Source organism: Salvelinus namaycush, chromosome 23, assembly GCF_016432855.1.
Source record: "Salvelinus namaycush isolate Seneca chromosome 23, SaNama_1.0, whole genome shotgun sequence".
Lineage (NCBI taxonomy): Eukaryota > Metazoa > Chordata > Actinopteri > Salmoniformes > Salmonidae > Salvelinus > Salvelinus namaycush.
Window position 1 is genome coordinate 9,662,258 of NC_052329.1, and position 72,089 is coordinate 9,734,346.

At 47.6% G+C, this 72,089-nt stretch overlaps 1 protein-coding gene and 1 pseudogene across 1 annotated transcript; both read right to left on the reverse strand.

Moving 5' to 3' along the window:
- Nucleotides 1-27,074: 27,074 nt before the first annotated feature.
- Nucleotides 27,075-43,277, reverse strand: LOC120018026 (ras-related protein Rab-38-like). Its single transcript, XM_038960981.1, has 3 exons — nucleotides 43,079-43,277; nucleotides 37,819-38,099; nucleotides 27,075-27,227 (listed from the first exon to the last, which is right to left on the reverse strand). Exons 1-3 carry the CDS (start codon nucleotides 43,275-43,277, stop codon nucleotides 27,075-27,077), a joined length of 633 nt encoding a protein of 210 aa, XP_038816909.1.
- Nucleotides 43,278-43,650: 373 nt separating this feature from the next.
- On the reverse strand, nucleotides 43,651-54,014 carry LOC120018063 (annotated as a pseudogene).
- Nucleotides 54,015-72,089: the final 18,075 nt, after the last annotated feature.

The following is a 72,089-nucleotide window of genomic DNA, read 5'->3' on the forward strand; positions in this document are numbered from 1 at the left end:
GGAGGCAGCCAGACAGAAACAGAAAGGTGATGTCCCAAATGACACCCTATTCCCTATTTAGTGCACTACTAGCCCTATAGGCCCTGGTCAAAAGTATGACGGGTGAGTATGAGGGGTAAGTATGATGGGGAGGGTGAGTATGAGGGGGAGAGTGAGTATGATGGGTGAGTATGATGGGGAGGGTGAGTATGAGGGGTGAAGGTGGCTATTTACATCTCTAACTGACCGGAGTAGATTGGGGAAGCAGGGAGGGAGAGAGGGAGAGGGGCAAATATGTAGTGAGGAAGAGAGTGGGAGAGAGAGGGAGTGAGAAAGAGATGGTTGGGATACTGTGGGGATTCGGATCCTAAGGAATGAGACAGTGTTCCAGAATGCTCTGTTGCCATGACAACTACTGCTTCCAATTGACCAATCACACAGTTCCACGCTCGCCTGCATGCACGCACACACACACACACCAACTCACCCAAACCACCCTGCCTCATCACAAGAACTCCCATACCTCACACCTCCATTCTCCTGTCTTCTCTTCCACCACCCCACACCTGATAAGGACCTCCTCGTCTTCTCTTCCACCACCCCACGCCTGATAAGGACCTCCTCCTGTCTTCTCTTCCGCCACCCCACACCTGATAAGGACCTCCTCCTGTCTTCTCTTCCAACACCCCACACCTGATAAGGACCTCATGTCTTGTCTTCCACCACCCCACACCTGATAAGGACCTCCTCATGTCTTCTCTTCCACCACCCCACACCTGATGAGGACCTCCTCCTGTCTTCTCTTCCAACACCCCACACCTGATAAGGACCTCCTCGTCTTCTCTTCCACCACCCCACACCTGATAAGGACCTCCTCCTTGTCTTCTCTTCCACCACCCCATCCCTGATAAGGACCTCCTCCTGTCTTCTCTTCCACCACCCCCATCCCTGATAGGACCTCCTCCTTTCTTCTCTTCCCCACCCCACACCTGATAAGGACCCCTCGTCTTCTCTTCCACCACCCCACACCTGATAAGGACCTCCTCCTGTCTTCTCTTCCACCACCCCATCCCTGATAAGGACCTCCTCGTCTTCTCTCCACCACCCCACACTGATAAGGACCTCCTCCTGTCTTCTCTTCCACCACCTAATCCCTGATAAGGACCTCCTCCTGTCTTCTCTTCCACCACCCCATCCCTGATAAGGACCTCCTCATGTCTTCTCTTCCAACACCCCACACCTGATAAGGACCTCCCCCTGTCTTCTCTTCCACCACCCCACACCTGATAAGACATCCTCATGTCTTCTCTTCCAACACCCCACAACCTGATAAGGACCTCCTCGTCTTCTCTTCCACCACCCCCCACACCTGATAAGGACCTCCTCATCTTCTCTCCACCACCCCCAAACCTGATAAGGAACTCCTCGCTTCTCTTCCACCACCCCACACCTGATAAGGACCTCCTCATGTCTTCTCTTCCACCACCCCACACCTGATAAGGACCTCCTCGTCTATTCTTCCACCACCCCACACCTGATAAGGACCTCATGTCTTCTCTTCCACCACCCCACATCTGATAAGGACCTCCCCTGTCTTCTCTTCCACCACCCCACACCTGATAAGGACCTCCCTCGTCTTCTCTTCCACCACCCCACCTGATAAGGACCTCCTCCTGTCTCTCTTCCACCACCCCCCCTGATAAGACCTCCTCCTGTCTTCTCTTCCACCACCCCATCCCTGATAAGGACCTCCTCATGTCTTCTCTTCCAACCCCCCACACCTGATAAGGACCTCCCCCTGTCTTCTCTTCCACCACCCACCCCTGATAAGGACCTCCTCATGTCTTCTCTTCCAACACCCCAAACCTGATAAGGACCTCCCCTGTCTTCTCTTCCAACACCTACACCTGATAAGGACCTCCTCGTCTTCTCTTCCAACACCCACACCTAATAAGGACCTCCTCCTGTCTTCTCTTCCAACCCCCACACCTGATAAGGACCTCCCCCTGTCTTCTCTTCCACACCCCACACCTGATAAGGACTCCTCATCTTCTCTTCCACCACCCCACACCTGATAAGACCTCCTCGTCTTCTCTTCCACCACCCCACACCTGATAAGGACCTCCTCCTCTTCTCTTCCCACCCCAAACCTGATAAGGACCTCCTCGTCTTCTCTTCCACCACCCCACACCTGATAAGGACCTCCTCATGTCTTCTCTTCCAACACCCCACACCTGATAAGGACCTCTTCGTCTTCTCTTCACCACACCCACACCTGATAAGGCCTCTCCTCATGTCTTCTCTTCCACCACCCCACATCTGATAAGACCTCCCCTGTCTTCTCTTCCACCACCCCACACCTGATAAGGACCTCCTCCTGTCTTCTCTTCCACCACCACATCCTGATAAGGATTCCTCATGTCTTCTCTTCCACACCCCACACCTGATAAGGACCTCCCCCTGTCTTCTCTTCCACCACCCCACACCTGATAAGGACCCCCTCATGTCTCTCTTCCAACACCCCACACCTGATAAGGACCTCCCCCTGTCTTCTCTTCCACCACCCCACACCTGATAAGGACCTCCTCATCTTCTCTTCCACCACCCCACACCTGATAAGGACCTCCTCGTCTTCTCTTCCACCACACCCCACACCTGATAAGGACCTCCTCTCTTCTCTTCCACCACCCCAAACCTGATAAGGACCTCCTCCTTCTTCTTCTCTTCCACCACCCCACAACCTGATAAGACCTCCTCATGTCTTCTCTTCCAACACCCACACCTGATAAGTACCCTCCTCGTCTATCTTCCACCACCCCACACCTGATAAGGCACCTCCTCATGTCTTCTCTTCCACCACCCACACATCTGATAAGACCTCCTCATCTTCTCTTCCACCACCCCCACACCTGATAAGGACCTCCCGTCTTCTCTTCCACCACCCCACACCTGATAAGACCTCCTCATGTCTTCTCTTCCAACACCCCACACCTGATAAGGACCTCTTCGTCTTCTCTTCACCACCCCACACCTGATAAGGACCTCCTCATGTCTTCTCTTCCAACACCCCACATCTGATAAGGACCCCCCCTGTCTTCTCTTCCACCACCCCACACCTGATAAGGACCTCCTCGTCTTCTCTTCCACCACCACACCTGATAAGGACCTCCTCCTGTCTTCTCTTCCACCACCCCATCCCTGATAAGGACCTCCCCTGCTTCTCTCCACCACCCATCCGGATAAGGACCTCCTCCTGTCTTCTCTTCCACACCCACACCTGATAAGGACCTCCTCGTCTTCTCTTCCACCACCCCACACCTGATAAGGACTCCTCCTGTCTTCTCTTCCACCCCCCATCCTGATAAGAACCTCCTCGTCTTCTCTTCCACCACCCCACACCTGATAAGGACCTCCTCTCTGTCTTCTCCTCCACCACCCCATCCCTGATAAGGACCTTCTCCTGTCTTCTCTTCCACCACCCCATCCCTGATAAGGACTCCTCTCATGTCTTCTCTCCAACACCCACACCTGATAAGACCTCCCCCTGTCTTCTCTTCCACCACCCCACACCTGATAATGACCTCTCATGTCTTCTCTTCCAACACCCCACACCACCTGATAAGGACCTCCCCCTGTCTTCTCTTCCACCACCCACACCTGATAAGGACCTCCTCGTCTTCTCTTCCCCCACCCCACACCTGATAAGACTCCTCCTGTCTTCTCTCCACCACCCATCCCTGATAAGGACCTCCTCCTGTCTTCTCTTCCACCACCCCATCCCTGATAAGGACCCTCATGTCTTCTCTTCCACCACCCCACACCTGATAAGGACCTCCCCCTGTCTTCTCTTCCACCACCCCACACCTGATAAGGACCTCCTCATGTCTTCTCTTCCAACACCCCACACCTGATAAGGACCTCCCCTGTCTTCTCTTCCAACACCCTACCCTGATAAGGACCTCCTCGTCTTCTCTTCCAACACCCACACCTAATAGGACCTCCTCCTGTCTTCTCTTCCAACACCCCACACCTGATAAGGACCTCCCCCTGTCTCTCTTCCACCACCCCACACCTGATAAGGACCTCCTCATCTTCTCTTCCACCACCCCACACCTGATAAGAACCTCCTCGTCTTCTCTTCCACCACCCCACACCTGATAGGACCTCCTCCTCTCTCTTCCACCACCCCAACCTGATAGGACCTCCTCGTCTTCTCTTCCACCACCCCACACCTGATAAGGACCTCCTCATGTCTTCTCTTCCAACACCCACACCTGATAAGGACCTCTTCGTCTTCTCTTCCACCACCCCACACCTGATAAGGACCTCCTCATGTCTTCTCTTCCACCACCCCACATCTGTAAGGACCTCCCCCTGTCTTCTCTTCCACCACCCACACCTGATAAGGACCTCGTCCTGTCTTCTCTTCCACCACCCCATCCCTGATAAGGACCTCCTCATGCTTCTCTTCCAACACCCCACACCTGATAAGGACCTCCCCCTGTCTTCTCTTCCACCACCCCACACCTGATAAGGACCTCCTCATGTCTTCTCTTCCACACCCCCACACACCTGATAAGGACCTCCCCTGTCTTCTCTTCCACCACCCCACACTGATAAGGACCTCCTCATCTTCTCTTCCACCACCCCACACCTGATAAGGACCTCCTCGTCTTCTCTTCCACCACCCCACACCTGATAAGGACCTCCTCATCTTCTCTTCCAACCACCCCAAACCTGATAAGGACTCCTCCTCGTCTTCTCTTCCACCACCCACACCTGATAAGGACCTCCTCATGTCTTCTCTTCCAACACCCCACACCTGATAAGTACCTCCTCGTCTTTCTTCCACCACCCCACACCTGATAAGGACCTCCTCATGTCTCTCTCCACCACCCCACATCTGATAAGGACCTCCCCCTGTCTTCTCTTCCACCACCCCAACCTGATAAGGACCTCCTCGTCTTCTCTTCCACCACCCCACACCTGATAAGGACCTCCTCCTGTCTTCTCTTCCACCACCCCATCCCTGATAAGGACGTCCTCCTGTCTTCTCTTCCACCACCCCATCCCTGATAAGGACCTCCTCCTCTCTTCTCTTCCCACACCCCACACCTGATAAGGACCTCCTCGTCTTCTCTTCCAACACCCCACACCTGATAAGGACCTCCCCTGTCTTCTCTTCCAACACCCTACACCTGATAAGGACCTCCTCGTCTTCTCTTCCAACACCCACACTAATAAGTACCTCCTCTGTCTTCTCTTCCCACAACCCCACACCTGATAAGGACCTCCCCCTGTCTTCTCTCACCACCCCACACCTGATAAGGACCTCCTCATCTTCTCTTCCACCACCCCACACCTGATAAGGACCTCCTCGTCTTCTCTTCCACCACCCCACACCTGATAAGGACCTCCTCCTCTTCTCTTCCACCACCCCAACCTGATAAGGACCTCCTCTGTCTTCTCTTCCACCACCCCCACACTGATAAGGACCTCCTCATGTCTTCTCTTCCAACACCCCACACCTGATAAGGACCCTCTTCGTCTTCTCTTCCACCACCCCACACCTGATAAGGACCTTCCTCATGTCTTCTCTTCCACACCCCACATCTGATAAGGACCTCCCCCTGTCTTCTCTTCCACCACCCCACACCTGAAAGGAATCCTCTCTCCTCTCTCCCACCCCCCAACCTGATAAGGACCTCCTATTCTCCCACACCCATCCTGTAAGGACTCCTCGGTTTCTCTTCAACACCCCACATGATAAGGACCTCATGTCTTTCTTCCACCACCCCACCCTGATAAGGACTCCCATGTCTTCTCTCCACCACCCACACCCTGAAATGAGACCTCCCCTGTCTTCTCTTCCACCACCCACACCTGATAAGGACCCCTCCTTCTTCTCTTCCAACACCACACCTGATAAGGACCTCCTCGTCTTCTCTTCCACCACCCACACCTGATAAGGACCTCCTCCTGTCTTCTCTTCCACCACCCCATCCCTGATAAGGACCTCCTCCTGTCTTCTCTTCCACCACCCCCATCCTGATAAGGACCTCCTCCTGTCTTCTCTCTCTCCACCACCCCACACCTGATAAGGACCTCCTCGTCTTCTCTTCCACCACCCCAACCCTGATAAGGACCTCCTCCTTCTTCTCTTCCACCACCCATCCCTGATAAGGACCTCCTCGTCTTCTCTTCCACCACCCCACACCTGATAAGGACCTCCTCCGTCTTCTCTTCCACCACCCCATCCCTGATAAGGACCTCCTCCTGTCTTCTCTTCCACCACCCCATCCCTGATAAGGACCTCCTCATGTTTCTTCTCTTCCAACACCACACACCTTGAGAAGGACCTCCCCCTGTCTTCTCTTCCACCACCCACACCTGATAAGGACACCTCATGTCTTCTCTTCCAACACCCCACACCTGATAGGACCTCCTCGTCTTTCTCTTTCCACCACCCCACACCTGTAAGGACCTCCTCATCTTCTCTTCCACACCCCAAACGCTGATAAGGACCTCCTCGTCTTCTTCTTCCACCACCCCACACCTGATAAGGACCTCCTGTCCTGTCTTCTCTTCCACCACCCCATCCCTGATAAGGACCTCCTCCTGTCTTCCTCTTCCACCACCCCATCCCTGATAAGGACCTCCTCATGTCTTCTCTTCCAACACCCCACACCTGATAAGGACCTCCCCCTGTCTTCTCTTCCACCACCCCACACCTGATAAGGACCTCCTCATGTCTTCTCTTCCAACTCCCAAACCTGATAAGGACCTCCCCCTGTATTCTCTTCCAACACCCTACACCTGATAAGGACCTCCTCGTCTTCTCTTCCAACACCCCACACCTAATAAGGACCTCCTCCTGTCTTCTCTTCCAACACCCCACACCTGATAAGGACCTCCCCCTGTCTTCTCTTCCACCACCCCACACCTGATAAGGACCTCCTCATCTTCTCTTCCACCACCCCACACCTGATAAGAACCTCCTCGTCTTCTCTTCCACCACCCCACACCTGATAAGGACCTCCTCCTCTTCTCTTCCACCACCCCAAACCTGATAAGGACCTCCTCGTCTTCTCTTCCACCACCCCACACCTGATAAGGACCTCCTCATGTCTTCTCTTCCAACACCCCACACCTGATAAGGACCTCTTCGTCTTCTCTTCCACCACCCCACACCTGATAAGGACCTCCTCATGTCTTCTCTTCCACCACCCCACATCTGATAAGGACCTCCCCCTGTCTTCTCTTCCACCACCCCACACCTGATAAGGACCTCCTCCTGTCTTCTCTTCCACCACCCCATCCCTGATAAGGACCTCCTCATGTCTTCTCTTCCAACACCCCACACCTGATAAGGACCTCCCCCTGTCTTCTCTTCCACCACCCCACACCTGATAAGGACCTCCTCATGTCTTCTCTTCCAACACCCCACACCTGATAAGGACCTCCCCCTGTCTTCTCTTCCACCACCCCACACCTGATAAGGACCTCCTCATCTTCTCTTCCACCACCCCACACCTGATAAGGACCTCCTCGTCTTCTCTTCCACCACCCCACACCTGATAAGGACCTCCTCATCTTCTCTTCCACCACCCCAAACCTGATAAGGACCTCCTCCTCGTCTTCTCTTCCACCACCCCACACCTGATAAGGACCTCCTCATGTCTTCTCTTCCAACACCCCACACCTGATAAGTACCTCCTCGTCTATTCTTCCACCACCCCACACCTGATAAGGACCTCCTCATGTCTTCTCTTCCACCACCCCACATCTGATAAGGACCTCCCCCTGTCTTCTCTTCCACCACCCCACACCTGATAAGGACCTCCTCGTCTTCTCTTCCACCACCCCACACCTGATAAGGACCTCCTCCTGTCTTCTCTTCCACCACCCCATCCCTGATAAGGACCTCCTCCTCGTCTTCTCTTCCACCACCCCACACCTGATAAGGACCTCCTCGTCTTCTCTTCCAACACCCCACACCTGATAAGGACCTCCCCCTGTCTTCTCTTCCAACACCCTACACCTGATAAGGACCTCCTCGTCTTCTCTTCCAACACCCACACCTAATAAGTACCTCCTCCTGTCTTCTCTTCCAACACCCCACACCTGATAAGGACCTCCCCCTGTCTTCTCTTCCACCACCCCACACCTGATAAGGACCTCCTCATCTTCTCTTCCACCACCCCACACCTGATAAGGACCTCCTCGTCTTCTCTTCCACCACCCCACACCTGATAAGGACCTCCTCCTCTTCTCTTCCACCACCCCAAACCTGATAAGGACCTCCTCGTCTTCTCTTCCACCACCCCACACCTGATAAGGACCTCCTCATGTCTTCTCTTCCAACACCCCACACCTGATAAGGACCTCTTCGTCTTCTCTTCCACCACCCCACACCTGATAAGGACCTCCTCATGTCTTCTCTTCCACCACCCCACATCTGATAAGGACCTCCCCCTGTCTTCTCTTCCACCACCCCACACCTGATAAGGACCTCCTCGTCTTATCTTCCACCACCCCACACCTGATAAGGACCTCCTCATGTCTTCTCTTCCACCACCCCATCCCTGATAAGGACCTCCTCCTGTCTTCTCTTCCACCACCCCATCCCTGATAAGGACCTCCTCCTGTCTTCTCTTCCACCACCCCACACCTGATAAGGACCTCCTCGTCTTCTCTTCCACCACCCCACACCTGATAAGGACCTCCTCCTGTCTTCTCTTCCACCACCCCATCCCTGATAAGGACCTCCTCGTCTTCTCTTCCACCACCCCACACCTGATAAGGACCTCCTCCTGTCTTCTCCTCCACCACCCCATCCCTGATAAGGACCTTCTCCTGTCTTCTCTTCCACCACCCCATCCCTGATAAGGACCTCCTCATGTCTTCTCTTCCAACACCCCACACCTGATAAGGACCTCCCCCTGTCTTCTCTTCCACCACCCCACACCTGATAATGACCTCCTCATGTCTTCTCTTCCAACACCCCACACCTGATAAGGACCTCCCCCTGTCTTCTCTTCCAACACCCTACACCTGATAAGGACCTCCTCGTCTTCTCTTCCAACACCCCACACCTGATAAGGACCTCCTCCTGTCTTCTCTTCCAACACCCCACACCTGATAAGGACCTCCCCCTGTCTTCTCTTCCACCACCCCACACCTGATAAGGACCTTCTCATCTTCTCTTCCACCACCCCACACCTGATAAGGACCTCCTCGTCTTCTCTTCCACCACCCCACACCTGATAAGGACCTCCTCGTCTTCTCTTCCAACACCCACACCTAATAAGTACCTCCTCCTGTCTTCTCTTCCAACACCCCACACCTGATAAGGACCTCCCCCTGTCTTCTCTTCCACCACCCCACACCTGATAAGGACCTCCTCATCTTCTCTTCCACCACCCCACACCTGATAAGGACCTCCTCGTCTTCTCTTCCACCACCCCACACCTGATAAGGACCTCCTCCTCTTCTCTTCCACCACCCCAAACCTGATAAGGACCTCCTCGTCTTCTCTTCCACCACCCCACACCTGATAAGGACCTCCTCATGTCTTCTCTTCCAACACCCCACACCTGATAAGGACCTCTTCGTCTTCTCTTCCACCACCCCACACCTGATAAGGACCTCCTCATGTCTTCTCTTCCAACACCCCACATCTGATAAGGACCTCCCCCTGTCTTCTCTTCCACCACCCCACACCTGATAAGGACCTCCTCGTCTTCTCTTCCACCACCCCACACCTGATAAGGACCTCCTCCTGTCTTCTCTTCCACCACCCCATCCCTGATAAGGACCTCCTCCTGTCTTCTCTTCCACCACCCCACACCTGATAAGGACCTCCTCGTCTTCTCTTCCACCACCCCACACCTGATAAGGACCTCCTCCTGTCTTCTCTTCCACCACCCCATCCCTGATAAGGACCTCCTCGTCTTCTCTTCCACCACCCCACACCTGATAAGGACCTCCTCCTGTCTTCTCCTCCACCACCCCATCCCTGATAAGGACCTTCTCCTGTCTTCTCTTCCACCACCCCATCCCTGATAAGGACCTCCTCATGTCTTCCCTTCCAACACCCCACACCTGATAAGGACCTCCCCCTGTCTTCTCTTCCACCACCCCACACCTGATAATGACCTCCTCATGTCTTCTCTTCCAACACCCCACACCTGATAAGGACCTCCCCCTGTCTTCTCTTCCACCACCCCACACCTGATAAGGACCTCCTCGTCTTCTCTTCCACCACCCCACACCTGATAAGGACCTCCTCCTGTCTTCTCTTCCACCACCCCATCCCTGATAAGGACCTCCTCCTGTCTTCTCTTCCACCACCCCATCCCTGATAAGGACCTCCTCATGTCTTCTCTTCCAACACCCCACACCTGATAAGGACCTCCCCCTGTCTTCTCTTCCACCACCCCACACCTGATAAGGACCTCCTCATGTCTTCTCTTCCAACACCCCACACCTGATAAGGACCTCCCCCTGTCTTCTCTTCCAACACCCTACACCTGATAAGGACCTCCTCGTCTTCTCTTCCAACACCCCACACCTAATAAGGACCTCCTCCTGTCTTCTCTTCCAACACCCCACACCTGATAAGGACCTCCCCCTGTCTTCTCTTCCACCACCCCACACCTGATAAGGACCTCCTCATCTTCTCTTCCACCACCCCACACCTGATAAGAACCTCCTCGTCTTCTCTTCCACCACCCCACACCTGATAAGGACCTCCTCCTCTTCTCTTCCACCACCCCAAACCTGATAAGGACCTCCTCGTCTTCTCTTCCACCACCCCACACCTGATAAGGACCTCCTCATGTCTTCTCTTCCAACACCCCACACCTGATAAGGACCTCTTCGTCTTCTCTTCCACCACCCCACACCTGATAAGGACCTCCTCATGTCTTCTCTTCCACCACCCCACATCTGATAAGGACCTCCCCCTGTCTTCTCTTCCACCACCCCACACCTGATAAGGACCTCGTCCTGTCTTCTCTTCCACCACCCCATCCCTGATAAGGACCTCCTCATGTCTTCTCTTCCAACACCCCACACCTGATAAGGACCTCCCCCTGTCTTCTCTTCCACCACCCCACACCTGATAAGGACCTCCTCATGTCTTCTCTTCCAACACCCCAAACACCTGATAAGGACCTCCCCCTGTCTTCTCTTCCACCACCCCACACCTGATAAGGACCTCCTCATCTTCTCTTCCACCACCCCACACCTGATAAGGACCTCCTCGTCTTCTCTTCCACCACCCCACACCTGATAAGGACCTCCTCATCTTCTCTTCCACCACCCCAAACCTGATAAGGACCTCCTCCTCGTCTTCTCTTCCACCACCCCACACCTGATAAGGACCTCCTCATGTCTTCTCTTCCAACACCCCACACCTGATAAGTACCTCCTCGTCTATTCTTCCACCACCCCACACCTGATAAGGACCTCCTCATGTCTTCTCTTCCACCACCCCACATCTGATAAGGACCTCCCCCTGTCTTCTCTTCCACCACCCCACACCTGATAAGGACCTCCTCGTCTTCTCTTCCACCACCCCACACCTGATAAGGACCTCCTCCTGTCTTCTCTTCCACCACCCCATCCCTGATAAGGACGTCCTCCTGTCTTCTCTTCCACCACCCCATCCCTGATAAGGACCTCCTCCTCGTCTTCTCTTCCACCACCCCACACCTGATAAGGACCTCCTCGTCTTCTCTTCCAACACCCCACACCTGATAAGGACCTCCCCCTGTCTTCTCTTCCAACACCCTACACCTGATAAGGACCTCCTCGTCTTCTCTTCCAACACCCACACCTAATAAGTACCTCCTCCTGTCTTCTCTTCCAACACCCCACACCTGATAAGGACCTCCCCCTGTCTTCTCTTCCACCACCCCACACCTGATAAGGACCTCCTCATCTTCTCTTCCACCACCCCACACCTGATAAGGACCTCCTCGTCTTCTCTTCCACCACCCCACACCTGATAAGGACCTCCTCCTCTTCTCTTCCACCACCCCAAACCTGATAAGGACCTCCTCGTCTTCTCTTCCACCACCCCACACCTGATAAGGACCTCCTCATGTCTTCTCTTCCAACACCCCACACCTGATAAGGACCTCTTCGTCTTCTCTTCCACCACCCCACACCTGATAAGGACCTCCTCATGTCTTCTCTTCCACCACCCCACATCTGATAAGGACCTCCCCCTGTCTTCTCTTCCACCACCCCACACCTGATAAGGACCTCCTCGTCTTCTCTTCCACCACCCCACACCTGATAAGGACCTCCTCATGTCTTCTCTTCCACCACCCCATCCCTGATAAGGACCTCCTCCTGTCTTCTCTTCCACCACCCCATCCCTGATAAGGACCTCCTCCTGTCTTCTCTTCCACCACCCCACACCTGATAAGGACCTCCTCGTCTTCTCTTCCACCACCCCACACCTGATAAGGACCTCCTCCTGTCTTCTCTTCCACCACCCCATCCCTGATAAGGACCTCCTCGTCTTCTCTTCCACCACCCCACACCTGATAAGGACCTCCTCCTGTCTTCTCCTCCACCACCCCATCCCTGATAAGGACCTTCTCCTGTCTTCTCTTCCACCACCACATCCCTGATAAGGACCTCCTCATGTCTTCTCTTCCAACACCCCACACCTGATAAGGACCTCCCCCTGTCTTCTCTTCCACCACCCCACACCTGATAATGACCTCCTCATGTCTTCTCTTCCAACACCCCACACCTGATAAGGACCTCCCCCTGTCTTCTCTTCCAACACCCTACACCTGATAAGGACCTCCTCGTCTTCTCTTCCAACACCCCACACCTGATAAGGACCTCCTCCTGTCTTCTCTTCCAACACCCCACACCTGATAAGGACCTCCCCCTGTCTTCTCTTCCACCACCCCACACCTGATAAGGACCTTCTCATCTTCTCTTCCACCACCCCACACCTGATAAGGACCTCCTCGTCTTCTCTTCCACCACCCCACACCTGATAAGGACCTCCTCGTCTTCTCTTCCAACACCCACACCTAATAAGTACCTCCTCCTGTCTTCTCTTCCAACACCCCACACCTGATAAGGACCTCCCCCTGTCTTCTCTTCCACCACCCCACACCTGATAAGGACCTCCTCATCTTCTCTTCCACCACCCCACACCTGATAAGGACCTCCTCGTCTTCTCTTCCACCACCCCACACCTGATAAGGACCTCCTCCTCTTCTCTTCCACCACCCCAAACCTGATAAGGACCTCCTCGTCTTCTCTTCCACCACCCCACACCTGATAAGGACCTCCTCATGTCTTCTCTTCCAACACCCCACACCTCATAAGGACCTCTTCGTCTTCTCTTCCACCACCCCACACCTGATAAGGACCTCCTCATGTCTTCTCTTCCAACACCCCACATCTGATAAGGACCTCCCCCTGTCTTCTCTTCCACCACCCCACACCTGATAAGGACCTCCTCGTCTTCTCTTCCACCACCCCACACCTGATAAGGACCTCCTCCTGTCTTCTCTTCCACCACCCCATCCATGATAAGGACCTCCTCCTGTCTTCTCTTCCACCACCCCATCCCTGATAAGGACCTCCTCCTGTCTTCTCTTCCACCACCCCACACCTGATAAGGACCTCCTCGTCTTCTCTTCCACCACCCCACACCTGATCAGGACCTCCTCCTGTCTTCTCTTCCACCACCCCATCCCTGATAAGGACCTCCTCGTCTTCTCTTCCACCACCCCACACCTGATAAGGACCTCCTCCTGTCTTCTCCTCCACCACCCCATCCCTGATAAGGACCTTCTCCTGTCTTCTCTTCCACCACCCCATCCCTGATAAGGACCTCCTCATGTCTTCTCTTCCAACACCCCACACCTGATAAGGACCTCCCCCTGTCTTCTCTTCCACCACCCCACACCTGATAATGACCTCCTCATGTCTTCTCTTCCAACACCCCACACCTGATAAGGACCTCCCCCTGTCTTCTCTTCCAACACCCTACACCTGATAAGGACCTCCTCGTCTTCTCTTCCAACACTCCACACCTGATAAGGACCTCCTCCTGTCTTCTCTTCCAACACCCCACACCTGATAAGGACCTCCCCCTGTCTTCTCTTCCACCACCCCACACCTGATAAGGACCTTCTCATCTTCTCTTCCACCACCCCACACCTGATAAGGACCTCCTCGTCTTCTCTTCCACCACCCCACACCTGATAAGGACCTCCTCATCTTCTCTTCCACCACCCCAAATCTGATAAGGACCTCCTTGTCTTCTCTTCCACCACCCCACACCTGATAAGGACCTCCTCATGTCTTCTCTTCCAACACCCCACACCTGATAAGGACCTCCTCGTCTTCTCTTCCACCACCCCACACCTGATAAGGACCTCCTCATGTCTTCTCTTCCACCACCCCACATCTGATAAGGACCTCCCCCTGTCTTGTCTTCCACCACCCCACACCTGATAAGGACCTCCTCCTGTCTTCTCTTCCACCACCCCACACCTGATAAGGACCTTCTCATCTTCTCTTCCACCACCCCACACCTGATAAGGACCTCCTCGTCTTCTCTTCCACCACCCCACACCTGATAAGGACCTCCTCATCTTCTCTTCCACCACCCCAAATCTGATAAGGACCTCCTCGTCTTCTCTTCCACCACCCCATCCCTGATAAGGACCTCCTCCTGTCTTCTCTTCCACCACCCCATCCCTGATAAGGACCTCCCCCTGTCTTCTCTTCCACCACCCCACACCTGATAAGGACCTCCTCATCTTCTCTTCCACCACCCCACACCTGATAAGGACCTCCTCGTCTTCTCTTCCACCACCCCACACCTGATAAGGACCTCCTCCTCTTCTCTTCCACCACCCCAAACCTGATAAGGACCTCCTCGTCTTCTCTTCCACCACCCCACACCTGATAAGGACCTCCTCATGTCTTCTCTTCCAACACCCCACACCTGATAAGGACCTCTTCGTCTTCTCTTCCACCACCCCACACCTGATAAGGACCTCCTCATGTCTTCTCTTCCACCACCCCACATCTGATAAGGACCTCCCCCTGTCTTCTCTTCCACCACCCCACACCTGATAAGGACCTCCTCGTCTTCTCTTCCACCACCCCACACCTGATAAGGACCTCCTCATGTCTTCTCTTCCACCACCCCATCCCTGATAAGGACCTCCTCCTGTCTTCTCTTCCACCACCCCATCCCTGATAAGGACCTCCTCCTGTCTTCTCTTCCACCACCCCACACCTGATAAGGACCTCCTCGTCTTCTCTTCCACCACCCCACACCTGATAAGGACCTCCTCCTGTCTTCTCTTCCACCACCCCATCCCTGATAAGGACCTCCTCGTCTTCTCTTCCACCACCCCACACCTGATAAGGACCTCCTCCTGTCTTCTCCTCCACCACCCCATCCCTGATAAGGACCTTCTCCTGTCTTCTCTTCCACCACCACATCCCTGATAAGGACCTCCTCATGTCTTCTCTTCCAACACCCCACACCTGATAAGGACCTCCCCCTGTCTTCTCTTCCACCACCCCACACCTGATAATGACCTCCTCATGTCTTCTCTTCCAACACCCCACACCTGATAAGGACCTCCCCCTGTCTTCTCTTCCAACACCCTACACCTGATAAGGACCTCCTCGTCTTCTCTTCCAACACCCCACACCTGATAAGGACCTCCTCCTGTCTTCTCTTCCAACACCCCACACCTGATAAGGACCTCCCCCTGTCTTCTCTTCCACCACCCCACACCTGATAAGGACCTTCTCATCTTCTCTTCCACCACCCCACACCTGATAAGGACCTCCTCGTCTTCTCTTCCACCACCCCACACCTGATAAGGACCTCCTCGTCTTCTCTTCCAACACCCACACCTAATAAGTACCTCCTCCTGTCTTCTCTTCCAACACCCCACACCTGATAATGACCTCCCCCTGTCTTCTCTTCCACCACCCCACACCTGATAAGGACCTCCTCATCTTCTCTTCCACCACCCCACACCTGATAAGGACCTCCTCGTCTTCTCTTCCACCACCCCACACCTGATAAGGACCTCCTCCTCTTCTCTTCCACCACCCCAAACCTGATAAGGACCTCCTCGTCTTCTCTTCCACCACCCCACACCTGATAAGGACCTCCTCATGTCTTCTCTTCCAACACCCCACACCTGATAAGGACCTCCTCGTCTTCTCTTCCACCACCCCACACCTGATAAGGACCTCCTCATGTCTTCTCTTCCAACACCCCACATCTGATAAGGACCTCCCCCTGTCTTCTCTTCCACCACCCCACACCTGATAAGGACCTCCTCGTCTTCTCTTCCACCACCCCACACCTGATAAGGACCTCCTCCTGTCTTCTCTTCCACCACCCCATCCCTGATAAGGACCTCCTCCTGTCTTCTCTTCCACCACCCCATCCCTGATAAGGACCTCCTCCTGTCTTCTCTTCCACCACCCCACACCTGATAAGGACCTCCTCGTCTTCTCTTCCACCACCCCACACCTGATCAGGACCTCCTCCTGTCTTCTCTTCCACCACCCCATCCCTGATAAGGACCTCCTCGTCTTCTCTTCCACCACCCCACACCTGATAAGGACCTCCTCCTGTCTTCTCCTCCACCACCCCATCCCTGATAAGGACCTTCTCCTGTCTTCTCTTCCACCACCCCATCCCTGATAAGGACCTCCTCATGTCTTCTCTTCCAACACCCCACACCTGATAAGGACCTCCCCCTGTCTTCTCTTCCACCACCCCACACCTGATAATGACCTCCTCATGTCTTCTCTTCCAACACCCCACACCTGATAAGGACCTCCCCCTGTCTTCTCTTCCAACACCCTACACCTGATAAGGACCTCCTCGTCTTCTCTTCCAACACTCCACACCTGATAAGGACCTCCTCCTGTCTTCTCTTCCAACACCCCACACCTGATAAGGACCTCCCCCTGTCTTCTCTTCCACCACCCCACACCTGATAAGGACCTTCTCATCTTCTCTTCCACCACCCCACACCTGATAAGGACCTCCTCGTCTTCTCTTCCACCACCCCACACCTGATAAGGACCTCCTCATCTTCTCTTCCACCACCCCAAATCTGATAAGGACCTCCTTGTCTTCTCTTCCACCACCCCACACCTGATAAGGACCTCCTCATGTCTTCTCTTCCAACACCCCACACCTGATAAGGACCTCCTCGTCTTCTCTTCCACCACCCCACACCTGATAAGGACCTCCTCATGTCTTCTCTTCCACCACCCCACATCTGATAAGGACCTCCCCCTGTCTTGTCTTCCACCACCCCACACCTGATAAGGACCTCCTCCTGTCTTCTCTTCCACCACCCCACACCTGATAAGGACCTTCTCATCTTCTCTTCCACCACCCCACACCTGATAAGGACCTCCTCGTCTTCTCTTCCACCACCCCACACCTGATAAGGACCTCCTCATCTTCTCTTCCACCACCCCAAATCTGATAAGGACCTCCTCGTCTTCTCTTCCACCACCCCACACCTGATAAGGACCTCCTCATGTCTTCTCTTCCAACACCCCACACCTGATAAGGACCTCCCCCTGTCTTCTCTTCCACCACCCCACACCTGATAAGGACCTCCTCCTGTCTTCTCTTCCACCACCCCACACCTGATAAGGATGGCTCCAGCTGGCCTTCTACTACCAGTAATATAGGGATGGCTCCAGCTGGCCTTCTACTACCAGTAATATAGGGATGGCTCCAGCTGGCCTTCTACTACCAGTAATATAGGGATGGCTCCAGCTGGCCTTCTACTACCAGTAATATAGGGATGGCTCCAGCTGGCCTTCTACTACCAGTAATATAGGGATGGCTCCAGCTGGCCTTCTACTACCAGTAATATAGGGATGGCTCCAGCTGGCCTTCTACTACCAGTAATATAGGGATGGCTCCAGCTGGCCTTCTACTACCAGTAATATAGGGATGGCTCCAGATGGCCTTCTACTACCAGTAATATAGGGATGGCTCCATCTGGTCTTCTACGTGAATCCAGTTCCCACCATATTGGGATCAGGTGTGTGAGGTAGTGGGAAGTTGTTTGGAGAGTGGGCCGTAGACCTGCCTTCTGTCAGCAGTTTCAAGCTAGTGCTGCTAGATGGCGTTGGGAGCACACATACTGGCACTCAGCCTACTTCCAATTACCAGTAAAACGAAGACACACTCACATACAACATACTGCCAAGCACATGATTGTATTGTGTGTTGTGTTGTGTGTGATACTAGAGGAGAGTCCGCTGACTCAGAGGGAAGGGCGTTGCTGACCAATACTCTCTGTTCCCTCCTCTCTGCCAAGGCCATTTGAGCCATCAAACACCCCATCATAAACTCTCTCTCTCTCTCTCTCTCTCTCTCTCTCTCTCTCTCTCTCTCTCTGTCTCTGTCTCTGTCTCTGTCTCTGTCTCTGTCTCTCTCTCTCTCTCTGAGACACTAATTACAGGACTTTACACATTGCTCTGCTACCCAAGACACACACACACACACACATACTCTCTCTCTCTCTCTCTCTCTCTCTCTCACACACACACTCCAAAGTTTCCAAAACTGTCAAAATATTGTCTGTGAGTATAACAAAACTGTAAGCGATTAATTTTATTGCTTTTCTGACTTTCATGACCATGCTAATTTGGGGCTAGCTGTTGTAGCATTGATTGATACACTCACAAAAGCTTGGATTGCTTTCGCTGCAAAGCATATTTTCAAAATCTGACACGATAGGTGGATTAACAACAAGCTAAGCTGTGTTTTGGTATATTTCACTTGTGATTGCATGATTATAAATATTTTTTGTAATATTATTCGCCCTGCAATTCAGCGGTTGTTTAGGAAAATGATCCCGCTAAAGGGATCCGTAAGGCAAAGAAGTTAAAGAAAAAAATAAGCAAACACGTTTGGTGTTCGCAAAAAGGCATGTGGGAGACTCCCCAAACATATGAAAGAAGGTACTCTGGTCAGACGAGGCTAAAATTGAGCTTTTTGGCCATCAAGGAAAATGTCTGGTGCAAACCCAACACCTCTCATCACCCGAAAACACCATCCCCACAGTGAAGCATGGTGGTGGCAGCAACATGCTGTGGGGATGTTTTTCATCGGAAGGGACTGGGAAACTGGTCAGAATTGAAGGAATGATGGATGGCGCTAAATACAGGGAAATCTTTGAGGGAAACCTGTTTCAGTCTTTCAGAGATTTGAGACTGGGATGGAGGTTCACCTTCCAGCAGGACAATGACCGCAGCATACTGCTAAAGCAACACTTGTGTGGTTTAAGTTGAAACATATACATGTCTTGGAATAGCCTAGTCAAAGCCCAGACCTCAATCCAATTGAGAATCTGTGGTATGACTTAAAGATTGCTGTACGCCAGCGGAACCCATCCAACTTGAAGGAGCTGGAGCAGTTTTGCCCTGAAGAATGGGCAACAATCCCAGTGGCTAGATGTGCCAAGCTTATAGAGACATATCCCAAGATACTTGCAGATGTAATTTCTGCAAAATGTGGCTCTATAAAGTATTGATTTTGGGGCAATGAATAGTTATGCACGCTCAAGTTTTCATTTTTTTTTTGTCTTATTTCTTGTTTGTTTCACCAGAAAAAACTTTGCATCTTCAAAGTGGTAAAGTGTTGTGTAAATCAAATGATACAAACCCCCCAAAAGTCTATTTTAATTCCAGGTTGTAAGGCAACAAAATAGGAAAAATGCCAAGGAGGGTGAATACTTTCGCAAGCCACTGTATATCATTCATTTCTAAGTCCAAAAGTGGATGAGGCAACTAAGGATTCTAACTTCAGCCCCTATTCCTCTAACCCACTAGCCCCTTCCCCTAGCACCCTAGCCCATACGCCTTGTTTCTTCCCCTAGCACCCTAGCCCAAACGCCTAGTCCCTATTCCCCTAGCACCCTAGCCCATACGCCTTGTCCCTTCCCCTAGCACCCTAGCCCATACGCCTAGTCCCTATTCCCCTAGCACCCTAGCCCATACGCCTAGTCCCTATTCCCCTAGCACCCTAGCCCATACGCCTAGTCCCTATTCCCCTAGCACCCTAGCCCATACGCCTAGTCCCTATTCCCCTAGCCCATACGCCTAGTCCCTATTCCCCTAGCACCCTAGCCCATACGCCTAGTCCCTATTCCCCTAGCCCATACGCCTAGTCCTTATTCCCCTAGCACCCTAGCCCATACACCTAGTCCCTATTCCCCTAGCACCCTAGCCCATACGCCTAGTCCCTATTCCTCTAGCACCCTAGCCCATACGCCTAGTCCCTATTCCTCTAGCACCCTAGCCCATACGCCTAGTCCCTATTCCCCTAGCACCAAACCTCTTAGCCCCCTGATCCAGCCCCTACTGTGTGTGCAGATGTGATGGAGCGGGTTGGGAGTGCTGAGTGCCCATGGCCCTGGCTCTGCCCTCAGAGAGTGATTCATATTCTGAGTACCTCTTCAGTCCTGCTCTAGTCTGGATGATGACTCACTCACACCGCTTTTAAATGGAAGTTGATATTCTGGGATCTCCTTTGAAAACGTGCTCTATATTGGAGATGGTAGTAGCTACTCACACGTCTATTGATCAGACTACGCAGCGCTGGCACTATTTCTTTCACAGCCTTCCCCTGGGACTGACTATTGATTACATTTGTTGTGTTGTATTCACAGTTAGAGTATGCCTTCTGGCCTCAGAATCAAACACATCTGCTGTAAAGTGAGACTTATTGATGTTACACTAGTTCAGTAACCGGTTGTCCGACTAGTGTGTGTGTGTGTGTGTGTGTGTGTGTGTGTGTGTGTGTGTGTGTGTGTGTGTGTGTGTGTGTGTGTGTGTGTGTGTGTGTGTGTGTGTGTGTGCGTGCGTGCGTGCGCATTCCACACCACATAAAGATGTCCATATATGTCCCTATACACCTCCTCAACCACAGTGCCTCAACAGACATAACTTCTTTAGATCTCACTCCCTCTCTCTCTCCCTTTTTCTCTCACTCCTTCTTTTAGAAGTCACAGGGGAGTGGGAGAAACAGGAGGTAGAGGGAAAGTGCTTGAAAGTAGAGAGCAGAAGGATCTCTCTCGCTCTCTCTCTCTCTCACTGTCTGTCTCTCTCACACTCTCACATATCAGCACTACAATTCGCAATCGATTATTACAAATTAGCAGGTAGACCTTCAGCGTTTGGGTGTGTGTGAGCTTGCGTAGGTGTGTGTGTGTGTGTGTGTGTGGTCTCACTATCGTTGTCTCATATCTGAGAGAGGTTCTGTGAAATCAGACAAAGACGCCTCTCTCTGGGGTGAGGGAATCACACTGTTAAATGACGCACAAAATGTAATCTCTGGAAACATGCAATTAGAGAGAGATAGATGAAGAATGGGGGAATTTGTCTTCATAATGTAACGTCTAATCAGAGAGGGGAGGCTGCCTTAATCGACGTCCCCCTCATCAGCACCCGAGGAGCAGTTGCTGTTGGGGGTTAACTGCCTTGCTCAAAGGCAGAACAGCAGATTCTTTCAACCTTACCAGCTCGGGGATTCAAACCAGAGACATTTTTGATTTCTGGCCCAATGCTTTCAAGCGCTAGACAACCTGCCGCCCATAAGGGAAGAGAAGAGAACAGGGGAAGAGAACCTTGTATTCTGTGTTTACTAAATTCAGCAAAAAAAGAAACGTCCTCTCACTGTCAACTGCGTCTATTTTCAGCAAACTTAACGTGTGTAAATATTTGTATGAACATAACAAGATTCAACAACTGAGACATAAACTGAACAAGTTCCACAGACATGTGACTAACAGAAATAGAATAATGTGTCCCTGAACAAAGGGGGGGTCAAAATCTAAAGTAACAGTCAGTATCTAGTGTGGCCACCAGCTGCATTAAGTACTGCAGTGCATCTCCTCCTCATGGACTGCACCAGATTTGTCCGTTCTTGCTGTGAGATGTTACCCCAATCTTCCACCAAGGCACCTGCAAGTTCCTGGACATTTCTGTGGGGGGGGCGGGGGGGGGGCCCTAGCCCTCGCCCTCCGATCGAACAGTTCCCAGACGTGCTCAATGGGATTGAGATCTGGGCTCTTCGCTGGTCATGGCAGAACACTGACATTCCTGTCTTGCAGGAAATCACACACAGAACGAGCAGTATGGCTGGTGGCATTGTCATGCTGGAGGGTCATGTTAGGATGAGCCTGCAGGAAGGGTACCCCATGAGGGAGGAAGATAACTTCCCTGTAACGCACAGCGTTGAGATTGCCTGCAATGACAACAAGCTCAGTCCGATGATGCTGTGACACACCGCCCCAGACCATGACGGACACTCCACCTCCAAATCGATCCCTCTCCAGAGTACAGGCCTCGGTGTAACGCTCATTCCTTCGACGATAAACGCGAATCGACCATCAGACCATCACCCCTGGGGAGACCAATCCACGACTCATCAGTGAAGTGCACTTTTTGCCAGTCCTGTCTGGTTCATCGACGGTGGGTTTGTCCCCATCGGTGACAACAGGCCTACAAGCCCTAGGTCCAGCCTCTCTCAGCCTATTGAGGACAGTCTGAGCACTGATGGAGGGATTGTGCGTTCCTGGTGTAACCTTGGCAGTTGTTGTTGCCATCCTGTACCTGTCCCGCAGGTGTGATGTTCGGATGTACCGATCCTGTGCAGGTGTTGTTACACGTGGTCTGCCACTGCGAGGATGATCAGCTGTCCATCTTGTCTCCCTGTAGCGCTGTCTTAGGCGTCTCACAGTACGGACATTGCAATTTATTGCCCTGGCCACATCTGCAGTCCTCATGCCTCCTTGCAGCATGCCTAAGGCACGTTCACACAGATGAGCAGGGACCCTGGGCATCTTTCTTTTGGTGTTTTTCAGAGTCAGTAGAAAGGCCTATTTCGTGTCCTAAGTTTTCAGAACTGTGACCTTAATTGCCTACCGTCTGTAAGCTGTTAGTGTCTTAACAACCATTCCACAGGTGCATGTTCATTAATTGTTTATGGTTCATTGAACAAGCATGGGAAACAGTCTTTAAACCCTTTACAATGAAGATCTGTGAAGTTATTTGGATTTTTACGAATTATCTTTGAAAGACAGGGTCCTGAAAAAGGGACGTTTCTTTTGTTGCTGAGTTTATGAGCTGATATCTTCTCAGACATGAGAGGAACTGTGAGGACAGTGATCTGATTGTCTGAAGAGTCTACCGTCTGTCACATTGCAAGGTCAATCAAAGGTCACTGGAACTAAAACAAACAAGATCTGTTCTAAGAGACCCGTTACACACACGAAAATGCATGCACGCACGCACACACACAGAGACTTCCACTCAGAAAGCTGTAATACAGTGATTCTCAAGTTGACACAATAGAAAAGTGACACAGTCGTCTGAAAAGCTATGGTTTATTCAAAGTATCATCTCTAAAAGGGAATATGAATCTGATATTACAACCTGGCTACATACATAAGTCTGTACTGTTCATCTATCTGTAGTAATCTTATATTCAAACATATTACAGAATGGTGACAATACAACATTCATTAGAAATTGATAAATACAAAAGAACGTGATGCTGAGGTGGGCACATGATGAAGTGTTGCAGTTCATTTAAACACAATATTAAATAAAAACAAGACATATTCTACATTACAAAAGCAACAGTAACAGTCCATGTATACATTAACATCTTGGTCATCTTTAATGCACTGAGAACATAATATATCATTAACATAACACCAGTACCATAAGGAATAAACCCAGATTATTACAACAATATTAAATAGAGCATGTGACTGAAGCCCACTGTACTGTGAAATACTGGAGTGGACAGAGAGTGTACTGGAAGTACTGTACTGTGTTACAGACTCTGTGGTAAAGCCTTCTAAATGTGATTGGTTAAATGTGGGAAACATGGGAGTTGTAGTCAGGGAAAAAGAGACAACAGAGAGTGAAACATAGAGATGCAGGGGAAGAGGTGATGGATAGAGGGAGAGATAAGTAAAGAGAGACTGAAGGACGGATGTATGGGGGTGAATCATTAAACAGAAGTAGCTGCGGAGTGTGTCTTCGTTAGCTCTGTCTCCATGGTTACGGAGATGGCAACAAGGCTCCGAGACGCCTTGAGGGTGACCTTGTCTCTGATAAAAACCCAACACTAAACACACACACAGCGAACACAAACCACAGGAGGCTGTTGAGGAGAGGATGGCTGGAATGGAGTGGTATCAAACACATGAAAACCATTCCATTTATTTTGTTACAGCCATTACTAAGAGCCCGTCCTCCCCAATTAAGCTGCCACCAACCTCCTGTGACACACACACTATCTGCACTTTAGAGACTATTTTCACCTCAGTGACTATCTGCACCTTAGTCTCTGAGGTGGTGGTGGTGGAGAAGGAGTGTGTAGTGGTGGTGGTGTGTAGTGATGGTGTTGTGTAGTGATGGTGGTGTGTGTAGTGATGGTGGTGTGTGTAGTGATGGTGGTGGTGTGTAGTGATGGTGGTGTGTAGTGATGGTGGTGGTGTGTAGTGATGGTGGTGTGTGTAGTGATGGTGGTGGTGTGTAGTGATGGTGGTGGTGTGTAGTGATGGTGGTGGTGTGTAGTGATGGTGGTGTGTAGTGATGGTGGTGTGTGTAGTGATGGTGGTGTGTAGTGATGGTGGTGTGTGTAGTGATGGTGGTGTGTGTAGTGATGGTGGTGTGTAGTGATGGTGGTGGTGGTGGTGTGTAGTGGTGGTGTGTGTAGTGATGGTGGTGGTGGTGTGTGTAGTGATGGTGGTGTGTAGTGATGGTGGTGTGTAGTGATGGTGGTGGTGTGTAGTGGTGGTGGTGTGTAGTGGTGGTGTGTGTAGTGATGGTGGTGGTGGTGGTGTGTAGTGGTGGTGTGTGTAGTGATGGTGGTGGTGGTGTGTAGTGGTGGTGGTGTGTGTAGTGATGGTGGTGTGTAGTGATGGTGGTGTGTAGTGATGGTGGTGTGTAGTGATGGTGGTGGTGGTGTGTGTAGTGATGGTGGTGTGTGTAGTGATGGTGGTGGTGGTGTGTAGTGGTGGTGGTGTGTGTAGTGATGGTGGTGTGTGTAGTGATGGTGGTGGTGTGTAGTGGTGGTGGTGTGTGTAGTGATGGTGGTGTGTGTAGTGATGATGGTGTGTAGTGATGGTGATGATGGTGTGTAGTGATGGTGATGATGGTGTGTAGTGATGGTGGTGTGTAGTGATGGTGGTGTGTAGTGATGGTGGTGGTGGTGTGTAGTGATGGTGGTGGTGTGTAGTGATGGTGGTGGTGTGTAGTGATGGTGGTGGTGTGTGTAGTGATGGTGATGTGTAGTGATGGTGGTGTGTAGTGATGGTAGTGTGTAGTGATGGTGGTGTGTGTAGTGATGGTGATGTGTAGTGATGGTGGTGTGTAGTGATGGTGGTGTGTAGTGATGGTGGTGTGTGTAGTGGTGGTGGTGTGTAGTGATGGTGTTGTGTAGTGATGGTGGTGTGTGTAGTGATGGTGGTGTGTATTGATGGTGGTGTGTGTAGTGATGGTGGTGTGTGTAGTGATGGTGGTGTGTGTAGTGATGGTGGTGTGTGTAGTGATGGTGGTGTGTGTAGTGATGGTGGTGGTGTGTAGTGATGGTGGTGGTGTGTAGTGATGGTGGTGTGTGTAGTGATGGTGATGGTGGTGTTCTATGATTTGAAACAGGAGGAGCAGGTCCCACCCCTGACAGAATTTAATTGCGGAGAGACGGTGTCAGGTTCTTCTGGTTGGAGGATATCATTCTCGTTGGCGATGATGTGCTTCACCAAACAGTTAGCTGCTTCATCTATATTCATATTCTCCTAGAGAAAGAGAGAGAGAGAAGAAGAGAGAGAGAGAAGAAGAGAGAGAGCAGAAGTGAGAGAGAGAGCGAGAGAGCGTGAGAGAGAGAGCGAGAGAGCGGAAGAGAGAGAGAGAGCGAGAGAGCAGAAGAGAGAGAGAGCGAGAGAGCGGAAGCGAGAGAGAGAGCAGAAGAGAGAGAGAGCGAGAGAGCGGAAGCGAGAGAGAGAGCGAGAGAGCAGAAGAGAGAGAGAGCGAGAGAGAGAGAGAGAGAGAGAGCGAGAGAGCAGAAGAGAGAGAGAGCGAGAGAGAGCGAGAGCGAGAGAGAGAGAGAGAGAGAGAGAGAGAGAGAGAGAGAGAGAGAGAGAGAGAGAGAGAGAGAGAGAGAGAGTGTGTAGTGATGGTGGTGTGTGTAGTGATGGTGGTGTGTAGTGATGGTGGTGTGTAGTGATGGTGGTGGTGTGTAGTGATGGTGGTGTGTGTAGTGATGGTGGTGGTGTGTAGTGATGGTGGTGGTGTGTAGTGATGGTGGTGGTGTGTAGTGATGGTGGTGTGTAGTGATGGTGGTGTGTGTAGTGATGGTGGTGTGTAGTGATGGTGGTGTGTGTAGTGATGGTGGTGTGTGTAGTGATGGTGGTGTGTAGTGATGGTGGTGGTGGTGGTGTGTAGTGGTGGTGTGTGTAGTGATGGTGGTGGTGGTGTGTAGTGGTGGTGGTGTGTGTAGTGATGGTGGTGTGTAGTGATGGTGGTGTGTAGTGATGGTGGTGGTGTGTAGTGGTGGTGGTGTGTAGTGGTGGTGTGTGTAGTGATGGTGGTGGTGGTGGTGTGTAGTGGTGGTGTGTGTAGTGATGGTGGTGGTGGTGTGTAGTGGTGGTGGTGTGTGTAGTGATGGTGGTGTGTAGTGATGGTGGTGTGTAGTGATGGTGGTGTGTAGTGATGGTGGTGGTGGTGTGTGTAGTGATGGTGGTGTGTGTAGTGATGGTGGTGGTGGTGTGTAGTGGTGGTGGTGTGTGTAGTGATGGTGGTGTGTGTAGTGATGGTGGTGGTGTGTAGTGGTGGTGGTGTGTGTAGTGATGGTGGTGTGTGTAGTGATGATGGTGTGTAGTGATGGTGATGATGGTGTGTAGTGATGGTGATGATGGTGTGTAGTGATGGTGGTGTGTAGTGATGGTGGTGTGTAGTGATGGTGGTGGTGGTGTGTAGTGATGGTGGTGGTGTGTAGTGATGGTGGTGGTGGTGTTCTATGATTTGAAACAGGAGGAGCAGGTCCCACCCCTGACAGAATTTAATTGCGGAGAGACGGTGTCAGGTTCTTCTGGTTGGAGGATATCATTCTCGTTGGCGATGATGTGCTTCACCAAACAGTTAGCTGCTTCATCTATATTCATATTCTCCTAGAGAAAGAGAGAGAGAGAAGAAGAGAGAGAGAGAAGAAGAGAGAGAGCAGAAGTGAGAGAGAGAGCGAGAGAGCGTGAGAGAGAGAGCGAGAGAGCGGAAGAGAGAGAGAGAGCGAGAGAGCAGAAGAGAGAGAGAGCGAGAGAGCGGAAGCGAGAGAGAGAGCAGAAGAGAGAGAGAGCGAGAGAGCGGAAGCGAGAGAGAGAGCGAGAGAGCAGAAGAGAGAGAGAGCGAGAGAGAGAGAGAGAGAGAGAGCGAGAGAGCAGAAGAGAGAGAGAGCGAGAGAGAGCGAGAGCGAGAGAGAGAGAGAGAGAGAGAGAGAGAGAGAGAGAGAGAGAGAGAGAGAGAGAGAGAGAGAGAGAGGGGAAAATAATGTGATGAATTACTGTCCAAGACCACTGCATACAGTACATGTGAGTATGTTCGTTGTGTTTCTGTGTGGATATGAGTGTATGTTTGTGGCTGTGATGTGTGTTTGTGGCTGTGATGTGTGTTTGTGGCTGTGATGTGTGTTTGTGGCTGTGATGTGTGTTTGTGGCTGTGATGTGTGTTTGTGGCTGTGATGTGTGTTTGTGGCTGTGATGTGTGTTTGTGGCTGTGATGTGTGTTTGTGGCTGTGATGTGTGTTTGTGGCTGTGATGTGTGTTTGTGGCTGTGATGTGTGTTTGTGGCTGTGATGTGTGTTTGTGGCTGTGATGTGTGTTTGTGGCTGTGATGTGTGTTTGTGGCTGTGAGTGTATGTTTGTAGCTGTGATGTGTGTTTGTAGCTGTGATGTGTGTTTGTGGCTGTGATGTGTGTTTGTAGCTGTGAGTGTATGTTTGTAGCTGTGAGTGTATGTTTGTAGCTGTGATGTGTGTTTGTGGATGTGAGTGTTGTTTTGCAGATTTGAGTGTATGTTTTGTGTATATGAGTGTATGTTTGTGGCTGTGAGTGTTGTTTTGCAGATTTGAGTGTATTTTTGTGTATGTTTGTGGCTGTGAGTGTATGGCTCCTCAGTAGTGCCAGTGTGATGTTTTGATGCTATGAACTAAAAGTTGAAGATCCAGGGCACTCACAGACACAGACACTCACTCACCCACACACACACTCACTCACCCACATACACACTCACTCACTCACTCACCCACATACACACTCACTCACCCACATACACACTCACTCACCCACATACATACACACTCACTCACCCACCCACACACACTCACTCACTCACTCACTCACCCACCCACATACACACTCACCGACCCACATACACACTCACCGACCCACATACACACTCACCGACCCACATACACACTCACCGACCCACATACACACTCACTCACCCACATACACACTCACTCACCCACCCACATACACACTCACCGACCCACATACACACTCACCGACCCACATACACACTCACTCACGAGCTCATCTGTATCTCCTACCTATTGACACTAGAGGTCGACCGATTATGATTTTTCAACACCGATACCGATTATTGGAGGACCAAAAAAAGCCGATACCGATTAATCTTCCGATTTGTATATATATATATTTGTAATAATAACAATTACAACAACACTGAATTAACACTTTTATTTTAACTTAATACAATACATAAATAAAATCTATTTAGTCTCAAATAAATAATGAAACATGTTCAATTTGGTTTAAATAATGCAAAAACAAAGTGTTGGAGAAGAAAGTAAAAGTGCAATATGTGCCATGTAAGAAAGCTAACGTTTAAGTTCCTTGCTCAGAACATGAGAACATATGAAAGCTGGTGGTTCCTTTTAACATGAGTCTTCAATATTCCCAGGTAAGAAGTTTTAGGTTGTAGTTATTATAGGACTATTTCTCTCTATACCATTTGTATTTCATATACCTTTGACTATTGGATGTTCTTATAGGCACTATAGTATTGCCAGCCTAATCTCGGGAGTTGATAGGCTTGAAGTCATAAACAGCGCTGTGCTTCAAGCATTGCGAAGAGCTGCTGGTAAACGCAGGAAAGTGCTGTTTGAATGAATACCTACGAGCCTGCTGCTGCCTACCACCGCTCAGTCAGACTGCTCTATCAAATATCAAATCATAGACTTAATATAATAAACACACAGAAATAAGAGCCTTAGGTCATTAATATGGTCAAATCCGGAAACTATCATTTCGAAAACAAAACGTTTATTCTTTCAGAGAAATACGGAACCGTTCTGTATTTTATCGAACGGGTGGCATCCCTAAGTCTAAATATTGCTGTTACATTGCACAACCTTCAATGTTATGTCATGATTATGTAAAATTCTGGCAAATTAATTACGGTCTTTGTTAGGAAGAAATGGTCTTCACACAGTTCTCAACGAGCCAGGCGGCCCAAACTGCTGCATATACCCTGACTCTGCTTGCACTGAACGCAAGAGAAGTGACAATTTCCCAAGCTAATATTGCCTGCTAACATTAATTTCTTTTAACTAAATATGCAGGTTTAAAAATATATACTTGTGTATTGATTTTAAGAAAGGCATTGATGTTTATGGTTAGGTACATTGGTGCAAAGACTGTGCTTTTATTTGCGAATGTGCTTTTGTTAAATCACCACCCGTTTGACGAAGTAGGCTGTGATGATTCGATGATAAATTAACAGGCACCGCATTGATTATATGTTACGTTCCCCAGTTTCTGTGTTGTATTTGAGTGTGTGTGTTTCAGGAGATGGCTTCCTGGAAGCCTCCCCAACCAGCTGATTGGTCGACTCAATGGCTAATGGATGATTAGAGAGCTGACCCCGCCCCCTCGTCAAGATGCAGCTGTATCCAATTAGACTCCTGAAGCTATATAAAAGCCAGTGTTCTGTTCAGGAGGAGAGAAGATTGAATATTTTGGAGAGATTAGAGAGAGATTTTTTTCTGGAGAATTTGATTGTGATAAAGTGTTGGTTGTTTCTCAAAGAGATTTGGTATGTACTATGTAAGTTGTTGCTGAGGGAGCTGATTGGTTATGTCTGTTATGTGTTATAGGACGCACTGTTTTGATTATTGAAATTGTTTGTTGTTCTGTTTCATTTGTTCCCAGGGGGGAAGGAGAAGGCACTTTGGGAGTGCTTAGGCAAGAGGCCCGCGGGCATACATATACCCGTAGTATATTCAATGTCTAGGCACACTAGGTAAGACCTGGGCGGACCACCCCCTGTATTTTGGTTAGGGCACCAGGTGGTGCTAAGATAGGTAAGTAGTGGGTAGGCAGGTTAGATAGGAGAGGGGGAGCTTTGATATTTACTTTCTTTGCTTTGGTTCCGTCCAGCCCCTTTTCCCCATATTACCGTTTAAGGAAATAAATCCTAGTAAACGGTAAATTCTGACTTGTCATCCTTACTCGCACCTACAGTCCATACCTCTTTCACTTCACGGGGAGTTGAGTTGTAGCAGGGTGTTGCGTTCCCTCTTCTCAGAGGCGTGCGTAACAATATGCAACGCAGGACGAGCTAGTTAAACTAGTAATATCATCAACCATGTGTAGTTAACTAGTGATTGTTAAGATTGATTGTTTTTTATAAGATAAGTTTAATGCTAGCTAGCACCTTACCTTGGCTCCTTGCTGCACTCGCATAACATGTAGTCAGCCTGCCACGCAGTCTCCTCGTGGAGTGGAATGTAATCGGCCATGATCGGTGTCCAAAAATATTGATCACCGATTGTTATGAAAACTTGAAATCGGCCCTAATTAATCGGCCATTCCGTAGGGCGACCTCTAGTCTCAACTGTTTGATAATGAGACTAAAACATAAATCCGTATGTTTATATGGTGGTGTGGTTTCTGTAATGAAGCCTTCGGGGCTGAGGTGAACTATGGGTTCAAGTCAGTAGAGGACAGGGTCAGTGATCACTAATGAGAAGTCAATGAGATGAAGAACATTAAGACAGGGATAAAAGTTTCCAGTCTGATTTTAGAACATTTCAGGCCTCCAGCAGCTGCTTCGCCAGCGACACACACACACACACACACACACACACACACACACACACACACACGCACCCTCGCCCACACACGCACCCTCGCCCACACACACACACATGCACCCTCGCCCACAAACACACACACTTCTTCCGATCACGTGGTGAGCTGAGCAGCAGAATTAATTAGGTGAATATTGAATATTCATGAGGGCTCATCAGGATTTGACATAGTGAAGTCTGCAGCAGACTTCCTCTCTAATAACCTCTTACATTACCACATACACACACACACAGAGAGAGAGACCTCGCTAATAACCTCTTACATTACCACATACACACACACACAGAGAGAGAGACCTCGCTAATAACCTCTTACATTACCACATACACACACACACACAGAGAGAGAGACCTCGCTAATAACCTCTTACATTACCACATACACACACACACACAGAGAGACCTCGCTAATAACCTCTTACATTACCACATACACACACACACAGAGAGAGACCTCGCTAATAACCTCTTACATTACCACATACACACACACACAGAGAGAGAGAGACCTCGCTAATAACCTCTTACATTACCACATACACACACACACACACAGAGAGAGACCTCGCTAATAACCTCTTACATTACCACATACACACACACACACAGAGAGACCTCGCTAATAACCTCTTAGATTACCACATACACACACACACACAGAGAGAGAGACCTCGCTAATAACCTCTTAGATTACCACATACACACACAGAGAGAACTCTTTAATAATCTTTCACATTACCTATTATCAGAACTAAAGCTTGTTCGTAGACTCCTGTAATAGGCTTGTATCACCACAAACAATACAGAAATACAAAAATAAACACACACTTCAATTCAGAATGGGTTCATGTAACATAGGGGGGGGCTTTATCTAATAGCAGGCACATGACACACACAAAGCTCTTTCTGAGAAAATAAGTAATTTGCATCATCTAGAATTTCCACTAAGATGTAGTAATGTAACCTTCGGGGACATGGACTTGAGAACTCATCAACTACTGAAAGGCTCAAGGACTTGTCTAACTGTTCTCTATAACACGCTCGATATCACTCTCTACGTCACTAACACTCTCTATATCACTCTCTACGTCACTAACACTCTCTATATCACTCTCTACGTCACTAACACTCTATATCACTCTCTACATCACTAACACTCTCTATATCACTCTCTACGTCACTAACACTCTCTATATCACTCTCTACGTCACTAACACTCTCTATATCACTCTCTACGTCACTAACACTCTCTATATCACTCTCTACGACACTAACACTCTCTATATCACTCTCTATATCACTATCACGTCTATATCACTCTCTATATCACTATCACTCTCTATATCACTCTCTACGTCACTAACACTCTCTATATCACTATCACGCTCTATATCACTCTCTACGTCACTAACACTCTCTATATCACTCTCTACGTCACTATCACTCTCTATATCACTCTCTACGTCACTAACACTCTCTATATCACTCTCTACGTCACTAACACTCTCTATATCACTCTCTACGTCACTAACACTCTCTATATCACTCTCTACATCACTAACACTCTCTATATCACTCTCTACGTCACTAACACTCTCTATATCACTCTCTACGTCACTAACACTCTCTATATCACTCTCTACGTCACTAACACTCTCTATATCACTCTCTACGTCACTAACACTCTCTATATCACTCTCTACGTCACTAACACTCTCTATATCACTCTCTATATCACTATCACGTCTATATCACTCTCTATACCACTATCACTCTCTATATCACTCTCTACGTCACTAACACTCTCTATATCACTATCACTCTCTATATCACTCTCTACGTCACTAACACTCTCTATATCACTCTCTACGTCACTATCACTCTCTATATCACTCTCTACGTCACTAACACTCTCTATATCACTCTCTACGTCACTAACACTCTCTATATCACTCTCTACGTCACTAACACTCTCTATATCACTCTCTATGTCACTAACACTCTCTACGTCACTAACACTCTCTATATCACTCTCTATATCACTATCACGTCTATATCACTCTCTATATCACTATCACTCTCTATATCACTCTCTACGTCACTAACACTCTCTATATCACTATCACTCTCTATATCACTCTCTACGTCACTAACACTCTCTATATCACTCTCTACGTCACTAACACTCTCTATATCACTCTCTACGTCACTAACACTCTCTATATCACTCTCTACGTCACTAACACTCTCTATATCACTCTCTACATCACTAACACTCTCTATATCACTCTCTATATCACTATCACGTCTATATCACTCTCTATATCACTATCACTCTCTATATCACTCTCTACGTCACTAACACTCTCTATATCACTCTCTACGTCACTATCACTCTCTATATCACTCTCTACATCACTAACACTCTCTATATCACTCTCTATATCACTATCATGTCTATATCACTCTCTATATCACTATCACTCTCTATATCACTCTCTACGTCACTAACACTCTCTATATCATTCTCTACGTCACTATCACTCTCTATATAACTCTCTACGTCACTAACACTCTCTATATCACTCTCTACGTCACTAACACTATATCACTCTCTACGTCACTAACACTCTCTATATCACTCTCTACGTCACTAACACTCTCTATATCACTCTCTACGTCACTAACACTCTCTATATCACTCTCTACGTCACTAACACTCTCTATATCACTCTCTACGTCACTAACACTCTCTATATCACTCTCTACGTCACTAACACTCTCTATCACTCTCTACGTCACTAACACTCTCTATATCACTCTCTACGTCACTAACACTCTCTATATCACTCTCTACGTCACTATCACGTCTATATCACTCTCTATATCACTATCACGTCTATATATCCCTCTCTATATCACTCTCTATATCACTCTCTATATCACTCTCTACATCACTCTCTACATCAGTAACACGTCTATATATCCCTCTCTACATTACGCTCTATATAACTCTCTATATCACTCTCTACATCAGTAACATGTCTATATATCCCTCTCTACATTACTCTCTATATCACTATCACGTCTATATATCCCTCTCTACATTACGCTCTATATAACTCTCTATATCACGCTCTACATCAGTAACACGTCTATATATCCCTCTCTACATTACGCTCTATATCACTCTCTATATCACTCTCTACGTCACTAACACTCTCTATATCACTCTCTACGTCACTATCACGTCTATATATCCCTCTCTACATTACTCTCTATATCAAGCTCTATATAACTCTATTTCACTCTCTACGTCACTATCACTCTCTATCACTCTCTACGTCACTATCACTCTCTATATCACTCTCTACATTACTCTCTATATCACTCTACATCACTATCACTCTCTACACCACTCTCTACTATCTACACCGCTCTCTACACCACTCTCTATTCTCTACACCACTCTCTATTCTCTACACCACTCTCTATTCTCTACACCACTCTCTACTCCACTCTATATTCTCTACACCACTCTCTACTATCTACACCACTCTCTACACCACTCTCTACACCCCTCTCTATTCTCTCCAGTACTCTCTACTATCTACACCACTCTCTACTATCTACACCACTCTCTACATCACTCTCTACAACACTCTACTATCCACATCACTCTCTACACCACTCTCTATTCTCTCCAGTACTCTCTACAACCTACACCACTCTCTACACCAATATCACTCTCCACCACTCTCTAATATCTACACCACTCTCTACAACACTATCGCTCTCCACATCACTCTATTCTCTACACCACTCTCTATTCTCTACACCACTCTCTACACCACTCTCTACAACACTCTCTACTATCCACATCACTCTCTACACCACTCTCTATTCTCTACAGTACTCTCTACAACCTACACCACTCTCTACAGCAATATCACTCTCCACCACTCTACACCACTCTCTACTATCTACACCACTCTCTACTATCTACACCACTCTCTACACAACTCTATCTACACCACTCTCTACATCACTCTCTACAACACTCTCTACTATCCACAACACTCTCTACACCATTCTCTACATCACTCTCTACAACCTACACCACTCTCTACACCACTCTCTAATATCTACACCACTCTCTACAACACTATCGCTCTCCACATCACTCTATTCTCTACACCACTCTACACCACTCTCTATTCTCTACACCACTTTCTATTCTCTACACCACTTTCTATTCTCTAACCACTCTCTACACCACTTTCTATTCTCTAACCACTCTCTACACCACTTTCTATTCTCTAACCACTCTCTACACCACTCTCTATTCTCTACACCACTCTCTATTCTCTACACCACTCTCTATTCTCTCCACCACTCTACACCACTCTCTATTCTATACACCACTCTCTATTCTCTACACCACTTTCTATTCTCTACACCACTCTCTATTCTCTACACCACTCTCTAATATCTACACCACTCTCTACAACACTATCGCTCTCCACATCACTCTATTCTCTACACCACTCTCTATTCTCTACACCACTCCCTACACCATTCTCTATTCTCTAACCACTCTTTGTCCTCTACACAACTCTCTACACCACTCTCTACACCACTCTCTACACCACTCTCTACACCACTCTCTACATCACTCTTTGTTCTCTACACAACTCTCTACATCACTCTCTACATCACTCTCTACATCACTCTCTACACAACTCTCTACATCACTCTCTACACAACTCTCTACATCACTCTCTACACAACTCTCTACATCACTCTCTACACAACTCTCTACATCACTCTCTACACAACTCTCTACATCACTCTCTACACAACTCTCTACATCACTCTCTACATCACTCTCTACACAACTCTCTACACAACTCTCTACATCACTCTCTACATCACTCTCTACACAACTCTCTACATCACTCTCTAAACAACTCTACACAACTCTCTACATCACTCTTTGTTCTCTACACAACTCTCTACATCACTCTCTACACAACTCTCTACATCACTCTCTACACAACTCTCTACATCACTCTCTACACAACTCTCTACATCACTCTCTACACAACTCTCTACATCACTCTCTACATCACTCTTTGTTCTCTACACAACTCTCTACATCACTCTCTACACAACTCTCTACACAACTCTCTACATCACTCTCTACATCACTCTCTACACAACTCTCTACATCACTCCCTACACAACTCTCTACACAACTCTTTGTCCTCTACACAACTCTCTACACAACTCTCTACACAACTCTCTACACAACTCTCTACATCACTCTCTACACAACTCTCTACACAACTCTCTACATCACTCTCTACACAACTCTCTACATCACTCTCTACACAACTCTCTACACAACTCTCTACACAACTCTCTACATCACTCTCTAAACAACTCTGTACATCACTCTTTGTCCTCTACACAACTCTCTACACAACTCTCTACACAACTCTCTACACAATTATCTACATCACTCTCTACACAACTCTCTACATCACTCTCTAAACAACTCTCTACATCACTCTTTGTCCTCTACACAACTCCCTACACAACTCTCTACACAACTCTTTGTCCTCTACACAACTCTCTACACAACTCTCTACACAACTCTCTACATCACTCTCTACACAACTCTCTACATCACTCTTTGTCCTCTACACAACTCTCTACATCACTCTCTACATCACTCTCTAAACAACTCTCTACATCACTCTTTGTCCTCTACATAACTCTACACAACTCTCTACATCACTCTCTAAACAACTCTAAACAACTCTCTACATCACTCTCTAAACAACTCTCTACATCACTCCCTAAACAACTCTCTACATCACTCCCTAAACAACTCTCTACATCACTCTCTAAACAACTCTCTACATCACTCCCTAAACAACTCTCTACATCACTCCCTAAACAACTCTCTTCATCACTCTCTACACCACTCTCTATACTCTCTACATCACTCTCTACATCACTCTCTACATCACTCTTGTTTTTGAGTGAAGAGACTGAAGAGTACATTCCATTCCAAGGAGTTGTCCCCTTACTAATGGCCTCTCCCATTCATCAATCCGACTGGATAGGTGAACGTATATGTTGAACTAACGTCTGGACAGCTACAACTTTTCAGCGTGAAAGGCAGCTCATAAATCTGGTAAACCACGGTAACGACCTTTCACCTTCTTCTGACTCTCAGAATGTTGAGCTCCACTGGCACACGGGTTGTCAGGATAGGAGAGTTTTGTGTGTGTCTGAGTGAGTGTGTATGTCTGAGCAAGTGTGTATGTCTGAGCGAGTGTGTATGTCTGAGCGAGTGTGTATGTCTGAGCGAGTGTGTATGTCTGAGCGAGTGTGTATGTCTGAGCGAGTGTGTCTGTCTGTGTTTTGACTTTGATCCAAAAGACTGTGCTCACTTTTCGTTCATCTGTGAAATTCCACAGCTGTAGAAGGTGAGTGTGTGTGTGTGTGTGTGTCAGTGTGTGTGTGTCAGTGTGTGTGATTGCGTGTGTGTGATTGCGTGTGTGTGCAGATGCGTGTTCTCACCTTGGCAGAGGTCTCGTACCATCCCACAAAGCCATTCTCCTGACAGAACTTCTCCATCTGGATCCCGTTGTTGGTCAGCACGTCCCGCCCCTGGTCGCACTTATTAGCCAATAGCACAGCGGCCACATTTTTCCCATTGGCCAGTGTGAGTTTAGAGTCCAGGTCCTCCTTCCACTTGGTGACGGCCTCGAAGGAGGAAGGCCGCGTCATGTCAAACACGATGAACGCCCCCATGGCTTCACGGTAGTAGACCCTCGTCATGTTCCCAAAGCGCTCCTGACCTGACACACACACAGTGTTGTTGGTTAGTACTGACAGTAGTAGTAGACGCTACACCATGGCCTTGTGATAGAACATGTTTGTCTTGTTGCCATACCACCCCTGACTCTAATACCATATCACAAGCCCTGGTAACACCACTGAGATGAAAGTGACCTATTGCCTCAGGGCAAAGAGTCCCCTACACAGTCCTGATCACAGTCCTGGTCACAGTCCTGGTCACAGTCCTGGTCACAGTCCAAAACCATTCCCGGTAAAATACAACAAGGTGGACCAACAGGGTATATCTCACGCCACACACAGATCAAATCAAATGTTATTTGTCACCTGCACCAAATACAACAGGTGAAATGCTTACTTACAAGCCCTTAACCAACAATGCAGTTTAAAGAAAAATACCTACAAAAAAATAAGAACGCCATCTTGGATATATACAGGGTCTACTGGTACAGAGTCAATGTGGAGGCTATATACAGGGTCTACTGGTACAGAGTCAATGTGGAGGCTATATACAGGGGGTACCGGTACAGAGTCAATGTGGAGGCTATATACAGGGGGTACCGGTACAGAGTCAATGTGGAGGCTATATACATGGGGTACCGGTACAGAGTCAATGTGGAGGCTATATACAGGGGGTACCGGTACAGAGTCAATGTGGAGGCTATATACATGGGGTAACGGTACAGAGTCAATGTGGAGGCTATATACAGGGGGTAACCGGTACAGAGTCAATGTGGAGGCTATATACATGGGGTAACGGTACAGAGTCAGTGTGGAGGCTATATACAGGGGGTACCGGTGCAGAGTCAATGTGGAGGCTATATACATGGGGTAACGGTACAGAGTCAATGTGGAGGCTATATACAGGGGGTAACCGGTACAGAGTCAATGTGGAGGCTATATACAGGGTCTACTGGTACAGAGTCAATGTGGAGGCTATATACAGGGGGTACCTGTACAGAGTCAATGTGGAGGCTATATACAGGGGGTAACCGGTACAGAGTCAATGTGGAGGCTATATACAGGGGGTACCGGTACAGAGTCAATGTGGAGGCTATATACAGGGGGTACCGGTACAGAGTCAATGTGGAGACTATATACAGGGGGTACCGGTACAGCGTCAATGTGGAGGCTATATACAGGGTCTACCGGTACAGAGTCAATGTGGAGACTATATACAGGGTCTACCGGTACAGAGTCAATGTGGAGGCTATATACAGGATCTACCAGTAGAGTCAATGTGGAGGCTATATACAGGGGGTACCGGTACAGAGTCAATGTGGAGGCTATATACAGGGGGTACCGGTACAGAGTCAATGTGGAGGCTATATACAGGGGGTACCGGTACAGAGTCAATGTGGAGGCTATATACAGGGGGTACCGGTACAGAGTCAATGTGGAGGCTATATACAGGGGGTACCGGTACAGAGTCAATGTGGAGGCTATATACAGGTGGTACCGGTACAGAGTCAATGTGGAGGCTATATACAGGGGGTACCGGTACAGAGTCAATGTGGAGGCTATATACAGGTGGTACCGGTACAGAGTCAATGTGGAGGCTATATACAGGGGGTACCGGTACAGAGTCAATGTGGAGGCTATATACAGGTGGTACCGGTACAGAGTCAATGTGGAGGCTATATACAGGGTCTACCGGTACAGAGTCAATGTGGAGGCTATATACAGGGTCTACCGGTACAGAGTCAATGTGCGGGGCACCTGTAGTAATGGTTTTTCCAAAGACAGCACAACTCACATGACAGACAAAGGAGTCTGATGAGAAATTTCACACTATTATTATAGATATAGAGGGAGAGGGGAGGGAGAGAAAGGGGGAGTGAGGGAGAGAGGTCATCGTGTGTGTAAATTCCTCTGCTAACAGCAGTGTAATAAGTACACGTGGAATGTTTTACTCTGACTCCCTCTCCCATCACTGACTTCTATAGTCATTATCAAAGCTGTTTACCAGTGTGTTCAGACATTATCACTGACTTCTATAGTCATTATCAAAGCTGTTTACCAGTGTGTTCAGACATTATCACTGACTTCTATAGTCATTATCAAAGCTGTTTACCAGTGTGTTCAGACATTATCACTGACTTCTATAGTCATTATCAAAGCTGTTTACCAGTGTGTTCAGACATTATCACTGACTTCTATAGTCATTATCAAAGCTGTTTACCAGTGTGTTCAGACATTATCACTGACTTCTATAGTCATTATCAAAGCTGTTTACCAGTGTGTTCAGACATTATCACTGACTTCTATAGTCATTATCAAAGCTGTTTACCAGTGTGTTCAGACATTATCACTGACTTCTATAGTCATTATCAAAGCTGTTTACCAGTGTGTTCAGACATTATCACTGACTTCTATAGTCATTATCAAAGCTGTTTACCAGTGTGTTCAGACATTATCACTGACTTCTATAGTCATTATCAAAGCTGTCTACCAGTTTGTTCACGGCCATAGTCTTTGATAGGGCCCAATCCCAAATGCCCCCCCTAGATCCAGTGGTGTAAAGTACTTTATAAAAAAATAATTTAAAGCACTACTTAAAGGAAAACTCCACCCAAAAACTATATTACGGTATTTGTTTCATTAGTCCATTGTTGATATAGTCCCAAAATGTTTTGCTTGTCAGCAAGGAGTTAAGATATGTTTGCATGTTACATGCATGTCTTGAAATGTGAATGCTGACATTCAAAATGTAGTTTGTTGAGGTGCATTACTGTACTATTTATGTTTTGACAACTTTTGTTTTCGTACATTCCTAAAGAAAATAATCTACTTTTTACTCCATACATGTTCCCTGACATGCAAGAGTACTCGTTACATTGTGAATCCTGAGAAGGACAGGAAAATTGTCCAATTCACACTTATCAACAGAACATCCCTGGTCATCTACTGCCTCTGATCTGGCAGACTCACTAAACAGAGAACATCCCTGGTCATCCCTCCCGTTTCTGATCTGGCGGACTCACTAAACAGAACATCCCTGGTCATCTACTGCCTCTGATCTGGCAGACTCACTAAACAGAACATCCCTGGTCATCCCTACCGCTTCTGATCTGGCAGACTCACTAAACAGAACATCCCTGGTCATCCCTACCGCTTCTGATCTGGCGGACTCACTAAACAGAACATCCCTGGTCATCCCTACCGCTTCTGATCTGGCGGACTCACTAAACAGAACATCCCTGGTCATCCCTACCGCTTCTGATCTGGCAGACTCACTAAACAGAACATCCCTGGTCATCCCTACCGCTTCTGATCTGGCGGACTCACTAAACAGAGAACATCCCTGGTCATCCCTACCGCTTCTGATCTGGCGGACTCACTAAACAGAACATCCCTGGTCATCCCTACCGCTTCTGATCTGGCGGACTCACTAAACAGAACATCCCTGGTCATCCCTACCGCTTCTGATCTGGCAGACTCACTAAACAGAACATCCCTGGTCATCCCTACCGCTTCTGATCTGGCAGACTCACTAAACAGAACATTCCTGGTCATCCCTACCGCTTCTGATCTGGCGGACTCACTAAACAGAACATCCCTACCGCTTCTGATCTGGCGGACTCACTAAACACAAATGATTAGTTTGTCAATTATTTGTGTTTGGAGTGTGCCTCTGGCTATCCGCATTTAAATATATATACCGTTGGTTTGCTTAATATAAGGTATTTAAAATGACTACTTATATATATATATTTTTTTAAGTATGTTTAAAAACCAAATACTTTCTCAAGTAGTATTTTACTGGGTTACTTTCACTTGAGTAATTTTCTATTAAAGTATCTTAACTATTACTCAAGACAAATGGGTAATTTTTCCACCACTGTCTAGAGCCTACGCCCTACGCATGATTGATTGGATTTGTAAAAGCAATATGCTGAATCTTCCACCTGTCAAATACTCTCAGCTCTCCACAAGTGCATAGGGTCTAGACTACAGGTACATCTGGGATGGGGCCTAGGTGTGACATTCTACCAGGGCATGATTAATGGAGCACGGCTAGTTCAGGCCAGGCAGGAACTCCAGTCTGAATTAACATCAGCTGACTACCAACTGACAGTATCAGCTGAGCAACCAGCCACACTCCTATTTTCAATTTAAGTTGACCACTTCAACATGAGTTCTCCTGGCTCAACTTTGTTGGTGCACAGAATGCTGCTAGATCTGTTTCATTCCAAAGCGTTGAATGGTTCTGATCATGTAGTGGCAGGGTAAAGAGAACCCCTGTACCATAAAGGTTGAGACCTCTTAGCAGAGGCCATAAGGCCACACTTAAGATTGGGACGTTGCAATAATGTCTCATTAAGGAATACAACCATTTAAATGAAGGATATGAGAAAACATTACACAATATCCCTCTAAACGAAGCAACGCATTCAGCTATTCTGAATACAACAGGCTGCACCGCAGAAGGTGGAGACGGCATTCCCGATCCCAGAAGAATCCTGTCGGTTCCTATTCACAATAAGCCCATTCTGAGCCCCAAATCTCCCTCACGAGTGCTAGACACATGACTGTACATGCGGGCGTGCGCCCTGGCTGTATAGGCCAGAGCGCATGGGACTGGTGATGGAGAGCGCGCGCAGCAGCCCAGGGTGCGTCAGAAGAATTTCTCTAATAACCGACACTCACTTGAGGTTCGATGAACACCGTATGTGTATAGGCCTTAACTGTCCACGCTTCCCAACATTTGCACACGTACAGAATCGTTGGCCTATGAAACATTGATAATACGTATGTCTGATACTGTACGTGGCCGTCAGTATACAAGTCCAATCATTTTGATAGTCTAATGATCACTCCAAAGAAACTAGTATGTAGTGAACGGAACCGCCGACCTAACACCACTACAGTTCCCTCCCTGCTTCTTACGCTGGAACGTCAAGTGGCCAAATAGCATAACATCAAAACGGGCCTGCCTGTGTTCCCATTTGATTACTGTCACGCGTAATGAGTCGCCTACCTGCTATGTCCCATAACTGTAGCCGAACAGTCTCTTGCTCCCAGTTAAGGACCTTCAGGGCGAAGTCCACTCCTATCGTGGCCCGGTAGTTGGGGCTGAAGTTCTGGTGAACATAGCGCTTGATGATGCTAGTCTTCCCCACCCCCAGGTCCCCTATTACCAGGATCTTATAGAGGTGCTCCTTGTAGTTGTTCTGCATGGCGACCGCGGAGCGCTACGGTAGAGCATTAATACACAGTGAGGGGAGAGGGGGAGAAGATGAGGCGCGAGAATGAGGAGCGGTGCGCTCTAACGATCCGGAAGGAACGCCCAGAGAAGTGGGGAAGAAAAGTGAACATCGGGACCTTGTGACTCGCCAGGCTCAGCGCGAGGTCAGACGTGAGCGCGTTGGGCTGGGCTACCCCATCGGAAGACTGAAGTCTCGCCTCGAGTTTGTTCCTCTCCAAATATCCGAGTTAGTTGTGCAACTCCAGAAAAAGGATGTGCAAGACCTGCATTGTTCTAGCCATAGAGTTCTGTGCATACAGCGGAAACCTATTTATATTTGTCAGAAAAAGGGTACACACCACTAATAATTGTAAAAATCAACTTTATTATTTTTATTTCAAAACAGAAAACCTGTGCAAATCTTTGCATCATGTGAACTTATTGGAAAACTACAGCATATGTCTAATGAAACACAACCACTTCTGAAAGGAGAGAAACATCAAGGCACTGACATTGTGTCCCTTTCTACACTGATGAGACAGCAATCCCCCTGAGATAAATAACTGAGGTCCTCTGACCTATCAAAAACCGAACTACAAAACTCTAACTACAAATTCCAGTTACATTGTGAATTAAAGCAAGTTCCCTTTAGGCATCATTCCCAAGAACGCATCTTTGGTTGGCAAGGAGCCGAGTCTAGCAAGCAAGTTGAAAAGCTTCAGTTACTGATTATTTATATCAATGTTCCAGCCATTTGATTGAGCTTCTATCAGCTACACAAAAAGTAAACTTCAAAACAAAAACCATTTCAGACTTGGGGCCAAAGTATCAGGCTAGCCTCCAATTGGGAAAACAAAAATTTGACAACCTCCTCTAAAGTTTGGGGATGGGCTTGGCTGCCACGGCGATGCTCTCGATGGCACACTCGTCAGATCCCCGTCGGATCCTGAAGAAGCCCCCCTCGCCCCACACTGTCCCCCAGCTGTTCTTCACCACCCAGAACTTCTGACCAGTCATGTGACAGTGGCCGTAGCCCACCAGCAGCACCGCGTGGTTGGTCAGCTCAAACGGGTTGTTGGAGTCATGGAGGCCCGTGTGATGGTAGATACCCTCCTTAGTGCATGATGTCAGGATACACCTGGAGGAAAACAGTGTGAGAAACACACCTGGCCATATTGACTTGACAAACATACTGGCCATTACTCAGAGCTAGCCAATACACAAACTAGCCAACGTGTGTGTGTGTGTCTCACCTCGAAGGCCACCCCTATGGGGCCATGCTTGACCAGTTCCAGCATCATGGCAGACTCACTGCAACCTCCGTAGAACCCTCCCACGTAGCTGTAGTCCGAGGCGTAGTGGCGGAGACAGCCATTGGGAACGTCACAAGGGGAATCCTTCCCAACGTACGGCTAACACGACTCGTCCACGACCCCAAAGTCCTGGACGTACTTTCCAATGAGGTAGGGGAAACCACCGTCACAACCTGAGAGGGAGAGCAGTGAGGGTTAGAGAGGAGAAATACTCACATCATTAAAACACAATTATGCAGCATGTATGTGTGCAGGTGTTACCTTGTGAGTACTGGGAGCAGGAGACAACTTACTGTGGACTGAAGATGGGCGTCTCAGTGTTGTTTGTTTAAATCCTGACACGAGCTTCCAACATTCCCATCGAGGAAAAAGAATAGCAGCTACCACACGAAGCTGGAGCCGACAGAGTAGAAGTCAAACCCTGCACTGTCACAACCAATCTAACACTTCTCTGCTATAATCACCACTGTAAAAACCAGACCCCCAGTCAAGCAGTCAGTGAATCATAGTCAACCTATTTTAGCCCCAGGCAGCAACCACACACACAGCAGTAGGCCTCTGTTAACCTTTCAACAGCGCTCCTAAATCCCAGCCCTGTAGTGCCCCCCCGCCCCTCCCCTCAGCCAGCCATCCAACCACTCACTATGCTTGATCTGTAGACATACGAGCACACTGTCTGCGGGGTTGAGACAGGAACATTATAATCCAGAGGGACTATGTGGCCTTTGATTTAGCAGTCCACATTGTTTAACCAGAAAGAAAAAAAAACTGGTGTGACAATGGTACTGCATGATCTGTAGAGCAGCAGATCGGCTGAACATGATACAGGGGTTGGGAGAGGAAACACTGCCGAGAGGCATGATAGAAGAGTAGGTATTTGACCCGGTGTGTTACCCTGGTTGCGGACAGGACTGAGGTAGTTGACACCGTTGACGTCTCTCCAGTCCCAGCGCTCAGGGAGGCCGGCCGCCATCTTGACTAGCATTGCTGTTACAGAGGCAGGGCCAACACGTCTGGGGAGGAGTATAGAGACCAGGGCCACCATAGATTTACTTTTTACAATTACTCCAAAATGAGTTTATTGGACACCTTTAGCTAGTACCTCTGTTGTAAAGTCCTGTTTCATACCGACCGGTCACAACTGATGTGATCTTATTCCCTACCTTCCTGAAGTGTGCACTAGTCTTCCACCCCCTATCCTAAGACTCAGTCATGACTATTCTTTCAGAAGTCACATCTCACATCTGAATGGCTCATTTACCCCTGCTTCTTCCTTGGAGCTGTAGTCTGAAGTTCCCCAAAATGACTCATAACTATTGAATTCATGTGTCAACATATCAGTTTCACAAGTGAGTGACTGTACCTGGGGATGTGTGAGGCTGGTCCCCCAGCCCTGTGCTTTAGCTGCTGCAGAGTGTAGGTCTCATGTTCACTGTAGGCTGTGGCTTTCCAGGAGCTCTGGGCCGCATTGATGGAGTTAATGAAGTCCAGGTTGTGTTTGTAGGACCTCTGGAGCAGCCTGGGGGAGAAGAGAGCGGGGGGGGGGGGGGGGTAAACATCTACACAGCTTGAGGAAATGGACAAATGCAGGACCACTAGAGCAGCTCGAGGGAGAGAACTGCAATTCTCAGACTAGAACACCAACTCACACTTAGGTGAGACAAACATGAGCATTGCCACAGCCAATGTAAATAGAAAGCATAAAGTCCAAGCAGGTCGCTTGCTTTTCAATATGAGCAACAGTAAAAATGGCACCATGGATGAAAAGTTGCCTTCTAGCCAACTATAGAACTTCAATGTGAAATTGTAGAGGGGATTATTGGGCACCATTATTATTCTTAGTCACAGTGTCTCAAAACCCATGAGAATACTCACAGGAGGTCATTGTGGGAGTAGAGGTGTGTGCGCACAGAGTGAGGGGGTACTGGGACTACCCTCTTGGCAGTGAAGCAGGCCCAGTTGTTCCCCAGAGAATCATGGACCCAGCCTGGCAGAGTCTGGTCCCAGTAGCTGGTCACCTCAGAGTCCTTCTCAGAGTACTGGAACAGAGGAGAAACTGTCACTGCGTGTGCACACATTTGTGTGGAGACGAATGACATCACATAAGATATTGAATGTCATCTTTATGGCCCGAGTTGAAGATATTAAAAAATAAGTCACCCTCATCTTTAAAAGCAAAAGTGCAACAAGTCAAATGTTTTATGCAAATGTGGCCATTACCCTGATAAAGGCTTCCAATAAGAGTGAGCAGACATGTACTTGCTCATAAAGCCACAAACAAAGAATGGGCTTTTAGAGGAAAGCATGTAGTGGGACAGTATGTCACTGTCCCAAAACAAGTCCAGACAGTTGCAATAAGGAAGCAGAATTGATGACTGCAAGTCAGCTCTACCATGTAGGAGAAAGAACACTCCCCTGATCCAATAACAGGGAGTCATGTGAAAAAGAAACAAGGACTGAATGCAAAACAAAAGATTACCCTGAATGAAATAGGCTGTAATTACAGCCCTGAAAGCAACTTTGAATCACAAGCCTGAATGTATCAATAATGTAGTAATTGAGAAGAAAGCTGGCTTTTACACCTTGAACACTACAATTACAAGGTTACCAGCCATGCATCTGATGAGCCTGAAACTTAGCGCACAAGGCAAGTGCATTTCCATGTCTGCCAAAAAGCTTCCAGACCAACAGATCGTAGTATTGTTACCAGTATAAGCTAAACTGTAGCCCTGAATGAAACACTTGCATCAGCATAACCGAGAGTTTAAACCTACCTTGAAGAAGCCAAACCACTTGTAGTCGTTGAGGACCACCTCGAAGCCCTGATTGTAGATAAGGGTAAAAAAGCCCGTGTTTCCCAGGTCGTCCACCGCCAGACAACTTCTCCAGGTGCACCGTTATCGACTTATCAACGCTGTCTTTAAACCCAACATACTGTAGCGACCCGCACAGACAGCTGTGTGTTATGTGTTAGGCTAGTAGGTGGTTGTGTTGTACTGACCAGTACCCAGTGTTCGCGGGGTCCGACATGTCAATCAACCTGCTATCTGCCAATCACGGGAATGCCGGGAATGTTCTGATGCCGGGCATCCTGGCGGTTGGCGGAGTGGCGTGGAGGGGGGTTGGGCAGGGGGATGGAGCATTGGAAGTTAAGACCAGGTTTCGCCTTTGTTCTCTCTCTTACGTCTGGGCTTCACAAGAGAAGGTCACGGTTGGCTTGTGGGTTATCTGTCATTTATTTGGCGTGTGCTACGGCCCAAACAGTAGCCTGTGTAAAGTTGGTTTAATAAACCGTCAATTCGCAAACTCAAGCCTCTGTCTGGACAATTGTTCATTTATGATCTAGTCAGGTCATTACGTTGGTGTCAGAAGTAAAAAAGTTAAAAAGTTAGCCAGCTAGCTAGCTGACTTATGTGGCTAGCTACCGTAGGTGAGAACGGGGGTTGAAAATGCTTCGAGGGAATCCGAAAGTGAAGGTGGAGGTAGGGGACGATTATGGCCAAGGAGGTGCGTGTGCATGGACGTCGGAGGTTCTGGCTGAGGAGATCGCCAGGGCGTCGGAGCGCAGAGGCCGCTTGAGGGAGGACGTTAGAGTGATGGCGGCTGAAGCGGGCATGAGTGCTTCGTCGACTGTGTTTCGCGCGGATTCTGGTGGGCGGACCGAAGTGGTGACGTCGACGCGGCGGGACGAGGAATCTGGGGCTCAGGATGTAAACAAACATGGCGGCGCCCAGTTCCCGGCTGCGTCCGTATCTGTTAAGACCCCGAAGTATTCCGGAACGGATTGGGAAGCTTTTCATGCTCAGTTTGAACTGTTAGCTCATTTTAGGGGGTGGTCGGATGAAGAAAGGGCACTGCAGTTGGCTTTATGCCTCACGGATGAAGCTCTGGCCTGTTTGATATTGATTAGCCCCGAGGACAGACATGATTATGGTGCTTTAGTGGGAGCACTGAGGAGGCGCTATGGACAGTGTGTACAGCCCGGGCTACTGCGCTCCGAACTGAGTAATAGACGCAGGCAGCCTGGAGAGCCTCTACGGGTGCTAGCTAATGACATTGAGAGCCTCTCTCGGCGGGCATATGCTCACATGCCCTCCTCCGTGCAGAGCGAGCTAGCACGGGACCAGTTCATACAGGCGCTCTCTCCTACGGAGCTGCGCATACAGACCCAGCTGGCTCATCCTGAGTCATTGCAGATAGCCTTGGAGATGGCTTTGGAGAGGGAGCTGGTGTGGGCTGGGGCTTCAGCTGGGGCTTTGGTGGGGGTGCAGGGAGACAGACCCTCTGTGCGAGCTGGGGGGCAGAGCAGCCCGGAGCCGGAAAAGCCTGCATGGGTGGCTGAAATGACAGAACTCATTCGTGCTGTGTCGCTACAGGCAGCACGAAACACACACCCTGGTCCCAGGGTCTGCTGGGGTTGTGGCCAGCCAGGCCATCTGCGCCGATATTGCCCCATGTCCCCCAGAGCTCAGGGAAACGGCTCGGGGTCCGCATAGACCGGGTAGTGCGGACCCCTGGCTTTCTATCCCAACCACCATCTTCTTCAGGAGGAGCCCACCGGCACAGACGGGGAAGCAAGACTCCACTTCCCCCAGAAGCAGACGAGGGCAAGCGGATGGCGCCTGTTGTTGTGGTGGGCCGGACCTGTGTTGGGGACTTTTGTCATGTCCCTGTCACTGTGGAGGGGGTGCCCTGCTCCGCCCTGGTGGACACTGGGTCCACAGTAACCCTGGTGAGGCCAGATATTGTGCCAGGTTGGACTCAGTGTGAGCCTACAACTGTGCAGCTCCGCACAGTCACAGGTGAGCTGGCACCCATGAAAGGGAAGGGAATAATGACTGACAGTAGGGGGCAGGACTGTGCGTCATCCTGTGTGGGTGGCGGCTGTGCAGGACCCTTGTATCCTGGGTTTGGACTTTCTTAGGAGCACAGGCTGCCAGTTAGACCTAAATAGGGGCACACTGAGCTTCCAGGGAGGGCCGGAAGTCACCATGGCCCCCCCTAATGTCACATTCACTCAACCCAACAAACCCTTTACTCCAACAGTTAAAGCAGCAGAGACTCATGGCTGCCCCCCCTCCCCCACAGCTGTGTGTGACTTTTCCCCAGCCCCCCTGTCACCTACAGCGGTGTGTTACATTCCCCCAGCTACCTCCATGACACAGCCCTCTGTGAGCCCGGGCCGCGCCCCCCCAGCCCAGCTACCCCAGATGGGAGAGGAGAGGACACTGTCTGCAGTGAGGGAGATATGGGGGAGGAACTGTGTTGGTCTTGACCCCGAGCAGCAGGAACGGTTGTGGAAGTTGCTGTTTGAATTCAGAGACAGCTTTGCGCTGAGTGAGGAAGAGGTGGGTCAGACTCATCTGGTGCAGCATGAGATCGACACAGGTGATGCTCGACCCATCAAGATGCGTCCCCGCCGTATCCCGCTGGCACGCCAGGAGGCGGCAGACAAGGCTGTGTTGGAGATGCAGCGGGCAGACTTCATTGAGCCCTCAGACAGCCCCTGGGCGGCGCCAGTCGTCATGGTTCCGAAGAAGGGGGGCAAGCTGAGGTTCTGTGCGAACTACAGGCGGCTGAATGAGGTAACCAGGAAGGACTCATACCCCATACCACGTATCGATGAGTCGCTGGACCTGGTTAGGGGGTCCTCCTGGTTCTCCTCACTAGACCTCCGCAGTGGCTACTGGCAGGTGCCCCTCTCCCCAGAGGCCAGAGCCAAAACTGCGTTCTCCACTAACAGAGGACACTGGCAGTTCAAGGTCCTGTGCTTTGGCCTGTGCAACGCTCCAGCTACTTTTGAGTGTTTGATGGACAGGGTGCTGGATGGCATCCCCCGACAGCAGTGTCTGGTATACCTCGATGACATCCTGGCCCATGGCAGCTCCTTCCAGTCAGCCCTGGGGGCGCTACGGCGTGTGCTGGAGAGGGTGGCTGCCGCAGGTCTGAAGCTCCACCCCGAGAAGTGCCACTTCATGAGGAGAGAGGTGTCCTTCTTGGGCCACCGAGTGGGGAAGGAGGGGATCAGCACCATGGAGGACAAGGTAGGGGCTGTCAGAGACTGGCCCACCCCCACCGACCAGCGTCAGCTGAAGAGCTTCCTGGGCCTGGCCTCGTACTACAGGAGGTTTGTATGGGGCTTCTCAAGCGTTGCTGCTCCACTGAACCGCCTGCTGCCGAAGGACAAGGCTTTCACTTGGACAGTGGAGTGTGAGGAGGCGTTCAACACCCTCAAACGTGCACTGATCGAGGCCCCCGTGCTCGCCCCCCCTGACCTCACCTTGCCCTTTATCCTGGACACAGACGCGAGCAATGTGGGCATGGGTGGGGTGCTGGCCCAGGTGGGGCCAGAGGGGGAGAGAGTGGTGGCGTACTTCAGCAAAACATTTGACAAACATGAGCGCCGCTACTGTGTCACCCGGCGGGAGCTCTTGGCTGTTGTGGCTTCCGTCAAACACTTCAAGTACTACCTGGGTGGTCTGCCCTTTACTGTAAGGACTGACCACTCTGCTCTCCAGTGGCTCATGTCTTTCAGAGAGCCAGAGGGGCAGGTGGCACGCTGGTTGGAGGAGCTTCAGCCGTATGACTTCACGGTGGTGCACAGGGCAGGGGCACGCCACTCCAACGCCGACGCCATGTCCCGTCGGCCCTGTACTGCAGACGGCTGCCGCCACTGTGAACGGAGAGAGGGACGGGAGAGAGAGCTGTGTGCAGAGGAGGGGGTCTGTGCCACAGTGTGTCGGGCGAGCGGACCTGTCTGCTGTGAGCTGCAGACTGTCGACGTGGCTGAATGGGGGCAGCAGCAGGGACGGGACTCAGACCTACAGCCAGTGCTACAGTGGGTAGAGGCGCAGGTGAGGCCACCATGGGAAGAGGTGACAGCGCTCTCACTCGCGACCAAAGGGTTGTGGTCAAAGTTTGAGAGACTGCGGCTGGCTGATGGCGTGCTACAGCAGGCATGGAAGGAGTCAGCTACGGGAGAGGAGAGGTGGCAGGTGGTGGTCCCAAAAGCATTGCGGGAGGCTGTGCTTCAGAGTACTCATGGGGGGGTGGGGACTGGACACTTTGGGGTCACAAAAACACTGCGCCGTCTCCGTCAGGGCTTCTACTGGGGGCAGCACAAGAGGGATGTGGAGGACTTTTGTCGCCGCTGTGACAACTGCACAGCGAGAAAGGGCCCCCCAGGCCGCTCTCATGCTCAGCTCCAACAGTTCCCAGTGGGGGCTCCCATGGAGAGGGTGGGAGTGGATGTAGTTGGGCCGTTCCCCACCACAGACAGTGGAAACCGCTGGGTGCTCACGGCCATGGACTATTTCACAAAATGGCCCGAGGCCTATGCTCTGCCTGACCAGGAGGCAGAGACTATCGTCGACGCCCTGACAGCGGGGATGTTCAGCAGGTTTGGAGCTGCAGAGTCCATCCACAGCGACCAAGGCAGAAACTTTGAGTCCCGTGTGTTCGCCACCATGTGTGAGAGGCTGGGTATGCACAAGACCCGCACTACTCCTCTCCATCCTCAAAGTGATGGCCTTGTGGAGCGCTTCAACAAAACGCTTGGACAGCAGCTGGCCATCGTCTCTGCCAAACACCAGCGTGACTGGGACAAGCACCTGCCTATGGTCCTCATGGCATGCCGCTCCGCTGTCCAAGACTCCACCTCCTGCACGCCTGCCCTCCTCATGCTGGGGAGAGAGATCCGCACCCCTGCGGAGATGGCGTTTGGTCGGCCCCTGGATAGCCCTCATGTTCCCCCGGGGCCGGAGTATGCCCGGAGACTCCAGGACCGCCTGGAGACAGCCCACACCTTCGCCAGAGAGCAGCTGGTGAATGCAGGTGTGAGGCAGAAGAGGAACTATGACGTGCACACCCGGGGAAGGCACTTTGTGGCTGGGGAGCTGGTCTGGGTCTACAGCCCCGTAAGGAAAAAAGGCAGATGCCCTAAGTTGGACAGTCACTGGGTGGGACCCTGCAGTGTCCTGGAGAGGGTGGGGGAGGTTGTTTACCGGGTGCAGCTTCCTCCCAGGGGGAGAAAGGTGGCACTGCACCGGGACAGGTTAGCCCCATACAGAGGGGCGTCTTCTCCCCAAACCCCAGGAACCCCCACAATTCCCCTCTCTGGCAATGACATTCTCCAGGCACCCACCCCCAGGTGCCGCAGACAAGGCTCCAGACAGCCCACTCCCCCTGTCTCCCCCCTCTGTGTCACCGCGTGGTTCCCCAGAGCCACAGACTGTATTACCCGTTCCCGCTTCCTTGTCCCCCATATCCCTGCCTTCACCCCCTGGTTCCCAGAGGGGCACTCTGCGACCATCACGGCCACGCAGGCAAAGGAGACCTCCGGGTCGCTTCAGAGACTTTGTTTGTTCCCTCGGGGACGAGGGACTTTGTGGTGGGGGGGCTGTGTAGCGACCCGCACAGACAGCTGTGTGTTATGTGTTAGGCTAGTAGGTGGTTGTGTTGTACTGACCAGTACCCAGTGTTCGCGGGGTCCGACATGTCAATCAACCTGCTATCTGCCAATCACGGGAATGCCGGGAATGTTCTGATGCCGGGCATCCTGGCGGTTGGCGGAGTGGCGTGGAGGGGGGTTGGGCAGGGGGATGGAGCATTGGAAGTTAAGACCAGGTTTCGCCTTTGTTCTCTCTCTTACGTCTGGGCTTCACAAGAGAAGGTCACGGTTGGCTTGTGGGTTATCTGTCATTTATTTGGCGTGTGCTACGGCCCAAACAGTAGCCTGTGTAAAGTTGGTTTAATAAACCGTCAATTCGCAAACTCAAGCCTCTGTCTGGACAATTGTTCATTTATGATCTAGTCAGGTCATTACAATACAAACGTTTTGGTAATTACTTATCAATTAAACTTTGGGGCTCTTCTGTATCGCTAACAGGGGCTAGACAACGTAACATTGGGCAGAGGAGAAAATTGTAACAAACATTGTATCAATGATATTGTAACAAAAAGGCACAGTCAATAGGCTACAAACAAACGCAATATTAGGCTACCGGATACCGAGTCAAATTAACAGCCAGATTAAAAATGTTAAATTCTTCCCTATTTCTAGGAACAGGGCAGCGCGCTGCGAGTGTCCCTCCATCTCTTACCCATCAGAGAACAGTTGATGCCCTTGTCTTGCCCACCCTTCGATACCTGGAACACAGGAACCCAACAGATCTTCATAGGTGCAGTTGGCCGGGGTATCAGCCCGGGAACCCTCCACCCAGAGCAGGAACACACACCACAACTCACCGCTCACCTTCATCGCGTCACACCACGCTTCTGTTTACAGAGCTACGCAGAAATTTGAGTCTACGATAACTAGCGAGTGCCCAAGAGCAAAGCCTAAGTATCGGCCCAAGTAGAAAAAGGTATGCTATATTTCACCTGCTGGACTGGTTTGTGTAGTGTCCTCTGCACTCTTGTACGTTCACTTCGGTCATATGACCCACTGCAGTTTTCCACGTGACTCGCTGGTTCTTTTTGCTTCCAGAGATGAGAGGAGACAAAGATGATATATTATATTGGCAAGATAGCCGAGGAACCGAACTAACAATGGAAATGCATGTTCTCAATGAGAGAAGCCAAGTCAGGTGGAACATTTCGAGCCAATGAGAGGGCCATTTCGAGTCACAATACGCGTGTGAACAACAGGCAAAACGAAGTAGTTTTTTCTCAGTTACCGGAATGACACATGAATCCACTTTTTACATTTACATTTGTAACAGCTGAAACATTACGAAACGTATATTCGATCAAATTAGCCGTTATTATAAAATAAGAATGTTTTTAACTGATTTACCTAGTTAAATATATCTTAAAAAATAAAAAAGTAAAACGTATGTTGACACTCTCATAGATCTCCATAAAAAGGGCTTATCTCACGCGGCCAGATTTTGGGAGGAGTAAATCCTCTCGCTTCGCCTCTTCCTCTGTGGAGGAGAGGCGTGAATTGGAAAGGCAAACTTTGCAAGTGTCGGCAATTGACTTTGGGATGTTCGGTGTTAAGGCAAGTCACTTCAATTGGTTTTCAGCTGTGAAGACAACACAAATGTCACTGTTCTTCACTTCAGCAACATTAGTGTGGCTGCCTTTTGAAGTATTTCATCAGTGAAAGATCAGTGTTTTATTGGATAATGAGAAAACATCCATTACATTCTTTGTTTTTTCAAGGTTTGTGTAAAAAGGATACTGCAGTGCAAAACACTCAGACATTATGTACAGATAGCCAGGGGCACACTCCAACACTCAGACATTATTACAGATAGCCAGGGTCACACTCCAACACTCAGACAGTATTACAGATAGCCAGGGGTACACTCCAACACTCAGACATTATTACAGATAGCCAGGGGTACACTCCAACACTCAGACATTATGTACTGATAGCCAGGGGTACACTCCAACACTCAGACATCATTACAGATAGCCAGGGGTACACTCCAACACTCAGACATCATTACAGATAGCCAGGGGTACACTCCAACACTCAGACATCATTTACAGATAGCCAGGGGTACACTCCAACACTCAGACATTATGTACTGATAGCCAGGGGTACACTCCAACACTCAGACATTATGTACTGATAGCCAGGGGTACACTCCAACACTCAGCCATTATTTACAGATAGCCAGGGGTACACTCCAACACTCAGACATTATTACAGATAGCCAGGGGTACACTCCAACACTCAGACATTATTACAGATAGCCAGGGGTACACTCCAACACTCAGACATCATTACAGATAGCCAGGGTCACACTCCAACACTCAGACATTATTACAGATAGCCAGGGGTACACTCCAACACTCAGACATTATTACAGATAGCCAGGGGTACACTCCAACACTCAGACATTATGTACTGATAGCCAGGTGTACACTCCAACACTCAGACATTATTTACAAAAGATGCATTTGTGTTTAGTGAGTCTGCCAGGCCAGAGGCAGTAGGGATGACCATGTGTTCTCTGTTTAGTGAGTCTGCCAGGCCAGAGGCAGTAGGAATGACCACGTGTTCTCTGTTTAGTGAGTCTGCCAGGCCAGAGGCAGTAGGAATGACCATGTGTTCTCTGTTTAGTGAGTCTGCCAGGCCAGAGGCAGTAGGAATGACCACGTGTTCTCTGTTTAGTGAGTCCGCCAGGCCAGAGGCAGTAGGGATGACCACGTGTTCTCTGTTTAGTGAGTCCGCCAGGCCAGAGGCAGTAGGGATGACCACGTGTTCTCTGTTTAGTGAGTCCGCCAGGCCAGAGGCAGTAGGGATGACCACGTTTTCTCTTGATAAGTGCGGGAATTGGACCATTTTCCTGTCCTGCTAAGCATTCATGTAATGAGTACTTTGGGTTGTCAGGGAAAATGTATGGAATAAAAAGTAGAATAGTTTCTTTCGGAATGTAGTGGAGTAAAAGTTGTAAAAAATATGAATAGTAAAGTAAAGATAACCCCAGGGATTTTTGGGGTAAGTGTCTTGCTCAAGGGCACATCACCAGATTTTTCACCTAGTCAGTTCGGGGATTCAAACCAGCAACTTTTCAGTTACTGGCGCAACATGCTTAACCACTAGGCTACATATCTAGGCTATTTATGCCTTATTGGCCATTAAATAGGATAGGGCTGTATAGAGTAACACAGTAGAAGTCATAATACCCATAAAACCTAGTGGTCAAACAAGGAAATGGTTCTAATCCTTTTTCCACCATTCATTTTCCCCATTGGGGATTTTAGAAACACTTAAAATAAGGGCTGTGTTTGGTGTAGGCTTATCCTGTCGTGACGTTTTGATAAGTGTAAATCTCTCTAGGACATTAGGATGTGATCATATATTATTTAGTACTTCCTACGTATATATCTGAAGATAATAATTACTGGTGTGTTACAGTAGGCTTTGTTTTTGTTCTCACCCCCTCTCTCTCTTGCACTCCTGTCAATTCAAAGGGGCTTTATTGACATGGGAAACATGTTTACCTTGCCAAAACAAGTGAAATAAACAATAAACAAAAGTGAGAAGACACAAAACAACATCAACAAAAACTAAACTATAATCTCTCTCTCCTGTCTGAGACAGTGAGGAGTCATTGACACATCTCACATCCTAATTGGGTGTTTGTCTTCTGAGCTGAATCACACAGGAAAGACCAATCCACAGTATGAGACCCCTTCACTCATATTCTTCACCACTTAGTGACAAATTTCTGCACGAGCATTAGGCCTCATCTACACACACACACACACACACACACACACACACACACACACACACACACACACACACACACACACACACACACACACACACACACAGCTAAAATAAGCCTTTTAACGACTGGAGACACACACACACACACACTCAACAGCTCTTACTCTTGCATTGGCAAGGTTGTGTGTGTGTATGTGTGTGTGAGTGTGTGTCTCCAGTTGTTAAAAGGCTTATTTTATCTGATGGACACTGAAAATATGGGGTCTGAGTCTGGGACAGACACATTGATTACTGTGGTTACGTCATAGGAGACTGACTCATCTGCTTAACAGACCATAATAAGCACTGATCTGATGGAGGGGAGAGTACAGGAATTAGTCGTGTGTTATTTTCGCTGTGTGTGTGTGTATGTGTATGAGTGTGGGGGGGGGCGGGGGGGGGGCAGAGGAAGAAGAAAGAGAACAGTAGAAGGAAAGCAAGATGGATCCTTTTAAATATGTTATTGGACCATAAACAGATCTGTCTTATTAATCTATACACTCTTAGAAAAAGAAGGTGCTATTTAGAAACTTAAAGTTTTCTTTGGCTGTCCCTATAGGAGAACCCTTTGAAGAACCCTTTTTGGTTCCAGGTAGAAAGAACCCTTTTTGGTTGCATGAAGAACCCTCTATAGAAAGATTCTATAGGAACTTTCTACAGAGGGTTCTATATGGAACCCAAAACGGTTCTACTACCTGGAACCAAAAAGGGTTCTACCTGGAACCAAAAAGGGTTCTCCTATGGGGACAGCCGAAGAACCCCTTAGGAACGCTTTTTTTCTAAGAGAAGAGTGTACTGTCCAGATAATGATGATCCACACTTCTTTGAAAATATATATCATTTATGAAACCTACAAGCAACACACAACTCAGTTATTATGGAGGGAGATTATAATACTGTTTTAAATACCTCAATGGACCATTACAAACTATCACTCTCATGCACTTAAGGAAATCAAGAATATTATGGATATATTGGAACTAGTGGATATATGGAGGCTTAATTATCCTGACCTAGTGACATATACATGACATGGTGGAGGCTTAATATCCTGACCTAGTGAGATATACATAGCAGAGGCTCAATCAACCTAGTCGTCTTGACTAATTTCTTATGTCATTCTCGCTGGAACCAAACGTTTAAAAAGTGTTGATAGGGGACAGAATGCGGTCGGACCATCACATAATTAGCATACACATTACTCTTACAGAGTTTCCATGTGGGCGAGGGTATTGGACATTTTATCAAAGCCTACTGGATGACAATTGACTTTTACCAACATAACATAGGTACAGCAGATCCCCTTATTGTATGGGACACTTTTAAATGTGCCTTTAGAGGCCATGCAATTCAATACTCATCTTTAAAAAACAAAAGCAATTTATGTCAAAATAGTTTGTTTAACCAAAAGAAATAGAGGGACTAGCAGTGCAGATAGATAGCAATAAAAACTGTACCATAGAGGCTCAGAGTAAATTAGATATTAACAAAAAGAACTGGATGAAATTATTCAAGGGAGATCAGGTGTAATATATTGTAAAAAATAAAGCGAACTGGATGGAATATGGGGAAAAATGCACAAATTATGTTTTAATGTTCAACATAGAAATGCTGCCAAAAATAATTTACTGAAACTTGTTACAAATGACGGAGTCAACCATGATTCAACAACAGTATTTAGAAAGAAGAACCGAAGTACTTTAAGCATATAGTCTCCTCCATCTCCACTTACCAAAATTAACTGTCATTTTAAAAATCTTAATAATGTAAAATGAACAGCTGTACAGAAATATCTTGATGCAATATAAGCCTTTTAGTCTTGGGGACTCCAGGGCTGGATGGCGCACCAGTGGGGGTATACCAATCCATTCTGGATGGACTCAGATGTCCGTTATCAGCATGTTTTAACCACTCCTATAAAACGGTTGATTATCAGATACTCAACAAGAAGGTCTGATTTCATTATTACCGAAACAGGACCCAAGTGGTAAATATCAAGATCCAGTCCATTTAAAAAAATTGGAGGCCCTTTACACTTCATTTTTGTGAAGCAAAAATTCTAGCAAAATGCATAGCGCATAAAATTAAGAAGGTATTGTCGGAAATTAGGAATCTTAATCGGACAGGTTTTTTACATGTACGATACATTGGAGATAATATAAGACAAGTACTGAAAACATTAGAACACTATGAAAAATCTGGGAAACCAGGCCAGAACTGACTTTGAAAAGACCTTTGATAAAGTACAACTGGAATTTATATATAAATGCCTGGACTATTTTAATGTAGGAGAATCTCTTATACAATGGGTTAAAGTTATGTACAGTAACCCTAGGTGAAAATAGTAAATAATGGCTACTTCTCAGAAAGTATTAAGCTGTCAAGAGGAGTAAATCAAGGTTATCCACAATTGGCATATCTATTTGTTATGGTCATCGAAATGTTAGATATTAAAATCAGATCCAACAATAATCCTAGAAATCCAGGGCTTTAAAACAAAGCTGACAATTCATGTTTTATTTTAATTCCACAATCTGGATCACTGCACAGCCTCATAAAGGATCTAGATAATTGTTCTAACCTCTCTGGATTACAATCGAATTATGATAAGTGCACCATATTACATACTGGATCTTTTACATTACTGTGTAGTGTACGAATAAAACAGTCTGAGGGTGAAGCAGGCCTTCTCGGTATTCATATCCCGAAGGAAAGAAGTGATCTCACCACAATACATTTGAATAGAAAGTTAGCAAAATAGATAAGATCTTGCTACCATGGAAAGGACAATACTATTTGTGGAAAAATCACCCTGATTAACTCTTTAGTCATATCCCAGTTGACCTATTTACTTATGGACCTGCCTACACCTAACGACTTGTTTTAGAAATTATATGAGCAAAAAATATTTCACTTTATTTGGAACGACAAGCCAGATAAAAGTAAACAGGCCTAATTATATAATAAATATGAATTCGAAGGGTAGAAATTATAACATATTAAAGCAGTGGACCTCCCACTAAACGCTTCTATCATACAAAAGCTATACTTAAATCTGAAATGGTTCTCTAGCAGATTAGTAAGGATGCCTCACCCCGTGTGCAAGATTGGCCCTTTCCCCTTTATTCAGATTACAACCTCTCACTTTTGTTTATTTGAAAATTAAATGTCTCCAAAATATCCCCATTTTTAAAACAGGCCATAGAAAGCTGGTTGCAATTTCAGTTTAATCCACTAGAAAAGACAGAACAAATATTACTACAAAGATTATGTTTAAACTCAAATATACTAATTGATCAAAAAATAAACTTTTTGTGGGAGAAAAAATAAAAACTGTATAATCTTTGTAAGTTATATCATAAATAGGAATGGTGGAGTTGTGTCACACATGTAGTTAACAAAACTATATGGAAATGTCTGCTCTACTCAAAATTACAACCAACCGATTGCATCATTATCACAAAAATGGAGGAGGCAAGTGGAAGTGGGAGAAGGTTAGGAACTTGCCTGTCGGCCCTGCATTAAAGACCAGAATTGGTTAGAGAAAACTGTGAGGATTAAAAAAGTATACCCGTTTAATTTAAGGACCAAAAAATGGACAGCTGTGCCATACAGGTAACAAAATAGTTGGGAAGAGGTTTTCAAGGTACCAATTCCATGGCACATAGTTTATGAACAGTTACACTAAATTACGCCCGATTTCAAATTAAATTATTATACAGTATTCTTGCAACTAATAAAATGTTATTGAGATTTATATATATACACTGCTCAAAAAAATAAAGGGAACAACACAATGTAACTCCAAGTCAATCACACTTCTGTGAAATCAAACTGTCCACTTAGGAAGCAACACTGATTGACAATAAAGTTCACATGCTGTTGTGCAAATGGAATAGACAAAAGGTGGAAATTATAGGCAATTAGTAAGACACCCCCAAAAAAGGAATGGTTCTGCAGGTGGTGACCACACACCACTTCTCAGTTCCTATGCTTCCTGGCTGATGTTTTGGTCACTTTTGAATGCTGGCGGTGCTTTCACTCTAGTGGTAGCATGAGACGGAGTCTACAACCCACACAAGTGGCTCAGGTAGTGCAGCTCATCCAGGATGGCACATCAATGCGAGCTGTGGCAAAAAGGTTTGCTGTGTCTGTCAGCATAGTGTCCAGAGCATAGAGGCGCTACCAGGAGACAGGCCAGTACATCAGGAGATGTGGAGGAGGCCGTAGGAGGGCAACAACCCAGCAGCAGGACTGCTACCTCCGCTACCGCTACCTTGTGCAAGGAGGTGCACTGCCAGAGCCCTGCAAAATGTGATTGACTTGGAGTTACATTGTGTTGTTTAAGTGTTCCCTTTATTTTTTTGAGCAGTGTATATGTAACAGGTGTGAAATTGTGAAATGGCTAGCTAGTTAGCGGGATGCGCGCTAATAGCGTTTCAATCGGTGACGTCACTCACACTGAGACCTTGAAGTAGTTGTTTCCTTTGCTCTGCAAGAGCCGCGGCTTTTGTGGAGCGATAGGCAACAATGTTTAGTGGGAGGCAGTTGTTGATGTGTGCAGAGGGTTGTTGATGTGTGCAGAGGGTCCCTGGTTCGAGCCCAGGTTGGGGTGAGGAGAGGGACAGAAGCAACACTGTTACATTAATGCTGTTAACCCCGATCACGGTTACTGTGGAAAAGAAGGAGGTCAAAGGGGGGTTTATTGTAACCGGTGTGAAATGGCTAGCTCGTTAGCGGGGTGTGTGCTAATAGCGTTTCAATTGGTGAAGTCACTCGCTCTGAGACCTTGAAGTAGTTGTTTCTCTTGCTCTGCAAGAGCCGCTGCTTTTGTGGAGCGATAAGTAACGATGCTTTGTGGGAGGCAGTTTTTGATGTGTGCAGAGGGTTGTTGATGTGTGCAGAAGGTCTCTGGTTCGAGCCCAGGTTGGGGTGAGGAGAGGGACAGAAGCAACGGCTGCGTGGTCCCATGGTGTTTATACTTGCGTACTATTGTTTGTACAGATGAACGTGGGAACCTTCAGGCGTTTGGAAATTGCTCCCAAGGAAGAACCAGACTTGTGGAGGTCTACAATTTTTTCTGAGGTCTTGGCTGATTTCATTTGCTTTTCCCATGATGTCAAGCAAAGAGGCACTGAGTTTGAAGGTAGGCCTTGAAATACATGCACAGGTACACCTCCAATTGACTCAAATGATGTCAATTATCCTATCAGAATCTTATAAAGCCATGACATAATTTTCATCTACTTTGTGCATGACATAAGCTTTTTAAAGGCTCAGTCAACTTAGTGTATGTAAGCTTCTGACCCACTGGAATTGTGATACAGTGAATTATTAGTGAAATTGTCTGTCTGTAAACCATTGTTGTAAACCATTGTTGGTGTCATGCACAAAGTAGATGTCCAAACCGACTTGCCAAAACTATATTTTGTTAACAAGACATTTGTGGAGTGGTTGAAAAACGAGTTTTAATGACTGCAACCTAAGTGTAACTTCTGACTTCAACTCTACATAAACTCAGCAAAAAAATAAACGTCCCTTTTTCAGGACCCTGTCTTAAAAAAATAATAATAACTTCCAAATAATGTCACAGATCTTCATTGTAAAGGGTTTAAACACTGTTTCCCATACTTGTTTAATGAACCATAAACAATTAATGAACATGCACCTGTGGAACGGTCGTTAAGACACTAACAGCTTACAGACGGTAGGCAATTAAGGTCACAGTTATGACAACTTGGGACACTAAAAAGGCCTTTCTACTGACTCTGAAAAACACCAAAAGAAAGATGCCCAGGGTCCCTGCTCATCTGCGTGAACGTGCCTTAGGCATGCTGCAAGGAGGCAAGAGGACTGCAGATGTCGCCAGGGCAATAAATTGCAATGTCCGTACTGTGAGACGCCTAAGACGGCGCTACAGGGAGACAGGACGGACAGCTGATCGTCCTCGCAGTGGCCGACCACGTGTAACAGCACCTGCACAGGATCGGTACATCCGAACATCACACCTGCGGGACAGGTACAGGATGGCAACAACAACTGCCAAGGTTACACCAGGAACGCACAATCCCTCCATCAGTGCTCAGACTGTCTGCAATAGGCTGAGAGAGGCTGGACTGAGGGCTTGTAGGCCTGTTGTAAGGCAGATCCTCACCAGACATAACCGTTAACAACGTCGCCTATGGGCACAAACCCACCGTCGCTGGACCAGACAGGACTGGCAAAAAGTGCTCTTCACTGACGAGTCACAGTTTTGTCTCACCAGGGGCGATGGTCGGATTCGCATTTATCGTCGAACGAATGAGCGTTACACCGAGGCCTGTACTCTGGAGAGGGATCGATTTGGAGGTGGAAGGTCCATCATGCTCTGGGGCGGTGTGTCACAACATCATCGGACTGGGCTTGTTGTCATTGCAGGCAATCTCAACGCTGTGCGTTACAGGGAAGACATCCTCCTCCCTCATGTGGTACCCTTCCTGCAGGCTCATCCTGACATGACCCTCCAGCATGACAATGCCACCAGCCATACTGCTCGTTCTGTGCGTGATTTCCTGCAAGACAGGAATGTCAGTGTTCTGCCATGGCCAGCGAAAAGCCCGGATCTCAATCCCATTGAGCATGTCTGGGACCTGTTGGATCAGAGGGTGAGGGCTAGGGCCATTTTCCCCAGAAATGTCCAGGAACTTGCAGGTCCCTTGGTGGAAGAGTGGGGTAACATCTCACAGCAAGAACTGGCAAATCTGGTGCAGTCCATGAGGAGGAGATGCACTGCAGTACTTAATGCAGCTGGTGGCCACACCAGATACTGACTGTTTCTTTTGATTTTGACCCCCCCTTTGTTCAGGGACACATTATTCCATTTCTGTTAGTCACATGTCTGTGGAACTTGTTCAGTTTATGTCTCAGTTGTTGCATCTTGTTATGTTCATACAAATATTTACACATGTTAAGTTTGCTGAAAATTAACGCAGTTGACAGTGAGAGAACGTTTATTTTTTTGCTGAGTTTATATATATATATATATGCAGGACACATAATCCCAGCTCTGCAGATTTTCCTGCGAAGAGACAGAATCACTAGATCAATTGTTTTGGTACTGCCCTTATGTAGCTTGTTCAGGAATGGGTGAAGAATTGCAACCTTTATTTGGAGCAAACTCTGCAAATAGCACTGCTGGGTGATTTGAAAAGTCATACTCAATAGATTAATAATAGTCTTAGCAAAAAATTTTATCTTTAATATCAATCTGTAGAAACTTTGAGATTAGAAATGTTCAGAACTTGTGTGAAACATCACAGCACAGTTGAAAAATATATGGCATTTCGAAATCAAAACTGGATGGTCTTCAGAGATAGATGAGAGGGGTTGAGGGGAGCTGAAGGGTGGGACCAAAAAATGTAATAAAGTTAACTAATGTAAAAAAAGAAAAATATATATCAATGAGTTAATAAAGCTGCATACAAACATGTTGTTTTCTAGAGTAAGGCAGCTCCAAAATGCAGGTTTCAGCCTAGCTCAGTGCTGTCTGTGGTGGTGGGGCAAGACAGCAGAAAATACGGAGCGTTGCGCCATGATTGGCTCAGTGTTCTGTCACTCATGGGGACACTATGTCACCGCCAAGTCTAAGTTTAGAGCTAGAACATTTAGAGTTACATTAGAAGTGCCCATCCAAGAAGACTCAAGTTCATTGGCCACAGATAAAATGATGTCAAATCACCTTATATCTACAGTAGCTTTGATTTGACTGATCATGCCAACATCATACTTTCACAATCTTAGCTCGCAGTCCTCATCATCATGAATCAAGTCGACAATCTACTGGCAAATCCTTTTTAATCCTTGTCCTATGAATAGAAATAATGAAGAGAAATTATATAAAAAACGTATCAGTGCTCATCGGCCATTAGACATAAACTTTACACAACAAGTTGAAAATCACAAATTCAACAATGAGTGGTTTGGAAGGAATCTGGCTAACTGCAAGCATTTGCAAAACAATCATTAGGCTGCTATTCAGTGGAGTGGCTGTGTGGCCCTCTAACATGCTGATCAGACCGGACATGTCGCGTGCGCGAGCGTCGCAAAGGAAATGTAGAAATCCATGTTATCCAATTATCGTACACACACTGCTCGCGCGAGCCAATGAGCGTCTGCGTTGCCAAGGGCTAAAATAGAACTCCTTTCTATTTCTGACGCAGATCACGCTGCAAGTCCTGCCTCTCCCATCTCCTCATTGGTTTATAGAAGCAGGTACCCACATACCATCTCCTCATTGGTTATACCCACGTGGGTGATTGAATGACGAACTGTTGCCGGTTGTTGTGGTAAAACTATAAAAGTTTAGATGTCAATCGCCATATAAGTTAAACGATGAAAAAGCCTGGAAGGAGGAGAGATGACTAGAAACGTTTCGGTTGGCCGTTTTATGTGTAGATTATTTGTCGGAGTAGAGGACCTTGTGCATTTCAGGTAAAATAACAACTCAATGTTTATATCCCAGGACAAATTAGCTAGCAACAGCAAGCTAGCTAAATAGGACAAATTAGCTAGCAAGTGCAAGCTAACTAGCTAAATTGCCATACATGTTTAATGCTTTTTGACCTGTCCCCAAATTAATGTCATTGGTTCAGAGTTTGTTTTGATATTTTAACCTGCGTGTCATGATCACGTTTGGTGTAGGGGGACAAAATAAATTTATGCACGATAGCAGACGATGGTGCACGCGCACAGCCGGTTTGGGTTCCGGGTTCCTAGTTTAAAATTATGAACATTCAACTTTGGCCATGCTGTCAGTGAAGCATGATTTCTGCCGTGCTCAAATCAACTGTTAACTCGGAACTGCAAAATCTGACTTTAGTGAGTTCAAGACAACTGGGAACTCGGGAAAAACGAGCTACGACTGGGAAAATAAGTTTTGAACGGTCATCCAACTCAGAATTGTAAATCGGGAACTCGGGCCTCTTTCTAGAGCTACGACCTGAAGATCACTGATGTCATCTTGATTCAACCTTTTTTTTCTTCTCGTTCCTAGTTGTCTTGAAAACACCATAAATCCAGAGAATGCCCGACTTTGATGACAAATTTTTATGACAGAATTTGCACACAAATGACCCGCCGCGCCACCTTCCTGTTCAAGTGAGCACAGCACAACAAGGTGAGTCCAAAAAGGTATTGTATGCTGCTGCATAAATGATGTAATATGCCAGGGAGATATGTATACTGTAGCTAAGCTGTTAGTAGCCCATGTGCCTCACCCTAATAATTTGGTCTATTTTCACCTCTTAATTTTGCCTACTGTTCTTACTTGGTGGTGCACATGTAGCCTATAACCTGTTTTTGAGAAAAGTAATCATAGAATATTGAAAGAGCTTTCATTGTCTGCTTATAGGCCCCCTTTATTTATCATACGGTTCTGACTTGGTGTACAGGGAGAACACTGTAAGAACGGCCCATGTTCTGAATTCTGTTGCTGTACATTTCAAAAGTGCTGAACAAATAGTTATATTGACTACTTCCATCCCAGCTCGCATGATTTAATGTCTTAATCAAAATTACGGATTGCCTCTTATCCGCTTATCGTCCCCTTATGCCATAGTTTGTACATCTCAATTGTCAGTACAAACCACATTTGTTTTAAGCAAGTCAGCCATGTCATCTATGGTTTTTTACAAGGCAATAAATGGGGCTGAATGAACTGTTTTACTGACAGACAAGGCTCCGCTGATAGCCAGGTGTAGCAGTGGTAAGGTGTTGGGACTGCTGTTGGGACTCTGCTGTTGGGACAGCTTTATGTAGGCCCTAACAGTTTGTGGGCACCGTTTGTCACCGTTATAGTGCAATTCATGTATTGTTTAATGTTGTGTAGCGGCTTTGCTGGCATGCATCCCACTTTTTTTTTTTGCCCCACCAAGATTGACATGCTAAAATGAGACCAGAGTATCTTGTTTTTTATGGTCTGAGAGTCCTTTAAGTGCCTTTCGGCAAACTCCAAGCGGGCTGTCATGTTAATGAGGTGTCGCTTCCGTCTGGCCACTGTGCCATAAAGGTCTGATTGGTGGAGTGCTGCAGAGATGTTTGTCCTTCTGGAAGGTTCTCCCATCTCCACAGGGGAACTCTGCAGCTCTGTCAGAGTGACCATCGGGTTCTTGGTCACCTCCCTGACCAAGGCTCTTCTCCCCCGATTGCTCAGTTTGGCCGAGCGGCCAGCTCTGCGAAGAGTCTTGGTGGTTCCAACCTTCTTCCATTTAAGAATGATGGAGGCCACTGTGTTCCAGGGGACCTTCAATGCTGCATAAATGTTTGGGTACCTTTCCACAAATCTGTGCCGCAAAACAATCCTGTCTCTGAGCTCTACGTACAATTCCTTCGACCTCATGGATTGGTTCTTGCTTTGACATGCACTGTCAGCTGTGGGACCTTATATAGACAGGTGTATGCCTTTTCCAAATCATGTCCAATCAATTGAATTTACCACAGGTGGACTCCAATCAAGTTGTAGAAACATCTCAATGATGGTCAACAGGTTTGAATACTTATGTAAATGAGCAATTTGTCTTTTATTTCAAATACATTTTCAAAAATGTCTAAAACCCTGTTTTCACTTTGTCATTATGGGGTATTGTGTGTAGATTGATGAGGATTTTCTTTAAATTTAATCAATTTTATAATAAGGCTGTAACGTAACAAAATATGAAAAATGTCAAGGGGTCTGAATACTTTCCGAATGCACTGTAAATATAGGGGATTGGAAATGATGCAGACAATTACAGTGATGGAAGCCACAATCTATCTGCCATATTAAAGCTGATCTACCCCCTAAAAAAATCACAAATAAATGACAGAGAGAGAGGGCGAATTAGGCCGATACCCTCTGATGATCAAAATCCAGAAAAGAGGCGTTAAATTCTACAACTACCTAAAAGGAAGCAATTCCCAAACCTTCCATAACAAAGTCATCACCTTCAGAGAGATGAACCTGGTGAAGAGTCCTCTAAGCAAGCTAGTCCTAGGGCTCTGTTCACAAACAGATCCCACAGAGCCCCAGGACAGAAACACAATTACACCAAACCAAATCATGAGTTAAAGAATTAAGTAAGAAACTGAGCAAACTAGAAGGCTATTTGGCCCTAAACAGAGAGTACCTGACCAGAATACAGAATACCTGACCACAGAATACCTGACCACTGTGACTGACCCAAAATTAAGGACTGTGTACAGACTCAATGAGCATGGCCTTGCTATTGACAAAGGCTGCCGTAGGCTATGTGCACACTGCCCACAAAACGAGGTGGAAACTGAGCTCCACTTCCTAACCTCCTGCCCAATGTATGACCATAGAGACACATATTTCCCTTAGATTACACAGATCCACAAAGAATTTGAAAACAAATCCAATTTTGATAAACTCCAATATCTACTGGGTGAAATACCACAGTGTGCCATCACAGCAGCAATATTTGTGACCGGTTGCCACAAGAAAAGGGCAACCAGTGAAGAACAAACCCCATTGTAAATCCAACCCATATTTATGTTTATTTATTTTCCCCTTTGTAGTTTAACTATTTGCAGATTGTTACAACACTGTATAGAGACATATGACCTTTATTATTTTCGAACTTTGTGTGAGGTTTACTGTTAATTTTTTATTGTTTATTTAACTTTAGTTTATTATCTATTTCACTTGCTTTGACAATGTAAACATGTGTTCCCCATGCCAATAAAGCCACTTGAATTGAATTGACTTGAGAGAGAGATGGGGGCGTGTTCTGAATGTTAACTGACCACCCTTTGAAGCTCCATGTTACCATGGTGATGCCTCTGTCTGGCACAGGGAGGACATTAAAACTCTACTCACTATAGTTTCACTCCTGGTTCAATTAAACCCACAGAACCATCAACATTGAACCTCACAGAGACACAAACACACAGACCTGATCCTACCTCTGTGTTATCGTTTTCAATATTTTCCCCAGTGTATGTGAGCGAGAGATAGAGAATGTGTCCGTGTTATCGTTTTCAATATTTTCCCCAGTGTATGTGAGCGAGAGATATATAGAGAATGTGTCTATGTTATTGTGAGATTGTGCCCCTGCTTGCGGTTCACTGCAAGGCTACTAGGCTCCTACCTTCATAAAATGTAATTTAATTTCTCTCAATTTAATTTACAACGTAATTTGTCAAAATGTGCCAGTTGGTGGCGGTAGCCACGATTTAGTCCAGAAACAGATCATTCTGGCTGCTCAGAGCTCCACAAAATGTTTGATTGTCTGATTGTGAGTTTAAATGGAAACAAGATAAGATTAAACCGATTGCTCCAGCAGACCCAGCCTTATGACGCGTGCCCAAAGCAGATATGACACACACACACACGCACACACCCAAACCCATGCTACAGCACATCTCGCTTACACAATTTACAACATAAGCCCCATCTGACAACACAAAACCCTCCAATACATGCTGTTTACATAACAGCACTCTAATTTTAGATATGATACATGTGAATAATGTGCAGTATGATGTGGGTGGTTTGGGACTTGGAATTCACTATGACTCTGACTGTACATAGCAACAAGATCCTCTGGAGACAATCAATAGCTGGAATCAATCAATAGCTGGAATCAATCAATAGCTGGAATCAATCAATAGCTGGAATCAATCAATAGCTGGAATCAATCAATAGCCGGAATCAATCAACAGCTGGAGTCAAGCAATGAGAACAGTAAAATGAAGGGTTGTTTATTCTGATTGCCATGTGTGAAATCAAGGCCAGGATTCAATCCGATCTCAGATTTGGACAAATAAAGGTAATGTATTTGCAGCGTTTGCCATGAACATTGCCTTTTAAAATGTACTTTGTGGACAAAGCGCTATTGGATTGAATCCCAGCCTAAGTTCCTCCAGTATTGCTGTAATGTCCACAAATGAGGTATGGTATTTTTTTGCTATACTGTACTGAGATGTTCCCAGGGAGTTTGTCCCCAGGATGTGATCCTCAGGTCATGACCTTTGCTTTCAGCCCCCCCCCCCCCCCCCCCCCACTACAATTCCCTCATGCTGAATCCATGTGTGAGAGAGAGAGAAACAGAGGGAGGAGAGAGAGAAACAGAGGGAGGAGAGAGAGAAACAGAGGGAGGAGAGAGAAACAGGGAGGAGAGAGAGAAACAGAGGGAGGGAGAGAGAAACAGAGGGAGGAGAGAGAGATGAAATAATGAGGGAGGAGAGAGATGAAAGAATGAGGGAGGAGAGAGAAACAGAGGGAGGAGAGAGAGAAACAGAGGGAGGAGAGAGATGAAAGAATGAGGGAGGAGAGAGAGAAACACAGGGAGGAGAGAGAGAAACAGAGGGAGGAGAGAGAGAAACACAGGGAGGAGAGAGAGAAACAGAGTAAGGGAGAGAGATGAAAGAATGAGGGAGGAGAGAGAGGAAGAGAAGGGAAGATAGAGGAAGGGGGAGAAGAGAGGGAGAGAGGAAGAGAGCATAGTATTGGCATTGCCTTCCATAGTGTCTCCTAAATTGAATTAAAGTATTTAAGGCTGATTCATTGTGGGCCAATAAAGTCCTTTAATGGCTGGGGTGTCATGGTGACTGATTCTGACGGTTTGTAGATCAGTCTGTTTGGATGAGTGGCTGAAATATCAGAGCTGATCATTGGCCACAGCTCTGACTATCTCAGCCAATCCAAAGACCTTTTCTTATGAAATAACAGTTGAGTCTTGCAGCAGGACATGACAATGAGAGGCGTGGGTGTACATTCCAGGTCTTTAATAATGGTTCACAAGGTACTCTGCAGTACATTTACACTGATATGCCAGTCAATGATTGAGCAATGGCAAGAAAAATAAAGCAAAAACTGGCCACGTTTCCTACCTTACATACCACAGGCCAGTGGATCCCAAACCTTTGTGACCCACCTAAGCCCAGCTGGGACCAAGAATAACTGGTTGCGACCCACCAGAGGGCCCCGACCCACCGTTTGGGAAACACTGCTCCATCAGCTAGAATCCACACTCCTCCAAAAATAAACATGTTTCTAAACAGCTGTTACCATATGTTCTCACGTTTTACAAAGCTGAATGAAACGACTAAATATATCATCAAATATCAACAGAAACCATCTCCAATATCACATGGATAGCATCATGTTACATTCTACACTTCTTCACGCCAGAGAAAGCAGCTAAACCTGAAACCAAACCCAAAGCCCACTAAGTTAGGAGAGCCACAGACACGGTTGGTTATCAGATGTTATACAACGGGTGGGTCTAATACTGAATGCTGATTGGTTAAAAGCCAATTCCAGCCAGTGTCTATTCCACAAGTTACCACCGGCTAAATCTATGATGTTAAAATGCCTATTTACTCTGTTCCATCTGACTGTGCAATCCACTGTCTCATCAGCCCTGCCAGGCAACTTATAAACTTGATCTCCACTATAAAATGCATCTAGACATTATCTCACTATCTCATTATCTCTTTTAGACTAGCATTTAGTTTTCAACAGCGGACATTTGTTTTAACCTTGCTGAGACAGGCAGGCAGCGTTTCTCAGCCAGTCGAAGTCATGAATCAGCTGGCATCATTTTTATGGATATATACAAAGAAATGTCAACTGGAAAAAGGTCAAACGAAACAAAGTGCAACTAGTTTGCAGTCTTTACAGCTTCAGTGTTTGAAGTGATTGTGTTAGCTGTGTTGTTGGCTGTGTTGTTGGCTAGCTCCTCTGAACAACAGTGACCTGATGAGAGAGCACATTTTCTATGCCAGGCGAAATCGCGCTTCATTAGCTCATTGTTAAGAATGTATCCAAATAAATGTCACTAGAAAACAGATTAAACAAATGCAAATGCAGATACTGTTGTTATTCCTTTTGACGTTTAACGTGACTGTAAGTTAGCTGCTGTTGGCTAGCTAGCAAGCAAGGGATAAGAGCGTTGCCAGCCAGTATAGCAATGGAACATTTAGAACAAAAAGACTGAACGACTGGGTCGTGTCTCTGGCAACCGAACCAATAGAACGAACGACTAGCCGGCTTGGGTAGCAACCCGAGATATCTGTTGGTACTATATCTTGTGGAAGGATGAAATAGTATGAATAAATTAATCAAAATAACATTTTTAATGCAAATATGTCAATCATTATTTGAATATGTTGGTAACCCGTTGTATAAAAGTGATAATGCCCTCAAAGCCGGTGTTTGGAGGATATATTGGCACAGTTTGCCGGCCCTCGACTTCATCTCGGACCTAACAACACCCGT

Excerpts from the sequence above, each read along its gene's own strand:
- LOC120018026 (XM_038960981.1), bottom strand. The coding sequence starts at position 43,277 with ATGCAGAACAACTACAAGGAGCACCTCTATAAGATCCTGGTAATAGGG. Across the intron at positions 38,100-43,078 it reads ACAGTTATGGGACATAGCAG|GTCAGGAGCGCTTTGGGAAC; the intron begins GTAGGCGACTCA and ends TGTGTGTGTCAG. Across the intron at positions 27,228-37,818 it reads GGTACGAGACCTCTGCCAAG|GAGAATATGAATATAGATGA; the intron begins GTGAGAACACGC and ends CTCTTTCTCTAG.